Below are 72089 nucleotides of genomic sequence, written 5' to 3' on the forward strand. Positions count from 1 at the left end.
AGCGGTGCGGAGCGCCTCCGTGATACAGAGAAGAGCAGTCTCAGTTGAATGACTAGTCTTGAAACCTGACTGAATTGGATCAAGAAGGTCATTCTGAGAGAGATAGCGGGAGAGCTGACCAAGGACGGCACGTTCAAGAGTTTTGGAGAGAAAAGAAAGAAGGGATACTGGTCTGTAGTTGTTGACATCGGAGGGATCGAGTGTAGGTTTTTTCAGAAGGGGTGCAACTCTCGCTCTCTTGAAGACGGAAGGGACGTAGCCAGCGGTCAGGGATAAGTTGATGAGCGAGGTGAGGTAAGGGAGAAGGTCTCCGGAAATGGTCTGGAGAAGAGAGGAGGGGATAGGGTCGAGCGGGCAGGTTGTTGGGCGGCCGGCCGTCACAAGACGCGAGATTTCATCTGGAGAGAGAGGGGGAGAAAGAGGTCAGAGCACAGGGTAGGGCAGTGTGAGCAGAACCAGCGGTGTCGTTTGACTTAGCAAACGAGGATCGGATGTCGTCGACCTTCTTATGTTAATGCGAGTGTAGCGAAATGCTTATGCTTCTAGTTCCGACAATGCAGTAATAACCAACAAGTAATCTAACTAACAATTCCAAAACTACTGTGTAAGGGGATAAAGAATATGTACATAAAGATATATGAATGAGTGATGGTACAGAGCAGCATAGGCAAGATACAGTAGATGGTATCGAGTACAGTATATACATATGAGATGAGTATGTAAAAAAAAGTGGCATAGTTAAAGTGGCTAGTGATACATGTATTACATAAAGATGCAGTAGATGATATAGAGTACAGTATATACGTATACATATGAGATGAATAATGTAGGGTATGTAAACATTATATTAGGTAGCATTGTTTAAAGTGGCTAGTGATATATTTTACATCATTTCCCATCAATTCCCATTATTAAAGTGGCTGGAGTTGAGTCAGTGTGTTGGCAGCAGCCACTCAATGTTAGTGGTGGCTGTTTAACAGTCTGATGGCCTTGAGATAGAAGCTGTTTTTCAGTCTCTCGGTCCCAGCTTTGATGCACCTGTACTGACCTCACCTTCTGGATCATAGCGGGGTGAACAGGCAGTGGCTCAGGTGGTTGTTGTCCTTGATGATCTTTATGGCCTTCCTGTAACATCGGGTGGTGTAGGTGTCCTGGAGGGCAGGTAGTTTGCCCCCGGTGATGCGTTGTGCAGACCTCACTACCCTCTGGAGAGCCTTACGTTTGTGGGCGGAGCAGTTGCCATACCAGGCGGTGATACAGCCCGCCAGGATGCTCTCGAGTGTGCATCTGTAGAAGTTTGTGAGTGCTTTTGGTGGCAAACCAAATTTCTTCATCCTCCATCTGCTAACCATGTGTATGTGACAAATCAAATTTAATTTGATTTGATTATTGTTCCAATGTCCGTTGGTCCTGTGAGTACCTGTGCTGTTGTTTTGGCTTTTGTGCCATGTATATTTTGCAAATGATTACGGGTCTCCTCCCTTGTGATAATCATTGTGCGATTGTGTATTTCTATCCTATGTTTTGTATATGTGTTGGTTTGGTCTTCGTCCCCGTGCCTTTACATGGCACAGTGTAATTTGGAAAATAAAAACCCATTTCACGCATTCCTGCGCCTGTCTCCCGATCCCTTCATACCAGCGTGACAATTAACGTCCCTTAATGCTCAAAGACAGATTCAATGGCTGTAGCATAGTGTATTCAACTGAATGATTAGCTAATAAATATTTGAGAAATTATGAATAAGCATATGCTTTTACCTGATAATAGACTACTAATGATAATATAACAACTTCAAATACCGAGCTAGTAACTTTAAGTAGCCTAGGTAAACTTAGCTGACCTTCAATTGAGGGAATTCAGAGACATTTTTACAACTCATTGAAAATAAATACATGGGCAAATGTTACCAAACAGGAAAATAACAGGCCTGCATTACAGTAGGCAGCTAATTGTTAAATTACACTTTCCATCCTTACCTTGGAAAGCCACTGTCTCTGCGCTGATCGCCTGTGAGTGAGACGATGCTAGCTAGCCAATGGGAGCATAGTAGAACGTCCCTCTGAGTAACGGGGCGTGGTTTTGGCTTATCTGCATTGGGGAAAAGACTGTTGTCACATCAAACATTTCCGTCTTTCCACCTGTATTCTGCATCAGTGAGGGAATTAGTTCAAGTTTGATGGGGTACTACAACTGAATAAAAGGTAGCTAGCTAGTTGGCACTGTGTGATCTGGTATGTATTTGTGTCTCTGACACTTAAATCGCGACATAAATAGTACTCGTAGTCATAGTGCTGATTATTGTGTTGTATGTGGCATTGATGGCTGCTCTGAAGAGTTACTTATCTAGCCTACAACTCTTTCTGGTACCATATCAAGCCAACCCACTTTCTGCACCTTCTTGCCGCCAAGATGTATGGACAGACGGACAACCGGGGATCACCATGACCAAGGGGTATTTTCGTCATTAGCCGAGAACAACATGCGACCACACGCAACCAGAACCCCTTGTCACGTTCGTCGTAATGAGTAGACCAAGGCACAGCGTGAATAGAGTTCCACATATTTTAATAAACTGAAACTCACCAAAACAATACAGCACAAACGAAACGTGAAGCTACTGGTGTGCACTCAGACAACTAAATGTAGACAAGATCCCACAAACACAAATGAGGAAATGCTACCTAAATATGATCCCCAATCAGAGACAACGATAAACAGTTGTCTCTGATTAGGAAACATATCAGGCCAACATAGACATACAAAAAACCTAGATGAGCCACCCTAGTCACTATCACTCCCCAACCAACATAGAGAATAAACATTTTGGGAATTTGGCATGTGTTGGCAAAGCACCGGAACATTCGGGGAATTTTGATTCTACTGGTTTGCCAAAATTTGACCGACAGTAGTTAGCTAAGTAGTTAGCTAAGTGAGTTTGTGGGATAAACCAGTTAGATTGTACTTCGTGTTATTGCTATTTTGACTATATCGGCACAATACACACACAGACACCAAGGTGTAGCCTAAAACGTTGTACTCTTGATTTCATAGGCGAGCAGCATAAGCCAGGACTCGGAAGACAAAAATTAAGGCCAGACTTGCAGCTGCTTTCGTGTAGACAGCAAGATAAATACACCTCCTGTCACAGTTATGTTTCTGTGTAGAGTCACAAAATGGATTATTTTGAATGTGACAGGAGTACAGAAGTACAGGACAGTATTGGCAAAGAGCTGTGCCCAAATACAGCGTATCCAGAAAGTATTCAGACCCCTTGACATTTCACATTTTGTTACATTACAGCATTATTCTAAAATGTATTAAATTGTTTTTTCCCCCTCATCAATCTACACACAATACCCCACAATGACTAGGCAAAAACAGGATTTTAGAAATTTTGGCAAATTTATCAATATTTAAAAAATGGAAATATCACATTTTCATAAGTATTCAGGCCCTTTACTAAGTACTTTGTTGAAGAACCTTTGGCAGTGATTAAAGCCTCAAGTCGTCTTGGGTATGATGCTATAAGCTTGGCACACCTGTATTTGGGGAGTTTCTCCCATTCTTCTCTGCAGATCCTCTCAATAGCTGTTAGGTTGGATGTGGAGCATTGCTGCACAGGTATTCTCAGGTCTCTCTAGAGATGTTTGATTGGGTTTAAGTCCGGGCTCTGGCTGGGCCACTCAAGGACATTCAGTGATTTTTGCCAGAGCCACCCCTGCATTGTCTTGGCTGTGTGCTTATGGTCTTTGTCCTGTTGGAAGGTGAACCTTCGCCCCAGTCTGAGGTCCTGAGCACTCTGGAGGTTTTCATCAAGGATCTCTCTGTACTTTGCTCCGTTCATCTTTCCCTTGATTCTGACTAGTCTCCCAGTCCCTGCCGCTGAAAAACAGCCGCACAGTATGATGTTCCCACCACCATTCTTTACTGTAGGGATGGTGCCAGGTTTCCTCCAGATGTGACGCTTGGTATTCAGGCCAAAGAGTTCAATCTTGGTTTCATCAGACCAGAGAATCTGGTAAACTCATGTGCCTTTTGCTGAGGAGTGGCTTCCGTCTGGCTACTCTACCATAAAGGCCAGATTGGTGGAGTGCTGCAGAGATGGTTGCCCTTCTGGAAGGTTCTCCCATCTCCACAGGGGAACTCTGGAGATCTGTCAGAGTGACCATTAGGTTCTCTGACCAAGGCTCTTCTCCCCCAATTGCTCAATTTGGCGTGTTGGTGGTTCCAAACATTAAGAATGATGGAGGCCACTGTGTTCTTGGGGACCTTCAATGCTGCAGAAATGTTTTGGTACCCTTCAAGCTCTACGGACAATTCCTTCGACCTCATGGCACGGTTTCTACTCTGACATGCACTGTCAAATGTGGGATCTTACATAGACAGGTGTGTGCCTTTCTAAATCATGTCCAATCAATTGAATTTACCACAGGTGAACTCCAATCAAGTTGTAGAAACATCTCAAGGATGATCAATAGAAACAGGATGCACCTGAGCTCAATTCCAAGTCTCATAGCAAAGAGTCTGAATATTTATGTAAATAAGGTATTTCTTTTTTTATTTTTAATACATTTGGAAAAATTTCCCAAAAACAGTTTTGTCATTAGGGGGTATTGTGTGCAGAATTCTGAGAAAAATGTATCAATTTAGAATAAGGCTGCAATGAAAAAGTCAAGAGGTCTGAATACTTTCCGAATGCAGCGTATATCATCATCACAAGTCATCCTTCCTTTAATGTTTTTGCATGATCTGCATGATCCAGCAGTGTCTGATTAATGTTCAATTCTCCCTATTTTGTTCTAGTGTTTTTCAGAGAAGCCTTAACAACATTGTGGCAGGGGTGCAGCAGTACCAGGGATTACTCAACAACCTGAGGGATCGGCTCAAAATGGTATTTCACAATTCAGTCAACAGAGATATTTGATATGTTTGAAGATCCATTTGCCAGACTTTCAACAACACACATGCAGGACCATGCCATAAAATAACAGTTTAGCATGGTGGAATCGGACATTGGGCAAAATGCATTTAGGCTGAAAGGTACAGTACAGTGGCCTTACCATCAAAGACATATTCTTTCATTACATACCTTCCTAGTGAAAAGTTTGGAACACTTGTCTCACCCGAAAATATTAGCCATGATTGAAGATGGACCTCAGAAATGCACCTATGCATTCTTATATGAAATTGTAGATCGGTACCTTTATAAGATCAGACCCGTTGTTTTCCGTGAAACCCACTGCTTTACAGATCATTTTCTATACAGATCAAATGTAGTTGTGTAATGCTTTAGGCACAGTGTGGGGTTGATGCAATATTCTAAAGAATTCATGAGGATTTGGTTCTATTGTACAATGGTGTTCAAATTCAAACTGTCAATAAGGAGAGAGAGATATGTGGTGCATTGGTTTCTCTGCAGAGACACTTTAGCTCAACATGAGCTGTGTGGATTTAAAGAGTGGGTGGGATTTGCATTCAGCGAATGTAGACATTGTGAATGTACTTTTGACAATATGCAGATTGTCACGTTCGTCGTATAGATAATGAGCGGACCAAGGCGCAGAGTGAGTAGAGATCCACGTATTTATTAAAGTGAACCTTCCAAAAAACAACAAAGAATAAACTACTGTGCAGTTCGTAGCGCACATAGCACTAAACCAAAACAAAACAATATCCCACAAACACAGGTGGGAAAAGGACCACACTAAGTATGATCCCCAATTAGAGGCAACGATAATCAGCTGTCTCCAATTGGGAACCATACTCCCACCAACATAGAAATATTAGACTAGAACATCCCCTAGTCACGCTCTGACCATTTGCACCACAGAGAACCCCAAGGGCTCTCTATGATCAGGGCGTGACACAGATGTAATTTAATGAGGATGTTTTTGTGCAAAGGACATTGGACAGACATATAACTTTCAATGGAAAGTTTTGTATCAGTGACTAACTGTGTCACATTCCAATGGGAGTTCGAATACAGTCAGTTAGCCCTGCACGCTCTGTAAAAAAGGTACTGAACTGCGCTTAAAGGAGTACAAACAGTTGTCACTATAGTGGTAACCTGTTAAGGTACGTCCATTGTACCATTAGTTATACGTGCATAATTTTACCCTTGCAGTTCGTACCTTAAAAGAGCCAAAATCTACATGTTTGTCTTTCTAGGGTACCACCCCACTGACAAAGCAGTTTCTCTTCTCTATACTAAGTCCCTCACATGTACACGAAACAAAAATATAAATGCAACATGCAACAATTGCAACGATTTTACTGAGTTACAGTTCATATAAGGAAATCAGTCAATTGAAATGAATGAATTAGGCAATAATCTATGGAGTTCACATGACTGGGCAGGGGCACAGCCATGGGCAGGCCTGAAATACTTCTCAGTTTCATCAGCTGTCCGCGTGACTGGCCTCAGACGATCCAGCAGGTGAAGAAGCCGGATGTGGAGGTCCTGGGCTGGTGTGGTTACACATGGTCTGCGGTTGTGAGGCAGGTTGGACGTACTGACAAATTCTTTAAAATGATGTTGGAGGCGGCTTATCGCAGAGAAATTAATATTCAATATTCAAAGCTCTGGTTGACTTTCCTACAGTAAGCATGCCAATTGCACGCTTCTTCAAAACTCAAAACATCTGTGGCATTGTGTTGTGTGACAAAACAGCACATTTTAGATTGGCCTTTTAATGTCCCCAGCACAAGGTGTACCTGTGTAATGATCATGCTTTTTAATCAGCTTCTTTATATGCCATCTGTCAGGTGGATGGATTATCTTGGCAAAGGAAAAATGCTCACTAACAGGGATGTAAACAAATTTGTGCACAAAACTTGAGAGAAATTAGCTTTTTTGCTTATGGAATATTTCTGGGATCTTTTATGCGCATGCCTACAGGATTTTTTTTTTAAAAGCCTAATCAGAATAAAACATTGTGACTGATTGTGTTTATGCCAGATACTGTATAAAAGGTAATACATTTTACAAATTAAATTATACATATATAGTCAATATTGAAGTGTTAGGTTCTAGGTGAGCGAGGAAAAGCTGCTTGATTGAAGAGGAGGCAAGAGAGCGGGGTTAAACTTTTCAGAGTAACTGGGTCTGCCTCGAGTTGTGGCAGGCCCTATAACATTATTATTGGACGATTTGGGAGCAGTGGTGTAAAGTACTTAAGTAAAACTCCTATTAAAGTATTTTTGGGGGGGTGTCTGTACTTTACTTAACTGTTTATATTTTTGACAACTCTTATATTTACTCCACTACATTCCTGAAGAAAATGATGTACTTTTACTCAATACATTTTTCCTGACATTCAAAAGTACTCATTACATTTTGAATGCTTAGCAGGACAGGAAAATGGTTCAACTCATGCAATAATCAAGAGATTATCCCTGCTAAATGGCATATATATTATTATATTGTTCATCCCTACTGGTAATCATGCAGACTGACAAAACGCAAATGCTTTGTTTGTAAATTATGTCTGAGTGTTGTAGTGTGTAGTGGCTATCCGTAAAAAAATTAAAAAATTGTGCCGTCTGGTTAGCTTAAAATAATATTACCCCCAAATCGGACACGAACCTGTCCAGCAACTGTCAAGCCAACATCTTAACCATTATGCCAAGAGGTCTGCACCTCTTGAAAAGGTCGCTCAGTATTGTATTAAGGTCTGTGCAATATTAAATACAGCTTTTTATATTTACTGGTTCTTATGTAAGCCTTTCTAAAGACTTCCGAACTGGCAGCGGACATGTTCAAGCTTGAATTAACATAACTCGGTTCTACTCCCCCCCCCCCCCATTTCCAATGTACATTACTTTTTTTGGGGGGGGGGGGATATGGGGTTGTATTTTTTTATTCACACTCAGCAGTAGGACATATGACTAATTCATGTTTTAATTGCAAACACTGTTACAACATCTACATACATACGCTCATCAACTCTATGTTGTAAGAGCATAATATGATGAAGAGCTAAAATAACCTACTTCATTTGACCAAATATAATATTACCCTCACAATACACAGACAGCACATAATCCACCCATACACTGAACTACAACATAGGAGCATCAGACGACCATAGGATCATGTTAATGTAGGTTAATGTAACGCAGGATCATGATGCCCAGGCTTGGTTGAGCCGTAAAGGCATTGGCCTCCGGGACATATCCTATTGTATTTCCTCCTGCCTGCATGGGATTGAATCCCGGCCCCACTGTCCTTTTCCACACTATATCTCCTGTCTATATCTCCTGTCTATTTCTCCTTCTAGTCCAGGGATAGGCAACTGGCCCACTCTGATTGCATGTGTGAGTGTGGGTATGCAGACCTGCTTGCCACTGAAGCCCCTCATGATGAGTTAAGATTTTTTGTGGCCCGCACCCTCATCAAAGTTGCCCAACCCTGATCTAGTCTAAATCCATAAAACATGGGAATAGACTACTTCTTCAAATTTCGGTTTAGATTATTTAGTAGGCAGGTTGACAGAACAGGTTTGCCATTACGTCAAACTCCTTAACCGGCATCTACAGAGCTCCCCATCTGACCTTTCTGCGTTCTACTTGGTCCGACAACAGAACAGCCTGCACAGTTTTCCCCGACATCCTCTTCTCCAGTTCTCCCTCAGGTCCCACCTGACAAAACTGGATGCAGCTGTCAATCAAGTGTTTCTTCGTGGTCAGACGGTATGAAATCAACATGCTTCTAGCTATTCATCTGTTTTTCATGTGTCTCCTTCACACAGATGTTACAGCACTTCAAGGGCACGTCTGTAGATGGGTAAACATTTTTGCAGCATATGTTGCATAGGCATTTAGTTTTTTTGTGAGGTACACAGTACACAAATGTTTTGCTGCATGCTATGACTGATTGACATTGTCAACTTATTGATATGAAGAACTATGGTTTAGTGAACAACTATGATCTACCTATGATTTCTTCCACCCCCATTTTTTTGTTGGCACTAAACCTTATTCATGGTTTAGTGCCTTTAGAGATTGAATGTTTGTTTGGAAGCTTCATGTTGTGTTTTTGCTTCCTTCCCCCTTTTTTTTGCAATCTCCATTACGTTATGATTATGAATACACTGTCTATTTTCCTGTCCTGCTCTGTTCGTAACCTCAAAATGCCCTTGCCGCATCAACCGTCTGTCAGTTCAACTGCTTTTGAAAATGTGCGAGCACTGAAAAATGTATGCCGCTCAGTAACTCAATCTCATCAAAGTGATCCAACGATGCACCTACAGTATCTTGTCTTACTGCTTGGTGTGATCTTTCATTTTTAATGTCATAATGCAACGTTGACTGCAAACACTATCCCAAAATGGTAAACAACCCGAGGACAATAGTCTGTTCCCGTTTGGGAGCCCTAGCTATGCAGTATGTACCATACCCATCTCCAGATGAGAGTGGAAGCCTGGGCAAACCTTGTACCATAAACACTTTGACAAGATACAGTACATAGGAATACCATTCTCAGAGGATCGAGGCGAGAGCTGATTTGTTGTGTCACGTGGAGAGGCACTTGAACAGCCCTTGCGGTGGTGAGAGATGAGAGGACTCCAGTCTGCAGTGACGAAAGACAAGTGGCTTCACAGAGAGTGAGAAGGGTTCCTAACTCGCTCAGTGGCTTGAGAAGTAGTCCCTGGCATTTGCCTGCCCTGAAACCATTCTCATCACAAGTGCTATTTCTGTGGAGAGTGCACAGGAGGGAATGCAACAGGCAGCCCATTTCAGTTCATTTAATAATCATCAGATGAGAGGGCCTGAGCCCTGGATATGAGGTCATTCTAAATCAATCTGAACTTAAAACCCTAGACTCTTATCTATCTTATCTTAGTAACTTATATGTTATGCATTTCTTTCATGCCTCAATATTTAAGGAATTAATATTAGTCGAGGCAGTGAACATCATGGGATTGAAATGATGCCTGAGGAAAAAGACTTGTGGGTATTCATGTCAATCAAGCCAGGTCTGTGTGTATTATGTGACGTCTGGGGGCCTTTCTTTAAGTATGATGGTTGTCCTTGATAAAACTGCTCTGCTCACCGACCTGCCTTGATTGACATCAACACTAGCCCTGAGCAACTCAGAGACAGAACAAGCCAGAGACAGCCAAACAACTTTGGGACTTGGCTGCCATCTGCTGTTCATATTTGAAACATTCAATGATTCCTAATGTACAGTGCCTTGCGAAAGTATTCGGCCCCCTTGAACTTTGCGACCTTTTGCCACATTTCAGGCTTCAAACATAAAGATATAAAACTGTATTTTTTGTGAAGAATCAACAACAAGTGGGACACAATCATGAAGTGGAACGACATTTATTGGATATTTCAAACTTTTTTAACAAATCAAAAACTGATGGGGCGTGCAAAATTATTCAGCCCCCTTAAGTTAATACTTTGTAGCACCACCTTTTGCTGCGATTACAGCTCTAAGTCGCTTGGGGTATGTCTCTATCAGTTTTGCACATCGAGAGACTGAATTTTTTTCCCATTCCTCCTTGCAACACAGCTCGAGCTCAGTGAGGTTGGATGGAGAGCATTTGTGAACGGCAGTTTTCAGTTCTTTCCACAGATTCTCGATTGGATCATGTCATGTCATGAATGCATGTTTACATCAGCTATCTATGGATCAATTAATGCATGAATGTGTAGTGACCTTTGTGTCTGGATGTTAGCATGAATTAAAAATACTCTGTAGTTTCTATTCTCTGAGAAATCGAATAACTCAATGCAAAGTTGAATTGTTATTGATTTAATTAAACCTTTATTTCAAGTCAAATTGTACTTGCCGAATTCAACAGGTGTAAACCTTACTGTGACGTGCTTACTTAAAAGCACCTTAACCAACAATGCAGTTCAAGAAATACAGTTAAGAAAATATTTACTAAATAAACTAAAGTAAAAAAATATATATAAAAAGGAACACAATAAAATGACATAACAATAACGAGGCTATTTACAGGTGATACCTGTACAGGGTCAATGTGTGGGGGTACAGGTTAGTCGAGGTCATTTGTAGGGGGGGGGGGTGGGGGGTGGGTGCATTTGATCAAATGGTGGCCTTTTGGAACTAGACTTGGCACTCCGGTACCGCTTGCTGTGCAGAAACAGAGAGAACAGTCTATGACTTGGGTGACTGGAGTCTTTGAACATTTTTGGGGCCTTCCTCTGACACCACCTAGTATATAGGGGTGGCAGGTAGCCTAGTGGTTAGAGCGTTGGACTTGTAACTGAAAGGTTGCAAGATTGAATCCCCCGAGCTGACAAGGTAAAACTCTGGCGTTCTGACCTTGAACAAAGCAATTATCCCACTGTTCCTAGGCTGTCATTGAAAATAAGAATTTGTTCTTAACTGACTTGCCTAGTTAAATAAAGGTAAAAAATAAATAAATAGGTCCTTGATGGCTGGAAGGTTGGCCCAAGTGATGTATTGGGCTGTATCCCTCTGTAGTGCTTTATGTCATAATGTAGTCCTTGAATACTTAATTGTTTATTTTAATTACACCTGGGGGGGAGGTCCCCACCGGATCCTTCATCTGCAGCCTTCAGCTTCATCTATTCCATTCTCATTCCCCTCCTGAATTCTTCTCACATCCATTCAATTGCCTTAATAACAATTCTAAACCCATTTCAATGTCTGGTCCTTAAACTTGTGAACATGATGTAAGCTCCATCATGATCTGAACATTTAGGGTGTGTTCCTCTGCCCCAGGCATTGTTGACACATGTCAGATCTTACAAATGTTTGGATAGGTATTTTACATTTCAACTAATCACGTATGTTATAGCAATCTGTCGTAGGTGGCACAGTTGACGACGTGGCACTCCACCATAGGTTGATGCATGCAACGTTTGAGCAGGGGAACGTTTCTTTGGCAAATGACAGGAGTTGCAAGGAGTGGTATGTAATAGCTGAACAGAGACAGCAACCAGGCTAGGTTGAATGTGACCTTTTTCAAACAGTCCATTTATATTTTCCAACGGTGCTATACATTTGGGTTAGGTATTTTCTCGCCTGAGTAGCATCGTTTCACTGCCAAAAATACAACTAAACCATCTAGTGTTCAGCAAAATAACACAATGTCAAATACAGGTATACTAGTCAAATAATTAACATACAATCACATTAACCGTTACTCTCTCGCTGGAACTCTACTAACGGTCTAAATGTAGTCAAACGTAGCTGCTGCTTATGTTGGTATCTGTACTGATTGTTCAAAAGCCATGACAGGGAGACATAGTGGAGTGGTAACGCGAGTGCAAGCAGTTGCTCCCGACGCCACTTGGATACACTGCAGCATCCACTGAGAGGCTCTTGCTGCCAAGGGAATACCTGACAGCTTGAAAGACGTTTTGGACAATACAATGAAAATGGTTAACTTTGTTAAAGCAAGGCCCCTGAACTCTTGTGTATTTTATGCACTATGCAATGATATGGGCAGCGATCATGTAACGATTTTACAACATACAGAAGTGTGCAGGTTATCAGGACAAAGTATTGACACATTTTTTTAAATTGAGAGACGAACTTAAAGTTCTCTTTACTGACCATAATTTTCACTTGTCTGACCACTTGCATGATGACGAGTTTCTCACATGACTGGCCTATCTGGGTGTTTTTTTCCGCATGAATGATCTAAATCTAGGATTACAGGAACTCTCTGCAACTATAAGGACAACACACAGGTCTTTCCATCATTGTATGATTTTTTGGCGTGGAAATTAACTCAAGCTTACGGACAATGTCAAATGTGATATAGCGAGGCACCTGAGTGCGTTGGGTTATTCGCAATTATGCGGGTATTTTCCCGAAACGGATGACACAAACAACTGGATTTGTAATCCCTTTCATGCCCTTGTAATGGATGTGAAACGGCTAGCTTAGTTAGCGGTGTGCGCTAAATAGCGTTTCAATCGGTTACGTCACTTGCTCTGAGACCTTGAAGTAGTAGTTCCCCTTGCTCTGCAAGGGCCGCGGCTTTTGTGGAGCGATGGGTAACGATGCTTCGAGGGTGACTGTTGTCGTTGTGTGCAGAAGGTCCCTGGTTCGCGCCCCGGGTATGGGCGAGGGGACGGTTTAAAATTATACTGTTACATTGATGCTGTTGACCCGGATTACTGGTTGCTGCGGAAAAAGGAGGAAGGTCAAAAGGGGGCTGAGTGTAACGGATGTGAAACGGCTAGCTTAGTTAGCGGTGTGCGCTAAATAGCGTTTCAATCGGTTACGTCACTTGCTCTGAGACCTTGAAGTAGTAGTTCCCCTTGCTCTGCAAGGGCCGCGGCTTTTGTGGAGCGATGGGTAATGATGCTTCGAGGGTGACTGTTGTCGTTGTGTGCAGAAGGTCCCTGGTTCGCGCCCGGGTATGGGCGAGGGGACGGTTTAAAATTATACTGTTACACCCTGCCTCCAGTCCACTTATCGATATCTGAACAAGAGAGGCTCATCGAAAGATTGCAACAAGAGGTTCTGTGAATTCTGAATTCTGAATTTAATCAGAAGCCAATGCCAGATTTCTGGATGTCAACAGTCTTTAGAAATAGTTTCAGGCTTGTATTCTGAAAAATGAGGGAGTAAGAGCAGTCTGAATGAGTGGATCCTGCCGTGTCACAGAGCTTTTTCATGCAAACGACTGAGATAGTGCCTTTCTTGTTTACCTTTTATATTGAAGACATTATTGTCCGGTTGAAATGATCGATTATTTAGGCTAAAAACAACCTGAGGATTGAATATGAACATTGTTTGACATGTTTCTGTGAACTTTACGGGTACAATTTGGATTTTTTTGTCTGCCTGTTGTGCCTGTGGATTACTGAAGAAAACGGGCGAACAAAATGGAGGTTTTCAGATATAAAGAGGGACTTTGAAAAAAAGGAACATTTATTGAATAAATGAAAGTCTTCTGAGTGCAACCATATGAAGATCATCAAAGGTAAGTGATTAATTTTATCTCTATTTCTGACTTGTGTAACTCTTCTACTTGGCTGGTTACTGTTTGTAATGATTTGTCTGCTGGGCTATGTTCTCAAATAATTGTAAGGTATGCTTTCGCCGTAAAGCTATTTTTAAATCTGACACCGTGGTTGGATTCACAAGAAGTTCATCTTTAAACCTATGTAAAATAGTTGTATCTTTTCTGGATTTTTATCATGAGTATTTCTGTATTTGAATTTGGCTCTCCACAATCTGACTGGATGTTGGCCAGGTGGGACGCTAGGGAGACTCACCGCTAGACACGATTTTGGGTGTTTTTCGAGTCTCCCTACATAATTATGAGTGATGAGAGAGTGTTTCAGACATAATTATTCACTATAGTGAATATCATACATTACCACAGATGTTCCTGCATACTGCTGTGTCTCTAGAGCAAATAAACTGTCTTGAATAAAGGATGTCTATTTATTTGCTATATTGAGACTAATCTACTGTTTTATTGAAACATGTTTACTTGTGTCACGCCCTGACCGTAGAGAGCGTTTTATGTCTCTATTTTGGTTTGGTCAGGGTGTGATTTGGGTGGGCAGGCTATGTTCTATGTACTATGATTTTCTATGTGATTGGCCGGGTGTGGTCTCAATCAGAGGCAGCTGTCTATCGTTGTCTCTGATTGAGAACCATACTTAGGTACCCTTTTCCCCCACCTGTTTTGTGGGAAGTTAACTTTGACTTTGTTCTGGGCACATAGCCCAAAGTTTCACGGTTTGGTTTTGTTCTGTTCTTTGTTTTGTCGGTGTCATTTTTAATAAAGAGAAAATGTATGCTTACCATGCTGCACCTTGGTCCAGTCCCTCAGCCAGCCGTGACAGAACTTCCCACCACCAACGGACAAAGCAGCATGGTAAGGTGGACTCCTGGACATGGGAGGACGTTCTGGACGGCAAGGGAGTCTACACATGGGAGGAGATCCTGACGGGAAGGGATCGCCTTCCATGGGAACAGGTGGAGGAAGCTAGGAGAGCAGAGGCAGCTGGAGAAAGGAACCAGTGGTATGTGGGAACACGGCTGGCAAGGAAGCCCGAGAGGGGGCACACTAAGAGTGTGGCAGAGTCAGGAAGCAGACCTGAGCCAACTCCCTGTGGGGAGCATGGGACTGGTCAGGCCCCGTGCTATGGGGTGATGCTCACGGTATCGAGGCGGAGCATTCACAGGCCGGTGTGCTCGGTGCCAGCGTCCCGCATTTGCTGGGTGGAAGCTGGCATCCAGCCAGAATGGCTGGGGACAGCTCTGCGCTCGAGACCACCAGTGCGCCTCCACGACCCAGTGTATCTGGTGCCTCGGCCAAGGAAGAGGCCTCCTGGATGTCTCCCCAGCCCGGTGAATCCTGTGCCTGCTCCCAGAGCCAGGTCTCCTGTGTGTCTCCCCAGCCCGGTGAGTCCTGTGCCTCCCTCCTGTCCGGAGCAGCCAGAATCTCCCTCCTGTCCGGAGCAGCCCCTCCTGTCCGTAGCTGCCAATCTCCCTCCTGTCTGTAGCTGCCAGAGTCTCCCTCCAGCCCGGGGCCCGCTACAAGGGTCCCCAGTCCGGGGTCGGCGGCGAGGGTCCCTGCTCTAGAGGGTGTGGTTCTCAATCAGAGGCAACTGTCTATCATTGTCTCTGATTGAGAACCATAATTAACCCTTTCCCCCACCTGTTTAGTGGGAAGTTAACTTTGACTTTGTTCTGGGCACATAGCCCAAAGCTTCACGGTTCGGTTTTGTTCTGTTCTTTGTTTTGTCGGCGTCATTTTTAATAAAGAGAAAATGTATGCTTACCATGCTGCACCTTGGTCCAGTCCTTCAGCCAGCCGTGACAACTTGCAAACAAATTCAAGTTTAAATGATGAACCAACTCCCTGCATAATTAGTTTTAGCAGTAAGATTGAAGCTAGTTTATTCAAATACATTTCATGAATATCACAATGAATTGATCCAGAAGTTGAAGTAAACACTATTTGTTTCTGACGCAGCAGGAATCATTTAGTCACTTGTCAGTACACTTGTAAAAATATTATATAAAACACCATTATATACATAAAAGAGATAGCAACAGCTAGCAATATCTAAACTACAATGCAGTTGTGAGCATACTTATCACTACTCAGGATATGACCCAGATGTAGACACTGGATGCGGATAGTACAGTTTTCAGATGATTTATTAGAAACACAGGGCAGGCAAAGGGCAGGTCGAGGGCAGGCAGACGTTCGTGATCAGGTCAGAGTCAGGCAGGTACAGGACGGCAGGCAGGCTTGGGGACAGTTTGCGGGACTCTACCTGGAGAGACGATAACTGGGAACCAGGGTCCGGTGGCGGGCCGCCTGTCGTCGATACCAGGAGGTGGTCTTGAGAAGAGCAGACCGGGCTCTCTTCCAGGTACGGCGACAGCGGCGGACGAACATCTGGGCTGAGGGTATGCTGACCTCTTCCTCTTGCACCGGGAAGAGCGGGGGCTGATAACCTAGGGAGCACTAAAAAGGAGACAGACCAGTGGCTGGGCAAGGGAGGGTGTTGCGGGCGTACTCTACCCACACGAGCAGCTGGGTCCAGGTGGTGGGATTGGCGGAGACCAGGCAGCGAAGAGTCGTCTCCAGGTCCTGATTGGCTCGCACAGACTGGCCATTAGACTAGGGGTGGAACCCGGAGGACAGGCTGGCTGGCGATCCAATGAGCGTGCAGAACGCCGTCCAGAACTGGGACGAGAACTGAGGACCCTGATCGAAGATTATGTTCACCAGAAGTCCATGGATCCGGAAAACGTGCTGGACTATGAGCTCTACCGTCTCCTTGGCTTTGGAAAACCGGTCCACCACGGTAAGGATAACCGTGTTGCCATCAGACAGGGAGACCAGTGATGAAGTCCAGGGATATATGTGACCAGGGTGTGAGGGACGGGAAGTGGTTGAAGGAGGCCAGCCAGAGCTTGCAGAGGAGTCTTATTCTGGGCACACACGGCGCAGGCGACGATGAACGTGGAGATGTTAGGAACCAAGGTGGGCCACCAAAAACATTGTCGAACAATGGCCAGGGTCCAACGGGAGCCAGGTTGGCAGGGCAATTGAGGGGAATGAGCCCATTCCAGAACCAAGGAACGGGCAGAGTCCGGGACAAACATCCGGTTAGTCGGTCCCTGGAAATGCTAAGCCTCACGGACCCGGTTCCCTATACGCCAGAAGAGTGCAGCCGCGAGACAAGAGGTAGGGAGGATGGTCTTGGGGTTTGATGGTCTAGCAGTGGGGCAATAAAGGCTTGATGCAGACAAAACAAAGAACAGAACAAAACCAAACTCGCATCAAGCTTCACATTCTTGGACCCCAGGCTGTAGGAGATGGTGAAGTTAAATCGGATGAATAGCAGGGCCCATCAAGCTAGCCTGGAGTTGAGGCGCTTGGCGGTGCAGAGATATTCCAAGTTCTTGTGATCTGTTCATACTATGAACGGGTGTTCAGCCCCCTCTAACCAGTGTCACCCCTCCTCTAACACCATCTTCATCTCCAGAAGTTCCCAGTTACCCATGTCGTAATTCCTTTCCATGGGGTTGAGACGATGGGAGAGGAAAGCGCAAGGATGCAGCTTTTGGTCTTGGGCCAAATGCTGGGACAGGACAGCCCCCACTCCGACATCCGAGGCGTCGACCGCCACCATGAACTTCCAGGATGGATCTGGATGGATTATTATTGGGGGCGGTTTGCGAATTAGTGTTTGTCCTAGAATGTCTGGTCTGCAGCTGGAGCCCACGTAAATGGGACCTTGGGAGAGGTGAGTGCTGACAGGGGGGAATCCCGGGTGCTGTAGCCCCAGATTAACCGGCGGTAGATATTGGCGAACCCCAGGAAGCTTTGCAGCTGCACTCTGGAGGTGGGTTGTGGCCAATCCACCAACACTCTCACCTTTTCAGGATCCATCTGGATGTTGCCTGCAGCCATGATGTACCACAGGAAGGAGATGGTGGGGTGATGGAATTCACTTTTTTTCCGCTTTGATGTACAGCTGGGTCTCCAGAAAACACTGGAGGACTTGTCTGACATGGAGGACATGTCCTTGAGCCGAGTGGGAAAACACAAGGATGCCATCAAGGTAGACGAATACGAACAAGTTCAACATGTCCCAGACAACATGTTTACCAGGGCCTGGAACACAGCAGGAGCGTTGGTCAGTCCGAACAGCATCACCAGGTATTTGTAGTGCCCGCTAGCCATGTTAAATGCGGTCTTACATTTACATTTACATTTAAGTCATTTAGCAGACGCTCTTATCCAGAGCGACTTACTCATCCCCTTCCCGGACCCGTACCAGATGGTAGGCATTCCGGAGGTCCAACTTGGAGAAGATGGTAGCCCCCTGGAGAGGCTCGAATGACGATGCGATGAGTGGAAGCGGGTAACGTTTTTTAACCGTGATGTCATTCAGGCCCTGGTAGCCGACACATAGACGCAGGGTTTTGTCCTTCTTCTCCAAAAAGAAGAACCCTGTACCGGCGGGGAGGCAGAAGCATGGGATACCCCACTGCAGCCAGGGAGTCCTCAATACACGTCACCATCGCCTTGGTCTCCAGACCTGACAGGGAAATAAAGCCACCCCAAGGCAGTGTAGTGCCCGGGAGAAGGTCGTGGCCCAGTCATAGGGCCGATGCAGAGGAAGCGTGGTGGCACGGCTCTTGCTGAAAACCTCCCGGAGGTCCTGGTACTCCGCTGGAATGGCAGAGAGATCCAGGGCTTTTCCCAAGCACTTAGGAAGACGTCCCAGGGCAGGCAGCGCAAACTTAAGGCAATGCCAACTTCAGGCAATTCCCATGGCAAAACATGCTCCAACCCAGGATATAAACCAGTAGCCCAGTCGATCAGGGGATTGTGCCGATGTGTGCATGAGGGGATTCGATGGGCAGGAACTGCATAAACTCACCGAAGCGCTCAGGTTAACGGGACACGTGGTGTGGGTGACTCTGCCAATAGAGCGCCCATCCAACGCTCTGATGTCCATGGGAATGGAGAGGGGTTGTGTGGGGATTCCCAGCTCTTACACCAGGGTAGCGTCTATAAAGCTCTCATCGGCCCTAGAGTCTATGAGCACCCAGAGAGATTTGGACCAGTCATCCCACAACAGGGTAGCATGGAGAGGGGTATGAGCAATGGAAGATGGGAAACTCCCCGTACGGCTCACCAGCGTACACATACTAGTACCTTCTTGATGAGCCTGGTTCTTTAATGGACAGGTAGATTTTAAAAAGTGGATGTTATGTCTGCGTAAGCGCTCAGCAGGAGACAATCTAGCCCTGCCCAGTTGGATGGGCTCCGGAAGAGACTTCGGCCGACATCGGATCCATTCAGAAATTTGGACTTCGGGGATTTCCGGGATTCCTCTGAGGCGAGGTGGAAATCGAGGACGAGTGTCGGCGACAGGGAACAGACTCCCTCTCCCTCCTACAATTCCCATAGCCGTCCATCGGCGATGGGAATACAACCCGTGAACGCCACAAACTCCTTCAATCTGAGACAAACGGTGGATTGTTGCTCCCACACCGCCGTAGCCCAGGCAAGCCCAGGCCTCGAGCAATCCGAGGGAAATTAAGAGGGCTGCAGCTCAAAGATGAGAGAATACTGGGAGAAAAACGCCCGGCAGGATCTGGGATCTCTAGCATAGTGCTCTGTAAAAGGTAAGAGGGATTCTTGGGAAGCCAGGGTTGAATAGAGAGAAACGCTGCTGGTAGCGGGGTAATTCACAGTCTGGGGGGTTACTGTAGTGGCGGGCTGCCTCACATACAATCCACGGAATTGCTCCAGTAATGTGTTGAAGGCACGGTCTTAGCGTTCCGTCAAGGTCTGGAATCCTCCACAAGACGTCATAGTAACTCCTTGTGTCTTCCAATGGTGGCTCGCTGGAAGGAGACGGCGTTGCAGAACTGGTCCGAATGTGCTGGGTCAGTCATGGTCAGTTCGTACTATCACGACTCAGGATATGACCCAGATGCAGACACGGGAGGAGGATAGTACAGTTCTCAGATGATTTAGTAGAAACACAGGGCAGGCAAAGGGCAGGTCAAGGGCAGGCAGATGTTCGTGATCAGGTCAGAGTCAGGCAGGTACAGGACGGCAGGCAGACTCGGGGTCAGGGCAGGCAGAATGGTCAGAACTGGGGAAAACCTGGAAACAGAACTAGAGAAACAGGAAGGTGGGAAAGAACACTGGTAAGACCTGACAAGACAAGACGAATTGGCAACAGACAAACAGAGAACACAGGTATAAATACACAGGGGATAATGGTAAGATGACCGACACCTGGAGTGGGGTGGAGACAAGCACAAAGACAGGTGAAACCGATCAGGGTGTAACAATACTAGGCATTCTATATTATTCTACAACTGAATATGGATGTTGTGTTGGTTGAATGTTCCAGGCAGGTTCCAGAATGTGTTCTTGTGTTGGGTAATGGCAGCTGGTTTAGCAGGCTTTGGTGCTATATTCTTCACCACCCACTGCATCGAACTCTTGTAGAAGATTTGTATGTACTGCAAGTCTCCTGGAAATACATGAAGACTGATCATGAGGATGTGTAACCATACAGTAAAACATGTTCATCTGTAAACAAAAAAGGGTACAGTACTGGTATTTATTTTGTTACACTCAGAGTCAATGTTGTGGCATTAAGATGGGCTGTTAGCAAAGATGTGAAGAGTTTGAGGGGGGCTTGACTTGTAGACAGTTTAGGGTATTAGTGATTTTGTTTTCTCAAGAGGGTATTGTGATTTCATAAATACCTTTGGCTATCCTGGCTTGTTTCAAAGTCAGATGATGTTGAGCTTGAGCTTATTCCAGGCTGAAGGCTTTCATTCACTGAATCTACAGGCTCTGTACTACTAAAGTTGGCATCAAGGTCTTCAGCAACAGCAGGAGTAGTCTGTAGGACACACAGTAGTCAGTGATTAGACACCATTTTACTACTTTGTCCCCATTAATACAAACTCAAACAAGGTACAATATCCAACCCCCCCCCTTCATGTCAATAGATCATTCATACTAATCTTTAGACAGAATACCACCCCCAACCATCACCAGTCAGTCACCCACACCATCCCCTCCTTGCTAATAGCTAATTTTCTCTCATTGAGAATTCATGCCTTGCATGAACAATCAATTAAGCCTCCATAATACAGAGAAAACTACAGTAGAAGTTGTAGCCTACTTGTAAACACACCAACTATGACAACAAGACATGGAGCATGTTTATGCCTAGCTCCAATATATGTATTTGCTCATCATGGAGTCATGGAAAGATTTAGTAGAGTTTAGTAAGATTTTAGAAGGTTCCTGGTGCTGAGCTTGATGTTGATGCCTCTGCAAATTTGATGGGATCGGACTCTAATAGAACACATAACGTAAGTACATTAGCTTCTGCAGTAGTATGCTAACTTGCAAAGTTACAAATCACAGTGCCAGATAGCAGCTGGCTTACATTGATATGTTTTGGAATGTCTATCCAACGTATTATGAAAGCTATATAGCTAGATTTTAGTTTAGATAAACAAATTTAGTTTGCTAGTTAGCTAGCTAGGTAATGTTAGCTTATTTTCTGCTGCGCTGATGTTAGCTGATCAGATGCCTTCCTCTTTAAAGTGAAAGGGAAAATCGATGGAATAGCATAATTTTTCAACGTTCGACAACATGGCAACCCATGAGTTAAAACTTTGTTCAGTTTCGAAATCCTCTGGCTGAAAGTGCTGGCTATGAACACAGACATTTAGCTATTTCTCATATCAATTGGATACACCTCCACAGAGCGGTCCTCAACATCCTGAAATCGCTATGAATTCTGCATATTGTGGTTTGCTTACAACAAGGAAATGTAGCTGGCCCATTCCTACCGGTGAGATGCAGAAACGCTGGCATTTTTGTGTAGTGGAGATATTCTAAATTTGTATGACATATATGATATTCTAATGACATATTAATGAAAATACACACTACCGTTTAAAAGTTTGTGGTCACTTTGAAATGTCCTTGTTTTTGAAAGAAAAGCACATTTTTGGTCCGTTTAAAATCAAATTGATCAGAAATACAGTGTAGACATTGTTAATGTTGTAAATTAATAGTGTAGCTGGAAACAGATGATTTTTTTATGGAATATCTACGTAGGCGTACAGATGTCCATTATCAGCAACCATCAGCAACCATCATGTGTTCAAACGCATGTTGTGTTAGCTAATCCAAGTTTATAATTTTAAAAGGTTAATTGATCCTTAGAAAATCCTTTTGCAATTATGTTAGCACAGCTGAAAACTGTTGTCCTGATTAAAGAAGCAATAAAAGGAGCCTTCTTTAGACTAGTTGAATATCTGGAGCATAAGCATTTGTAGGTTCGATTACAGGCTCAAAATGGCCAGAAACAAAGACATTTCTTCTGAAACTCATCAGTCTATTCTTGTTCTGAGAAAGTAAGGCTACTCCATGCAAGAAATTGCCAACAAACTGAAGATCTTGTACAGCGCTGTGTACTTCTCCCTTCACAGGACAGCGCAAACTTGCCCTAACCACAAACCAGAATAGAAAGAGTGGGAGGCCCAGGTGCACAACTGAGCAAGACGACAAGTACCTTAGAGTGTCTTGTTTGAGAAACAGATGCCTCACAAGTCCTCAATTGGAAGCTTAATTAAATAGTACCCGCAAAACACCAGCCTTAATGTCAACAATGAAGAGGCGACTCCGGAATGCTGGCCTTCTAGGTAGAGTTCCTCTGTCCAGTGTCTGTGTTCTTTTGCCCATCTTAATCTTTTATTTTTATTGGCCAGTCTGAGATATGGCTTTTTCTGTGCAACTCATCCTAGTGAAATAGAGCAGTGAAATATGTCAATTGTTTTGCATACCGTGGGGCAAAAAAAGTATTTAGTCAGCCACCAATTGTGCAAGTTCTCCCACTTAAAAAGATGAGGCCTGTAATTTTCATCATAGGTACACTTAAACTATGACAGACGAAATTAGAAAAAAATCCAGAAAATCACATTGTAGGATTTTTAATGAATTTATTTGCAAATTATGGTGGAAAATAAGTATTTGGTCACCTACAAACAAGCAAGATTTCTGGATCTCACAGACCTGTAACTTCTTCTTTAAGAGGCTCCTCTGTCCTTCACTCATTACCTGTATTAATGGCACCTGTTTGAACTTGTTATCAGTATAAAATACACCTGTCCACAACCTCAAACAGTCACACTCCAAACTCCACTATGGCCAAGACCAAAGAGCTGTCAAAGGACACCAGAAACAAAATTGTAGACTTGCACCAGGCTGGGAAGACTGAATCTGCCATAGGTAACCCAGCTGCTTACCTGGCAGATTCAGTCTTCCCACCTGGTGCAAGTCTGTTTCTGGTGTCCTTTGACAGCTGGGTCTTGGCCAAGTGGAGTTTGGAGTGTGACTGTTTGAGGTTGTGGACAGGTGTATTTTATACTGATAACAAGTTCAAACAGGTGCCATTAATACAGGTAACGAGTGAAGGACAGAAGTGAAGAAATCAACTGTGGGAGCAATTATTGGGAAATGGAAGACATACAAGACCACTGATAATCTCCCTCGATTTGGGGCTCCACGCAAGATCTCACCCCGTGGGGTCAAACTGATCATAAGAACGGTGAGCAAAAATTCCAGAACCACACGGGGGGACCTAGTGAATAACCTGCAGAGAGCTGCGACCAAAGTAACAAAGCCTACCATCAGTAACGCCGCCAGGGACTCAAATCCTGCAGTGCCATACGTGTCCCCCTGCTTAAGCCAGTACATGTCCAGGCCCGTCTGAAGTTTGCTAGAGAGCATTTGGATGAAACAGAAGAAGATTGGGAGAACGTCATATGGTCAGATGAAACCAAAATATAACTTTTTGGTAAAAACTCAACACGTCGTGTTTGGAGGACAAAGAATGCTGAGTTGCATCCAAAGACCACAATACCTACTGTGAAGCATGAGGGTGGAAACATGCTTTGGGGCTGTTTTTCTGCAAAGGGACCAGAACGACTGATCCGTGTAAAGGAAAGAATGAATGGGGCCATGTATCGTGAGATTTTGAGTGAAAACCTCCTTCCATCAGCAAGGGCATTGAAGATGAAACGTGGCTGGGTCTTTCAGCATGACCATAATCCCAAACACACCGACTGGGCAACGAAGGAGTGGCTTCGTAAGAAGCATTTCAAGGTCCTGGAGTGGCCTAGCCAGTCTGCAGATCTCAACCCCATAGAAAATCTTTGGAGGGAGTTGAAAGTCTGTGTTGCCCAGCAACAGCCCCAAAACATCACTGCTCTAGAGGAGATGGATGGAGGAATGGGCCAAAAAAACAGCAACAGTGTGTGAAAACCTTGTGAAGACTTACAGAAAACATTTGACATCTGTCATTGCCAACAAAGGGTATATAACAAAGTATTGAGATAAACTTTTGTTATTGACCAAATACTTATTTTCCACCATATTTTGCAAATAAATTAATCAAAAATCCTACAATGTGATTTTCTGGATTTTGTTTCTCATTTTATCTGTCATAGCTGAAGTGTCCCTATAATGAAAATTACAGGCCTCTCATCTTTTTAAGTGGGAGAACTTGCACAATTGGTGGCTGACTAAATACTTTTTTGCCCCACTGTACCTCTTAAACTGTCTGTATCCTACTGACTCGTGGTTTTTAAGAAACTAAATATGCTTCTCTGCATCCCTGCTAAAAATCTGGGTGAAATATTTAAAGGAATGTGAATCTTATTCCGTAGATTGAGTTATTGCTTGCTTTTCTTAAGTCTACCAACCATGCCAGGAGGCATACCAGCTAAGATATATATATATATATATCTCACCCATAAATACGAACTGTTCCCTGATACATTATAATCGTATGTGTCTAAAAGGTCATTTTTCGGGAACAAAAACGACAGTCCTTCGGACTGAATGACAAGAAGAAGCAACCCGTCGGACTTTGACAAAGCCACAACAGGAAACGATCATTTAACTGCTTGTGCGCACTCGGTCAGCTGATACACTCGAAGTCATGTGATTTCATTCTTGTCGGCAGAGAGCGTGAATACAAGTCGCTGCGTTTGAAACAAAGTATCTAGTAGTCGTATTTTCTATCCCGGCACGTCCAACATGGCTTGGACAAAGTATCAACTCTTTCTTGCGGGTCTTATGCTCACAACCGGCTCTATCAACACGCTATCGGCAAAGTAAGTGAACGCTTCATTCACGTTGTCAATTGATTTCACGGTCTACGATGTAGCCAATGGCATAGGCCAGTGTTGAGCATCTGGTTGATCGCAAAGCCATTCCTATTCGCTCAACAAACATTTATGTAAAAAAACAACGATAAAGCCTTGGGTCCCTAATTGTGTTATTCGTTTCGCGGTAGGTGCGCTTGATTCAGTAGTCCTAGCGCCGGAAAGGCAAAGTGTTCCAATTGTGAACCATTTTGTGTCTGAAGATAGAACTTTGCCTACCGGTAGTCCCAGATAGCAAATGAGGTGGACCTATAGTTCTACTGCTGGCCAATCCGATAGTTTAGATCATTGAGTCTGCAGTTTCCTCGAGCGATAGACTGTAAAAAGAATACTCAAACGTACAGCAAAGTTGATAATGTGAGATTTGAAACCTTTTTTTAAAACCATGACTAGTGACAAACTCGACGAATACAACAAAGAGCTGCTGTTTATATAACTAAGTTCATGTTTAAGTTTTCGATCAGTACTGTCACTTTTTTCTCTTAACAGTTTTACTAGTCATAAAATGCGCGTTACCAGCACTGCAGTTGTAATGAAAGAGTCTAGCAGTGTTTTGATAAGCTTGCGTTGTTATTATTTGTGGCTTGTGTATTTGTTAATATCGAGGAATATTATAACTTTCTCTGGTTATAGGAGTAACAACTTGAATTGGCGCAGGAGGCAAAGTAATGCAGTGCGATTGAAGTTACACCAACAGCTGGAAGACTGTGTCCCCTTTTCTCAGCCTATGGCGGGAGAGAGAGGAGGCACTGTAAGTCAGGTGAGAGGCAGTCTCCTCTCATACTGACCATCAGATGCAGGCCATCAGTCCAGTAAAAATACAATTATTGTGCTCACTCAGCTGTGTCTCAAAAGTAATACTAAAAATGATGTATTATCAATGTTATCTCACACCTACAATTTTTAAATATAATTTCAAAATGGTCTGAGAAGAACATTGGCAGGGAAATTCAAGCTTAGCCAATATGCAGTGATATTGTATTGGGCCTATAGCCTACTGCACAAACCTCATTGTTACAGAACTGTTTTTAATTGGATAATGTAGCATAGTCTTACATTTAAGTCATGTTAAAAATAAAAATACATCCGAGCAGTAGATCTCTGCTTGCATTTTGACTCAAAGTTATCTTGACTCAAAAGGTTGGTGACCACTGTCCTAGGCATCAAGATTTGGGCCACAGTGTTTATTGCACTGTTGAATCCTTGTGAACTGAATTATTGTGGCTCAATCTCTTTGTATATTTTACAGTAGGCTAAATTAGGTCGAGGCTATTTGACATTTTATTGTACTTTTGGGAAAAAGCTAGATTTCCATGATGCCATTGTTGTAGGCCTAAATGCCTGTTTTAAATTGCTTTGGTCAGCAACGAGCCAATCTGTCTGTAAACTATGCCTGGTTGAGAATTAGAAGCTGTATGTTTGCTTACCAGCTTAGCTTTGGTGTAGCCTAAATGCAACGTATGACTACATTTGAAATTGTGACATTTCTAGACATTAGACAAGTGCCAGACACAGGGAGGGAAACCTTTCACGTGCTCTTGCGTCACTGTTGATTAATACATGTATTTTGATGACATGAAGAGCGAGGACACTGCTGTCTCTGCAAATCACATTTGCTTAGTTGCCACAAAAGAAGCAGACTTCTCGAAACTACGGCTTGGCATCTCAACTTCTCTTTTGCTGTCATGCAAAATGTGATATAGGCTGGGCCTATAGGTCGTAGTTGTGCTACTGTGTGCTCTTTTATGTCATGTGGAAATCGCACTATATCAACGTGGTCTAGTCTGGCAAGTCCCATCAGTATGTCTCAAGTCACACCTGTACTGGAATACTTTATAAAATACATGGTTGCTCTTGCTCCATGCAATGAGACAATGTAGCAAATAGAGAGATCACATTTCATCTGCTTTCTTTGGGCTTCTTCCAGAGCGGTCACCAGAAACCACACTTCACTGTCTGTGCTTCTCTGAGGAGAATGTTATCTTGAGCTGAGAACAGTTCCTCTTGTTGATTAAAAACGTAGATGCCAGTAGCCTTTTGAGTTGATTTAACCAACTGTATATGTTATTGGACTTGACAATGTGTAAATGTAAAACTTTTTCAGATCAACAGCTAAATTCAGTCAATCAAACAGATACTCATCTGGGTACAGTGGTGTTATGGAGCTCAGACTGCTACTGTGAGGAAAGGGCCACATCATCACTTTGAGGCGCTGTGACCACAGCCCTTAGTCTATATTCAATCATCAAGGAGAACTCACATGCTGGTCATGCCTCTGCTGATCAGGCCTATTGGACTATAAAAGTCAGTGGGTGTTCAGGTAGCTAGGCACAGACGACTAAGTCACTCATTAACCCCTATGTCACCGTATCATACTTTGAGCATTTGATTGAGTCTGCCTGGAGTGCCAGGTGGGTGTGGTTTGAACTTTTGGGACTATATTGTTGGTTCCATTGCGCAAAGCAAGCTCAATCAAGCGCAAGTATTTGAAAGGAGACAGATTGGTCTCATGAACAGATTGGTTTCTGACTGTTAGTGTGACATTCTTGAGCAAACTTAATAAACTTTCTCCTGTTCTCCCCCCAGATGGGCTGACATGTTCTCCGCAAAGGGTTGCAAAGACTCCCCTGAACACACATTCTCCCACCCATTTGTACAGGTACAGTCTCCCTTCCCCTCATAAAAAAAACACAGAATATAACTATATAAGCTAGACCTAAATGAATTACTTGATGTTTATCAACCGTGTTGATAGGAAGGTTCCTAAATGCTGTCATTGACTCTTCTGTCTCAACTGTGTGTCTCTGGCTCACTGCCCCCCCCCCCCCCCCCCACACACACACATCGCTCTGTCTCTCTCTCTAGGCCGTAGGGATGTTCCTGGGGGAGCTCAGTTGTCTGGTCGTCTTCCACATGCTGCTTTGTCACGACAGACGAAGACCAGAGCCCAAGATGAACACGGGCCAGAGCTTCAACCCCCTCCTCTTCCTCCCCCCCTGCCCTCTGTGACATGACCGCTACCTCCATCATGTATGTTGGTACGTGATCTGAACATCCTAGATATTTATCTTCATTTTGTGTTGCAGCGGGCTCCAGAGTTTTCTGGGAATGTGTCGCTCGCTGCTTAGGCCACCATTTAATTCCCTCTCACTTTACATAATATTTTCATAATTTGACAATTCACACCAAAAAGGGCTTCTGAGTTTGATTCTTAAAAAATATTCTTAAAAAACTGCAAGAAAGTCTAAATGATCTATAAAATATTATGGTCAGAGGCACAATTTTAAACTGTATTCCCCTTTAAGTTCTTGTGAAGTGTCTCCCATTTGTTTTAAGGAACTGGACACAATAACCGAGAAGTCACGATTTTTGAGTCATCATAGTGAAAGTTTGTGCTGACTGTCTGTGGACCTGGGATCAATTAGTATTTGCTTTCTTTTGCCAGAAATAAATTGCCAGTTGAGACTAGAGGTCAACCGATTACTTGGAATGGCTGATTAATTGGGGCTGATTTCAAGTTTTCATAACAATCGTAAATCGGTATTTTTGAACACCAATTTGGCCGATAAATCAAATGTATAATATTATTTTTTTAATTACATTTATTTTTTACACCTTTTATTTCATCTTTATTTAACTAGGCAAGTCAGTTAAGAACACATTCTTATTTTCAATGATGGCCTAGGAACGGTGGGTTAACTGCCTTGTTCAGGGGCAGAACGACAGATTTTTACCTTGTCAGCTCTGGGATTCAATCTATTAACCTTATAGTTAACTAGTCCAATGCTCTAACCACCTGCCTCACGAGGAGCCTGCCTGTTACGCGAATGCAGTAAACCAAGGTAAGTTGCTAGCTAGCATTAAACTTAACTTGTGTAGTTGATTGTTTTTTATAAGTTAACTACACATGGTTGAAGATATTACGAGTTTATCTAACGTGTCCTGCGTTGCATATAATCGATGCAGTGCATATTCGTGAAAAAGGACTGTCGTTGCTCCAATGTGTACCTAACCATAAACATCAATGCCAAAAACAAGAAATCCAGGTTAGCAGGCAATATTAACCAGGTGAAATTGTGTCACTTCTCTTGAGTTCATTGCACGCAGAGTCAGTGTATATGCAACAGTTTGGGCTGCCTAATTTGCCAGAATTTTACGTAATTATGACATAACATTGAAGGTTGTCCAATGTAACAGGAATATTCAGACTTATGGATGCCACCCGTTAGATAAAATACGGAACGCTTCCGTATTTCACTGAAAGAATAAACGTCTTGTTTTCGAGATGATGGTTTCTGGATTCGACCATATTAATGACCTAAGACTCGTATTTCTGTGTGTTATTATGGTTTAATTAAGTCTATGATTTGATAGAGCAGTTTGACTGAGCGATGGTAGGCACCAGCAGGCTCGTACGTATTCATTCAAACAGCACTTTTGTGCATTTTGCAAGCAGCTCTTCGCAATGCTTCAAGCATTACGCTGTTTATGATGTCAAGCTTATCAACTCCCGAGATTAGGCTGGTGTAACCGATGTGAAATGGCTAGCTAGTTAGCGGGGTGCGCGCTAATAGCGCTTCAAACGTCGCTCGCTCTGAGACTTGGAGTGGTTGTTCCCCTTGCTCTGCATGGGTAACGCTGCTTCGAGGGTGGCTGTTGTCGATGTGTTCCTCCTGGTTCGAGCCCAGGTAGTAGCGAGGAGAGGGACTGACGCTATACTGTTATACTGGCAATACTAAAGTGCCTATAAGAACATCCAATAGTCAAAGGTTAATGAAATACAAATGGTATAGAGAGAAATAGTCCTATAATTCTTATAATAACTACAACCTAAAACTTCTTACCTGGGAATATTGAAGACTCATGTTAAAAGGAACCACCAGCTTTTCATATGTTCTGAGCAAGGAACTTAAATGTTAACTTTCTTATATGGCACATATTGCACTTTTATTTTCTTCTCCAACACTTTGTTTTTGCATTATTTAAACCAAATTGAAAATGTTTCATTATTTGTTTGAGGCTAAATTGATTTTATTGATGTATTATATTAAGTTAAAATGAGTGTTCATTCACTATTGTTGTAATTGTCATTATTACAAATAAATCAATAAAAATAGTCAGATTAATCGGTATCGACTTTTTTGGTCCTCCAATAATCGGTATTGGCGTTGAAAAATCATAATCGGTCGACCTCTGGTTGAGACAATTGAATAGCTCCAAAAGTGCAACCCCCACCCATCTGCCACTCCAGGCAGGCTATTGTTATATATATATATATTTGTATTTATTTATTTTAATTTCACCTTTATTTAACCAGGTAGGTTAGTTTCACCTTTATTTAACCAGGTAGGCTAGTTGAGAACAAGTTCTCATTTGCAACTGCGACCTGGCCAAGATAAAGCATAGCAGTTTGACACATACAACAACAGTGTTACACATGGAATAAACAAACATACAGTCACTAATACAGTAGAAAGGTCTATATACAGTGTGTGCAAATGAGGTAGGATAAGGGAGGTAAGGCAATAAATAGGCCATGGTGGCGAAGTAATTACGATATAGCAATTAAACACTGGAATGGTAGATGCGCAGAAGATGAATGTGCAAGTAGAGATACTGGGGTGCAAAGGAGCAAGATAAATACACTATGGGATAAGGTAATTGGATGGGCTATTTACAGATGGGCTATGTACAGGTGCAGTTATCTGGGAGCTGCTCTGACAGCTGGTGCTTAAAGCTAGTGAGGGAGATATGAGTCTCCAGCCTCAGTGTTTTTTTGCGGTTCGTTCCAGTCATTGGCAGCAGAGAACTGGAAGGAAAGGCAGCCAAAGGAAGAATTGGCTTTGGGGATGACCAGTGAGATATACCTGCTGGAGCGCTTGCTATGGGTAGGTGCTGCTATGGTGACCAGTGAGCTGAGATGTGGCGGGGCTTTTACCTAGCAGAGACTTGAAGATTACCTGGAGCCAGTGGGTTTGGCGACGAGTATGAAGCAAGGGCCAGCCAACGAGAACGCACAGGTCGCAGTGGTGGGTAGTATATGAGGCTTTGGTGACAAAATGGATGGCACTGTGATAGACTGCATCCAATTTGTTGAGTAGAGTGTTGGAGGCTATTTTGTAAATGACAAGGTACGTCGAGGTACGGTAGGATGATCAGTTTTACAAGGGTATGTTTGGCAGCACGATGAAGGATGCTTTGTTGCGAAATAGGAAGCCGATTCAATTTTGGATTGGAGATGCTTAATGTGAGTCTGGAAGGAGAGTTCAGTCTAGCCAGACACCTTGGTATTTGTAGTTGTCCACGTATTCTAAGTCAGAACCATCCAGAGTAGTAGTGTGTGTGTGTGTGTGTGTGTGTGTGTGTGTGTGTGTGTGTGTGTGTGTGTGTGTGTGTGTGTGTGTGTGTGTGTGTGTGTGTGTGTGTGTGTGTGTGTGTGTGTGTGTGTGTGTGTGTGTGTGTGTGTGTGTGTGTGTGTGTGTGTGTGTGTATATATATTTTAACCTTTTTATTTAACTAGGCAAGTCCGTTTAGAACAAATTCTTATTTACAATGACAGTCTACACCGGCCAAACCCAGACGACGCTGGGCCAATCACGTCCGGTTGTGATACAGCCTAGAACAAGAAATAAAACAAATCCTATTTGAACCAAGGTCTGTCTGTTACCCTCTGACTCTATCCTTTCTCCCCAGCCCTGAACATGACGAGTGCCTCCAGCTTCCAGATGCTGCGTGGGGCGGTGATCATCTTCACGGGCCTGCTGTCGGTGGCCTTCCTGGGGCGCCGCCTGGTGGCCAGTCAGTGGACGGGCATCTTTGTCACTATTCTGGGCCTGGTGATGGTGGGCCTGGCCGACTTCATAAGCGGAAACAAGGATGACTCACACAAACTCAGCGAGGTCATCACTGGTAAGAGAGAAAGAATGGTGGTTGGAAGGGAATACTTCCTGTGTCAAAGGTATGCCTGGGTTAGGACACATTGTTAAGAGGGTATGCCTGGGTTAGGACACATTGTTAAGAGGGTATGCCTGGGTTAGGACACATTGTTAAGAGGGTATGCCTGGGTTAGGACACATTGTTAAGAGGGTATGCCTGGGTTAGGACACATTGTTAAGAGTATAATGAGTAGCCACTTAGTGGCAAAGGTAGGGTCCTGATCGAAAATAATCTTTCCCTTCTTTCACACTTGAGTTATTCACAGAACTAACTCATGATTGTATATGTGAACGCAAGCTTTCCAAAGCTGTCAGTGTAAGCTTAAGTATTGTTGTCCATTAGTTTGCTCCAATTAGGGGAGGGGTGGTAGGGTTATGGGAAAAGAGTAAAGGGGGAATTGAACACCATTCAAGGGAGTGTGTGTATATATCTCACACGTACTACCGTTCAAAAGTTTGAGGTCGCTTAGAAATGTTCTTGTTTTTGAAAGAAAAGCACTTTTTTTGTCCATTTAAAATTAAATTGATCAGAAATACAGTGTAGACATTGTTAATGTTGTAAATGACTATTGTAGGTGGAAACTGATGTTTAATGGAATATCTAAGTAGGCGTACAGAGGTCTCTTATCAAGCATCAACCACCACTGTGTTCCAATGCACGTTGTGTTAGCTAATCCAAGTTTATCCTTTTTAAAAGGCTAATTGATCACTAGAAAACCCTTTGCAATTATGTTAGCACAGCAGAAAACCGTTCTGATTTTAAATAAGCAATAAAACTGGCTTCTTTAGATTAGTTGAGTATCTGGAGCATCAGCATTTGTGTTCGATTACATGCTCAAATTGGCCAGAAACAAAGGACTTTCTTCTGAAACTCATCGGTCTTTTCTTGTTCTGGGAAAATAAGGTATATTCCATGAGAGAAATTGCCAAGAAACCTGAAGATCTCGTACAACGCTGTGTACTTCTCCCTTCACAGAACAGCACAAACTGGCGCTAACCAGAATAGTTAGAGGCATGGGAGGCCCAGGTGCACAACTGAGCAAGAGAACAAGTACATTAGTGTCTAGTTTGAGAAAAAGACACCTCACAAGTCCTCAACTGGCAGCTTCATTAATTAGTCCCTGCAAAACATCAGTTTCAACGTCAACAGTGAAGAGGCGACTCAGAGATGCTGGCCTTCTAGGCAGAGGTACAAAGGAAAAAGCCTCAGACTTTCTCAGACTGGCCAATAAAAATAAAATATTAAGATGGGCAAAAGAACACAGATACTGGACAGAGGAAGATTGGAAAAAAGTGTTATGGACAGAAATGTAAGTTTGATGCGTTCGGATCACAAAGAACAACATTCATGACATACAGAAAAAATGAAAATATGCTATAGGAGTGCTTGATGCCATCTGTCAAGCATGGTGGTGGAGAAGTGATGATCTGGGGCTGCTTTTGTGGTGGTAAAGTGGGAGATTTGTACAGGGTAAAAGGGATCTTGAAGAAGGAAGGCGATCACTCCATTTTGCAAAGTCGTGCCATACCCGGTGGACAGCGCGTAATTGAAGCCAATTTCATCCTACAACAAGACAATGACCCAAAGCACAGCTCCGAACTATGCAAGAACTATTTAGGGAAGAAGCAGACAGCTGGAATTCTGTCTGTAATGGAGTGGCCAGCACAGTCACCGGATCTCAACCCTATTGAGCTGTTGTGGGAGCAGCTTGACCGTATGGTACGTAAGAAGTGCCCATCAAGCCAATCCAACTTGTGGGAGGTGCTTCAGGAATCATGAGGTATTCTGAAGATATTTCACCCTAACAAACTGACAACTAGAATGCCAAAGGTCTGCAGGGCTGGAATTGCTGCAAATTGAGGATTCTTTGACGAAAGCGGAGTTTGAAGGACACAATTTATTCCTTCAATTAAAAATCATTATTTATAACCTTGTCAAGGTCTTGACTATATTTCCTATTCATTTTGCAACTCATTTCATGTGAACTCAGCAAAAAAATAATCTCCTTTTCAGGACCCTGTCTTGAAAAGATCATTTGTAAAAATCCAAATAACATCACAGATCTTAATTGTAAAGGGTTTAAACACTGTTTTCCATGCTTGTTCAATGAAACATAAACAATTAATGAACATGCACCTGTGGAATGGTCATTAAGACACTAACAGCTTTCAGACGGTAGGCAATTAAGGGTCACGGTTATGAAAACTTAGGACACTAAAGAGGCCTTTCTACTGACTCTGGAAAAACACAAAAAGAAAGATGCCCAGGGTCCCTAATCATCTGCGTGAATGTGCCATAGGCATGCTACAAGGAGACATGGGGACTGCAGATGTGGCCAGGGCAATAAATGGCCATGTCTGTACTGTGAGATGCCTGAGACAGCACGGACAGCTGATTGTCCTCGCAGTGGCAGACCACATGTAACAACACCTGCACAGGATCGGTACAGCCGAACATCACACCTGCGGGACAGGTACAGGATGGCAACAACTGCCCGAGTTACACCAGGAACGCACAATCCCTCCATCAGTGCTCAGACTGTCCGCAATAGGCTGAGAGAGGCTGGACTGAGAGCTTGTAGGCCTGTTGTAAGGCAGATGCCACCGGCAACAACGTCGCCTACGGGTACAAACCAACTGTCGCTGGACTGGCAAAAAGTGCTCTTCACTGAGGAGTCCGGTTTTGTCTCACCAGGGTTTATGGTCGGATTCGCGTTTATCGACGAAGGAATGAGCATTACACCGAGGCCTGTACTCTGGAGTGGGAACGATTTGGAGGGGGAGGGTCCGCCATGGTCTGGGGCGGTGTGTCACAGCATCATCGGACTGAGCTGTTGTCATTTCAGGCAATCTCAACGCTGTGCGTTACAGGGAAGACATCCTCCTCCCTCATGTGGTACCCTTCCTGCAGACTCATCCTGTCATGACCCTCCAGTATGACAATGCCACCAGCCATACTGCTTGTTCTGTGTGTGTGATTTCCTGCAAGACAGGAATGTCAGTGTTCTTTCATGGCCAGCGAAGAGCCCGGATCTCAATCGCATTGAGCACGCCCGGGACCTGTTTGATCGGAGGGTGAGGGCCAGGGCCACCCCCCCCCCCCAGAAATGTTTGGGAACTTGGTGGAAGAGTGGGGTAACATCTCACAGCAAGAACTGGCAAATCTGGTGCAGTCAATGAGGAGGAGATTCATTGCAGTACTTAGTATCTGGTGTGGCCTCCAGCTGCATTGACTGTTACTTTTGATTTTGACCCCCCCCTTTGTTCAGGGACACATTATTCAAATGCTGTTAGTCACATGTCTGTGGAACTCGTTCAGTTCATGTCTCAGTTGTTGAATCTTATGTTCATACAAATATTTACACATGTTAAGTTTGCTGAAAATAAATGCAGTTGACAGTGAGGATGTTTATTTTGTTGCTGAGTTTGTGTGTATGAATTGGAAATTATGCAGACAATTACATTGATAAAAAGAACAATCTACAGTTGAATTCAGAAGTTTACATGCACTTAGGTTGGAGTCATTAAAACTCGTTTTCAACCACTCCACAATTTTGTTAACAAACTATAGTTTTGGCGAGTTGGTTAGGACATCTAATTTGTGCATGAAACAAGTAATTTTTCCAACAAATGTTTACAGACTTATAATTCACTATCACAATTCTAGTGGGTCAGAAGTTTACATACATTGAGTTGACTGAGCCTTTAAACAGCTTGGAAAATTCCAGCAAATGATGTCAAGGCTTTAGAAGGTTCTGATAGGCTAATTGACATAATTTGAGTCACTTGGAGGTGTACCTGTTGATTTATTTCAAGGCCTACCTTCAAACTCGGTGCATCTTTGCTTGACATCAAGGGAAAATCAAAAGAAATCAGCCAAGAACTCAGAAAAACAATTGTAGACCTCCTCAAGTCTGGTTCATCCTTGGCAGCAATTTCCAAACGCCTGACGGTACCACATCTGTCCAAACAATAGTATGCAAGTATAAACACCATGGGACCACGCAGCCGTCATACCGCTCAGGAAGGAGATCTCTATCTCCTAGAGATGAACGTACTTTGGTGCGAAAAGTGCAAATCAATCTCAGGACAACAGCAAAGGACCTTGTGAAGATGCTGGAGGAAACAGATACTTCTGTATCTTTATCCACAGTAAAACGAGTCCTATATCGACATATAACCTGAAAGGCCGCTCAGCAAGGAAGAAGCCACTGCTACAAAACTGCCAAAAGCCAGACTACGGTTTGTAACTGCACATGGGGACAAAGATCGTACTTTTTGGAGAAATGTACTCTGGTCTGATGAAACTAAAATAGAATTGTTTGGCCATAATGACCATCGTTATGTTTGGAGGAAAAAGGGGGAGGCTTGCAAGTACACCATCCCAGAAGCACGGGGGTGGCAGCATCAGGTTGTGGGGGTGCTTTGCTGCAGGAGGGACTGGTGCACTTCACAAAATAGATGGCTACATGAGGAAGGAAAATTATGTGGATATATTGAAGCAACAGATCAAGACATCAGCCAGGAAGTTAAAGCTTGGTCGCAAATGGGTCTTCCAAATGGACAGTGACCCCAAGCATACTTCCAAAGTTGTGGCAAAATGGCTTAAGGACAACTAAGTCAAGGTATTGGAGTGGCCATCCCAAAGCCCTGACCTCAATCCTATAGAAAATGTGTGGGCAGAACTGAAAAAGTGTGTGCGAGCAAGGAGACCTGACTCAGTTACACCAGCTCTGTCAGGAGGAATGGGCCAAAATTCACCTAACTTATTGTGAGAAGCTTGTGGAAGGCTACCCGAAACGTTTGACCCAAGTCAAACAATTTAAAGGCAATGCTACCAAATACTAATTCAGTGTATGTGGTGTATGAGTTTAAATGTATTTGGCTAAGGTGTTTGTAAACTTCTGACTCCAACTGCATCTGTAATATTAAAGCTGATCTACAACCTAAAAAATAAATAAGTGTTGTCTGATCAGTGATGATCCAAAGGAAAGTTGGAAGGAAGGATACATTTGAATGGTGTTCAATTCAAACAAGGCCCATGATTTGAGTTGGAGTCAATATTTACTTTTTACCATTTACATTTTTACTTCTCCAGAGACTTGTTTTCCCTCAGCAGCAACATCTTGCCAAAACAAATATCCAATGAGGAACTACCATGTAAAGGCCATCTCTTCTGACCCCCAGGTGATCTTCTGATCATAATGGCCCAGGTCATTGCGGCTGTCCAGATGGTTCTGGAGGAGAAGTTTGTCTACAAGCATGACGTTCATCCTTTACGGGCCGTGGGCACTGAAGGTACAGTGAACGTATAGGTTTCTGGGTGTATGCATTGGGTTAATGTAGAACTCTAGCTACAGAATGTAGCAGTGGTGTTTGTACAGCTTTGAGAGTGAAGCTTACAGTGAAGATATGCAAGCGTAGCAACCAGATTTTTACATGTGTAACTAGTACTTAGTAACCTGTTTGACATTTCTCTTTTGTTTCTGTGAAAATAATCCATGTCTGTCACCTTTAGCGCTGTATCAAAGACGGAATGTTTGTAGCTCGTTAGTAATTCATCCAGCCTCCTCCTTCTCCTCCATCTCTCTAGGGTTCTTTGGCTTCTTCATCCTCTCGCTGCTCCTTATCCCCTTTTTCTACATCCCGGTGGGGAGCTTTAGCAACAACCCCCGACACGTTCTCGAGGACGCGCTGGACGCCTTCTGCCAGATCGGCCACAACCCCATGATCATCCTGGCGTTGCTCGGCAACACAGTGTCCATCGCCTTCTTCAACTTCGCCGGCATCTCCGTCACCAAGGAAATCAGCGCCACCACGCGCATGGTGCTGGACAGTCTGCGCACCGTGGTGATCTGGGTGGTCAGTCTGGCTCTGGGCTGGGAGCAGTTCCATGGTTTACAGGTTCTGGGTTTCATTGTGTTGTTGGTGGGTGCAGCGCTTTATAATGGACTTCATCGCCCCCTGCTGGCCAAGATTCCATGCTGCGCCAACATGGTGGAGGAAGAGGAGCGCAACCCGGCAGAGAGGGCAAGACTGCTGGATGAGGGAAGGGTGCAGGAGGAGACTTAACTGACATGATGATTTGATCTGACATCGATATGACAACCTCGCCATACTCCTGACCACACCGGGGGTGTGTGACATGAAGACACCACATTTCTCAGATTACTGTACAAGTCCCAGTCTTTAAAACAGTGTTCACTCCTGGTAGTAAATTTCAGGTGACATGTTTATAGAATCTTGGAATAGCCTTCTTTATGGCTTGTTGCAGCATCAGTTAAATATGTGTGTTAATGGTGGCAGGCATTTTATAAAGCACCAAAACGTTAACACCGTTTTGATAGAGTGCCATACTGTGGTCATTGATAGATACAATCACAACTGGAATTGTTTGCACACTTTATAAAGATGAGCAAAAACAACTAAAATAAATCATACAAATACTGAGCTATATTGTTTTCTATTTTTGGTGGGAAATTATATTTTATACTAATACAATTACTCTGATAAATGATTTTGTTTAACAAGTCATAAAATAAGCTAGAACGTTGATTTAAAAATATAAACCTGAACTTCCGCGATGCGGGTTGAATAGAGACCTAAGTTAATACAAGTCCATGATTTCATACCAGGGGAAGTCAGAAAGGTCAGTACAAATGTCAATGGTCCCCCTTTAGCAGAGACTACAATTGAGCCAACATTTATTTATTTCACCTTTATTTAACCATGTAGGCCAGTTGCGAACAAGTTCTCATTTACAACTGCGACCTGGCCAAGATAAAGCAACCAGTGTGACAAAAACAACACATAGTTACACATAAACAAACGTACAGTCAATAACACAATGGAAAAATCTATTTACATTGTGTGCAAATGTAGAAGAGTAGGGCGAGAAGGCATTAAATAGACCATAGGTGAAATAATTACAATTTAGCATTAACACTGGAGTGATCGATGTGCATGTAGAGATACTGGGGTGCAAAAGAGCATGAGGGTAAGGAATAATATGGGGATGAGGTACTTTGGTGTGCTATTTACAGATGGGCTATGTACAGGTGCAGTGATCTGTGAGCTGCTCTGACAGCTGGTGCTAAAAGTTAGCGGGAGATCCAAGTCTACAGCTTAAGTGATTTTCCAATTAGTTCCAGTCATTGGCAGCAGAGAACTGGAAGGAAAGGTGGCCAAAGGAAGTGCTGGCTTTGGGGATGACCAGTGAGATATACCTGCTGGAGCACGTGCTGTGGGTGGGTGTTATGGTGACCAGTGAGCTGAGAGAAGGCAGGGCTTTACCTAGCGAAGACTTATAGATGACCTGGTGCCAGTGGGTTTGGCGACAAATATGTAGTGAGGGCCAGCCAATGAGAGCATACAGGTCGCAGTGGTTGGTAGTATATGGAGCTTTGGTGACAAAACGGATGGCACTGTAATAGACTGCATCCAATTTGTTGAGTTGAGTGTTGGAGGCTATTTTGTAAATGACATCGCTGAAGTCAAGGATCTGTAGGATAGTCAGTTTTACGAGGGTGTGTTTGGCAGCATGAGTGAAGGAGGCATTGTTGCAAAATAGGAAGCCGATTCTAGATTTAATTTTGGATTGGAGATGCTTAATGTGAGTCTGGAAGGAGAGTTTACAATCTAGCCAGACACCTAGGTATTTGTAGTTGTCCACATATTCTAAGTCAGAACCGTCCACAGTAGTGATGCTAGTCGAACGGGAGAGTGCAGGCAGCAATCGGTTAAAGAGCATGCAGTTAGTTTAAATAGCATTTTAAATGCAGTTGCAGTCCACTGAAGGAGTGTTGTATGGCGTCGAAGCTCATTTGGGGGTTTGTTAGCAGTGCCAAAGAAGGGCCAGATGTATACAGAAGGGTGTTCTCTGCGTAGCGGTGTATCGGAGAATCACCAGCAGCAAGAATGACGACATGATGTATACAGAGAAAAGAGTCTGCCCGAGAATTGAACCCTGTGGCACCCCCGTAGAGACTGCCAGAGGTCCAGACAACAGGCCCTCCGATTTGACATCCTGAACTCTGAAAAGTAGTGGGTGAACCAGGCGAGGCAGTCATTTGAAAAGGTTCTTGAGTCTGTCGATAAGAATGATGTGATTGACAGAGTCAAGCCTTGGCCAGGTCGATGAAGACTGCTGCACAGTCCTGTCGATGGTGGTTATGATATCGTTTAGGACCTAATGTGGCTGAGGTGCACCCATGACCAGCTCGCATAGTGGAGAAGATACAGTGGGATTCGGAATGGTCGGTGATCTGTTTAACTTGGCTTTTGAAGATTTTAGAAAGGCAGGGCAGGATGGATATGGGTATATAACAGTTTGGTTCTAGAGTGTCTCCCTCTTCTGAAGAGGGGGTTGACCGTGGCAGCTTTCCAAACTTTGGGGAACTCAGACGATGCGAAAGGCATCGAAAGGCAATCTTGGGCAAGTTGCTGCAAGGGGTGCTGATATGTTGGCCAGGGTAAGGGTAGCCAGGTGGAAAGCATGGCCAGCCGTAGAAAAATGCTTATTGAAATTCTCTATTTTTTTAAAGATTTATCAGTGGTGACCGTGATCCCTAGCCTCAGTGCAGTGGGCAGCTGAGAGGAGGTGCTCTTATTCTACATGGACTTTAGTGTTCCAAAACTTTTTGAAATTAGTGCAACAGAAAGTAAATTTCTGTTTGAAAAAGCTAGCTTTAGCTTTCCTAACTGACTGAGTATATTGGTTCCTGACTTCCCTGAAAAGTTGCAGTGTTTACCACAATCGGAAATAACCTTTACATTACTATAGCGGAATCTGTAACTCTTCAGTTTGACAGCGTGAATAGAGCCTTTAGACAAGATATTGCAACATGGAACTTGCGAGCTATTGGTTTCATGCTTTTTAAAATGGTTTTCAATTTTTGCTCTGTACATTTTACCAATGACCACAGTTAGCTGAAATGTTCCCCAACGGATACTTGTTGAAGAATGACTGACATTGTTTGAGTGCCAATATCAATGCACTACCTCAAGTGTGATTTGGGATCTATGATTCAATAATTCCTGCATGATTGCATTGGTTTTGGCTATATTCATATATTCATTCACTGGCTCATCACATGTAAATATTGTAAAAAGCACATGCTTCTTGGTATATCTTTTTCTATCATTGAGTAGCGTTTGAATATAGCTGGCGCCATCACTAAGGCTTTGCCATAGATTATAGGTTAGTTGAGCAGCCTACCACTGTCTCTGTAGGTGAAAGGGAACAGTTTTCGGGACATAGAATATTAATGTTTAGGCTTTTTTTGACACCTATGCAGCATTGATTAGGACATAGATTGTTTTGTGATTTGCAGTGTCATGTGAAATGTTGACTGGATTCAATGAACTTGGCTTAAAAAAAGGGAAATGGAGCGGGTTTTTGGGTGAAATGCTTTTTAAAACAATGAAATAAAATGTTTTGTCTGGAGAAGGTGCTAGATTATAGAGTTGAAATGGGGATTATTTCTAAATTATGATAAAATAAAAAATACTAAAGGTTATTCATGATACAATTGTGGCAAAAATCAGGCATAACTTGGCATTCTGCTTTAATGTCCCTTTGAACGTCCACTTGTAATATACCGAGGTAAAGTTGGTTTTATATTCAACAGACATTCGCCAATAGCCATTTTAAAAATGTAAATATCAACTAATTCACTGTTTGTCACAATCATAAAACTAGATATGATTTATTCTATAAATGTCTAGCATTTTTTCAACCTTTGTTTTGAGTAAAAATTCCAGTTTTGATTTGACAGAGGGCGTGTAGTCTGTGTAGAGGGCGTGTGGTCAAAGTTCTAACGAGTGTTACACCCTATTAGAAGGGGCCTGGCAGAAAATTCTGCATCTTCAGTCATTAGATTACAGGAAAAAACTGATGAAGACATCAGACCTGACTAACAAAGAAGACCGGTGGATGGATCAAGAAGACCAAGAGGATCAACATGGACATCCACAGTGGAGAAAAGGAAAACTAAGAGCAAACCATAACATGTGTGTGTGTATTAGCATGGATACTGAAAGATAAGAGGGTGGATTAAAAAAAACACTAAAATAAGGGTACATTCCTCTCTGCTGAGAGGAACCAATGCACCATATACAGTTGAAGTCGGAAGTTTACATACACTTAGGGTGGAGTCATTAAAACTAGTTTTTCAACCAATCCACAAATTTCTTGTTAACAAACTGTAGTTTTGGCAAGTCGGATAGGACATCTACTTTGTGCATAAACAAGTAATTTTTCCAACAATTGTTTACAGACTTATAATTCACTGTATCACAATTCCAGTGGGTCAGAAGTTTACATACACTAAGTTGATTGTGCCTTTAAACAGCTTGGAAAATTCCAGAAAATGATGTCATGGCTTTAGAAGCTTCTGATAGGCTAATTGACATAATTTAAGTCAATTGGAGGTGTACCTGTTGATGGATTTCAAGGCCTACCTTCAAACTCAGTGCCTCTTTGCTTGACATCATGGGAAAATCAAAAGAACTCAGAAAAACAATTGTAGACCTCAAGTCTGGCTCATCCTTGGGAGCAATTTCCATACGCCTGAAGGTACCATGTTCATCTGTACAAACAATAGTACGCAAGTATAAACACCATGGGACCATGCAGCCGTCATACCGCTCAGGAAGGAGACGCATTCTGTCTCCTAGAGATTAACGTACTTTGGTGCGAAAAGTGCAAATGAATCCCAGAACAACAGCAAAGGACCTTGTGAAGATGCTGGAGGAAACGGGTACAAAGTATCTATATCCACAGAAAAATGAGTCCTATTTCGACATAACCTGAAAGGCTGCTCAGCAAGGAAGAAACCACTGCTTCAAAACCACCATAAAAAAGACAGACTTCGGTTTGCAACTGCAGATTGGGACAAAGATTGTACTTTTTTGAGAAATGTCCTCTGGTCTGATGAAACAAAAATAGAACTGTTTGGCTATTATGACCATCGTTATGCTAGGAGGAAAAAGGGGGAGGCTTGCAAGCCGAAGAACACCATCCCAACCGTGAAGCACGGGGGTGGCAGCATCAGGTTGTGGGGGGGCTTTGCTACAGGAGGGACTGGTGCACTTCACAAAATAGATGGCTACATGAGGAAGGAAAATTATGTGGATATATTGAAGCAACATCTCAAGACGTCAGTCAGGAAGTTGGGTCTTCCAAATGGACAGTGACCCCAAGCATACTTCCAAAGTTGTGGCAAAATGGCTTAAGGACAACGAAGTCAAGGTATTGGAGTGGCCATCACAAAGCCCTGTGGGCAGAACTGAAAAAGTGTGTGCGAGCAAGGAGACCTACAAATCTGACTCAGTTACACCAGCTCTGTCAGGAGGAATGGGCCAAATTTCACCCAACTTATTGTGAGAAGCTTGTGGAAGGCTACCTGAAACGTTTGACCCAAGTCAACTGAAATAAATCATTCTCTCTAGTATTATTCTGACATTTCACATTCTTGAAATAATGTGGTGATCCTAACTGACAGGGATTTTTCCTAGGATTAAATGTCAGGAATTGTGCAAAACTGAGTTTTGGCGAAGGTGTATGTAAACTTCTTACTTCAACTGTAGTTATTGATTTATACTGCTTTAAATGACATTTTATAGATTGTATGTATTTATATCAAGTCAAAACTAATTTGTCCTCAAATTATAGACATTTATAAAATAAATAATACCTAGCTTGATGTTTATATGACAAAAGGTGAATTAGTTATTGATTTTGTCACGTCCTGACCATAGAAAGCCTGTATTTTCTATGGTAGAATAGGTCAGGGTGTGACTAGGGGTGTTTAGTCTAGTTTATTATTTCTTTGTGGGGTTCTAAGTTTATTTTTCTATGTTGGTGTTTGTGTTTGATTCCCAATCAGTGGCAGCTGGTAATTGTTGTCTCTAATTGGGGATCATACTTAAGTTGCATTTTGTCCACCTGTGGGTTATGGGATATTGTTTATGTTTAGTTGCCTGTTTGCACTGAATTGTCGTCACGGTTCGCTTATTCTTTATTGTTTTGTATTTGCTTAAGTTTCACTTTATTCATTGAAATATGTGGAACTCTACGTACGCTGTGCCTTGGTCCAACCATAATTATTTTGGACAACGTGACAGATTTATACCGCTTGAAATTGCATTTTATAGATATAATGTATTTCTATCAAGTCAACTGGAATTTCTAGTCAAAACAAAGGTTGTAAAAGTATGCTAGACATTTATAGACAAATCATGTCTATTTGATGATTCTGTGACAAATTGTGAATTAGTTATTGATTTTTACATTTTTAAATGGCTTTTGCCAAATGTCTGAATGTGTGACTATAAAACCAACTTACCTCGGTTTGAAATATGGACTCTGCAGTAGGGGGTAACAGCAACACTGTCCACCCCATGGCCATTGTTATTGTTTTGTTGGCAGCTGTGGGGAGTCATGTATCAGGGTAAAACTTTTTTTTTTTTTGCTGTGCAATGATGTCCAGGTGACAAAAAGTTTGCAGTAACTTTGTTGTAATATCGCAAAGGGATGTGGCCGTTTCACCATTAATGATTCCAGCTTTAATGTGTGCAATTAATATCAAATCCAGTGCAGGTGTCACCTGTGTCCTATCAGACCACCAGCTGGATTTAATGTCATCCTGGTCCTGCCTGCTTCCATGGAACTGCCTCCCTAATGGTTTAGGTCCTTATTGAGGTCAGAGGTTAAACCCGAGCATAACCTATGTAGTAGGATGTCCCTTGGGGGTATCCGTACCTATGTAGGACATGCGGGGGTTAGGTTAATAAACAGGCTGGAGCTAGAACCTCGTTGTCAGGCGTCCTTATTTTAGATCATACTACATGGTGTCAGAAATGGTTTTAAAATTCACATAAACGTGAAGGACGTACCAAGTAAATCATACATTCAGGCTGTTTCAAAGCAGGGAGGCCACAGTGTTGGAGATAAACAGCGCATATCATTATTTTGCTAGATAACGAGCAAGGACTAAGTTACTGCTAAGCAACATGTTGCAAGAGGAAGAAGCTAGCGGGATTTCAGGGTTTGCGACAGGAGCAGGGTGAAACCACCGACTGTTTTATCACAGCTGTTCACAACCTAGCAGAACATTGTCAGTTTGGCGCGCTCGAGGAAGAGCTGATCCGAGATCGGATTTGTAGTCGGAATAATAAATATATCACCTTCTGAAAAGTTACAGTTGGATTCCCAGTTTACCTTGTCCAAAACTGTAAACCAGGTTAGGCAGAGTGAGACAGTAAAAAGACAGCAGACGATACTGTGCGACAGCAGCTCCTTGCAGAACGAAGAGAGTGGGGAAATACATGCATTTTCATACAGAGCTAAAACAACGGAGGGGAACACAGAACAGAGACAGACGTGGAGAAAACAATCACAGACAGCACCAGTAGCTAGTTCAAGTGTTTGTCGCAAATGTGGGAAATCCCCTTTCCACAGATGGAAAGATTGCCCAGCAAAGGATGCGGAATGTAGGAAATGTCACAGGAGAGGACACTTTTCAACTGTGTCGATTAAAGCAAATGCATGAGGTTTCAGAGGAGGTACAGCAGGACAGCATCTTTCTGGGAGAAGTAAAGGGAAACAATACTGGCTGGCATTCAGACATTAAACTCAATGGGGAGGTTGTGTCATTTAAACTAGACACTGGGGTAGCAGTGACAGCTAACCCAACTAGGCTGTATAGCTATAGCAGAGACGGCATTTTGCTCTCTACAAACAAAAAACTGTACGGGCCCAGTAATAAGATTTTACCAGTGGTAGGGCACTTGGTGATTAAACTGGAGAGTAAAGACAAAAGTGCCATCCAAGCCTGTCTTCGTCATTGACTCTAGCCAGACCGTTGCTGGGGCTGCCAGCAATTGAAGCATTGCAACTCATTGAGAGAGTGAGTGAACTGGAGGACCCAGGTGAGGTTTTCAAAAATAAATTCCCAAAAGTGTTTTCTGGTCTAGGAAGGATAGAAGATGACTACAAAATCCGCCTGAAAGAGGATGCTGTCCCCTATGCCCTTACCACCCCCCGCCGGGTGCCTATCCCTTTATAGGCCAGAGTAAAGGAAGAGTTGGGGAGGATGGAAGAAACTGGGGCGGTGTCTAAAATAGAGAGTCCCACAGACTGGTGTGCAGGGATGATGGTGGTCCCAAAAGCCAATGGGGAAATAAGGATCTGTGTGGACATGACTACATTGAATGAGCCACTCTGCAGAGAGAGACACATCTTACCATCAGTGGAGCAGTCACTGGCTCAGTTGGATGGCTCACAAGTCTTCACAAAGCTGGATGCCCGCTCAGGTTTCTGGCAGATACCGCTGTCATCAGAGAGTAGGACACTCACAGCGTTTATAACACCGTTTGGCCGGTACTGTTTTAATGTTTGGCCATTTGGAATCGCTTCCGGTCCTGAGCATTTCCAAAGACGCATGTGTCAGCTGTTGGAGGGGCTGAGTGGCGTCATAGTCCACACGGACGATGTGCTCGTGTGCGGAAGGGACAGAGCAGAACATGATGTAAGGGACAGAGCAGAACATGATTTAAGGCTCACAGCAGTTCTGACCAGACTCCAGGAGACTGGCCTAACACTCAATGAAAAATGCACTTTTGCAAAATCAGAGGTCTTGTTCTTGGGACACAAAATCAGGGCAGCTGGAATAGAGCCAGACCCAGATAAGATCAGCGCCATCACAGATATGCCCAGAATGTGGCTGAAGTCAGGACCTTCTTAGCCATGGCCACATATGTGGGTAAGTTCCTCCCACAGTTCTCAGATACAACCAAACCCCTGAGAGACTTACTAGCCAAAGAGAATGACTGGTCATGGGGTCACATGCAACAGGTAGCGTTTGACAAAATCAAAGGAGATCTGGCCTCACAGAGAGTGCTGGCCCAGTACCGTCCCCACGCTAAGACAAAGGTATCAGCAGATGCATCATCCTTTGGACTAGGGGCGGTCCTCACACAGATGCAGGACAACATGGAGTGGCGTCCAATAGCATACATCTCCCGAAGCTTATCCGACACAGAGCAAAGATATGCTCAAGTGGAGAAGGAGGCGTTGGCTATCCCATGGGCATGTGAAAAGCTCAGCCAATACCTTATTGGCCTGCAGTTTACAGCAGAGACTGACCACAAACCACTGTTGGCTCTGTTAGGAACAAAAGCACTGGACGACTTGCCTCCCAGAATTCTGCGCTTCTGCCTCAGATTACTGAGGTTCACCTACAAGATGGTGTATGTGCCAGGGAAGGCACTGATCACAGCAGATACACTCTCCAGGGCCCCAATTAAACATCCATTATCAGAGGAGGAGAAATGTCTATAGAGGGTGAGGTACAGGTGTCCATTAATGCAATAAGGGACAGTCTACCTGCATCTCAGACCAAACTGCAGCAGATTGCAGAGGAGCAACAATGAGACCACATCTGCCAACAGATAGTGCAGCAGTGCAAATAGGGATGGCCCAGGCAGGAGGAACTGCCTCAGCTGCTGAAGCCCTATTGGGTGCATCAAAGTGACTTCCACTGTAATGGAGACCTTCTCATGAAAGGACAACGGATAGTTATCCCAGAGATTCTACAACCAGAAATGCTAGAGTGCATGATGGACACATGGGGATAACCAGATGCAGACTGAGGGCTCAACAGTCAGTGTGGTGGCTTGGTCTGAGGTCTGTACAAAATGTCCTCCTTGTCATCCGGAGCCAATGATGGCAACGGAGCTGCCAAAACGGCCATGGCAAAAGGTAGGGGTGGATATGTTCTATTGGAAAAATGACACTTATCTGCTAGTGGTAGATTACTACTCAAGATACATTGAAATAGCAAAGAAACCCATAACCACATCAGCTGGTATTATCAATGGATTGAAGTCTATTTTTTCCAGGCAAGGGGTCGCTGAGGGCCTGGTTACAGATAACGCTCCCCAGTTCTCTGCGAGCTCCTTTTCTGCTTTTGCCGCAGAATATGACTTCATACATGTGACCAGTAGCCCCTACCATGCACAGAGTAATGGTGAGGCAGAGAGAGCTGTGAAAACAGTCAAGGGGCTGCTGAAAAAGAACAAGGATCCATACAGTGCTCTGTTAGCTTACAGAGTTACACCACTGCATCATGGGCCGTCGCCTGCCGAGCTCCTGATGGGCAGGAGGCTGTGTTCCCCATTGCCAGTCTCGCCGGCTCAGCTTAAACCCCGATGGCCTAACAGGAAGGCCTTCGCTGAGAGGGACAAACGTTTGAAACAAATGCAAACTGGAGACTTTAATCGGAGACACCGTGCTGAGGAGATGCCAGAGCTGACCGAAGGTCACCGCGTGTGGATTACAAACTCAAAGACACCAGCAATAGTGCTGAGGAAAGCGGATGCCCCACGGGCATATGTGGTGGACACAGGCTCAGAAGAGGTACGAAGGAACAAAACACACCTCAGAGCTCTTCCAGATCTACCAGCCACACAAACTGAGGCCACAGAAAATGCACAAAAAGAGGGTGAAGGAGAGAGAATGCTCACAGAGCCACAAGCGTGCCCAAAAAGGGATGTGAAGCCACCAGAGTGGCTGAAAGACTATGTTACGTGAAGAGAAAACATACTGCTGGGGAACATACCCAGCAAAAAGAGGCTGTACCTAAGTTAGTATGAACATTGTGTGATTTAATGCTTTCATACTGTTTCAGGATGGGAAGTAGCATGTTAGAGAATAATACTGGTTTCCAAATTGCATTTCAGTTATGCTTCAGTGGTTATGCATGTTGAGTTCTTGTTCATGGGAGAGGGGAAGATGTAGTAGGATGTCCCTTGGGGGTATCCGTACCTATGTATGACATGCGAGGGTTAGGTTAATAAACAGGCTGGAGCTAGAACCTCGTTGTCGCGGGTCCTTATTTTAGATCATAGTACAACCTCAATGCCAACTCCAACCATCTCCAATAGACTAACTGCAGCTGGCTCATCTGGAAAATCCAGTTAGTGACTGATCATGTGTTTTCTCAGATGTTGTGTTGCCATTAGATTGGGTTTCCCCCTACAGGAAACTGAAAGTTAATATTTCCATCAAATGTCATGGCTTGGTTGTAAAATATGTGGTAATGTAGTAAAATGGCTATGGCTTCAACTCAACCCAATATAATTTTGTTCTGAAAACCTGGGTGTGCCTGGTCATTCAAGCTCAAAGTTTTCATCCTAAGAGTAGAAGACTTAATGTAATTTTAATGGCCGATTCTGAAAAGAGAAATGGGCTAATTGGATAAACTACGTAGGCCTAACAAAAGAAACTGCGTGTGCTCCCATTTTAAAACTTACCATTTAGCCTAAAATGGAACAATGAAACTGAATCGAAAGTGTCTCTTTAGGGGCAGTTCAGTTCCACAGCAGACTGTCAATTCACAAGTGGACAGCTGAATCTTTAACATTCTTACCACAGCTGAACTTGTGCTATGAGGAAAGACAAATAGTTTATTGGGATAAGTTAACGGGATGAATCCCACCTGTCGTAAATGATTCACACTTGACAAGCATGTTGTGCATTAGCCTAGGCCTACGTGTTGAAGTGAAGATGCGCCTGGTCCAAAATATGCTCACTGCTCCTGGATCGAATGAGTCTCATGGGCTCTATATCGGAACTCTGTTCGACCGGAACCCTGTTCGACTGGCTCACACTCAATGCACTAAGCATAGCCCAAAGTGTTATCCTGATTGAGATGACGTTGGGATGTGCAGTGAGGATTTAGAGAAAAATAGCATGTTTTTCTACACATTACTGAACCCAGGTCAACAGATTTTATTACATCGCCCTCAGCATCCGAGTCTGACTGACATTTTGTTTATGTTTTCCGTTATTTATGTGCAATATTCTACAGTCACTGCCATAACGCTCATAGATAGGCCTGTGTCTCTACGGCTGCGTTTACACAGGTAGCCTAATTACCCGACCCCCCCCCCCCCACTAATTGCGTCTTCGACCAATCACATTAGCTATTTTGCCAATAATTTGTTAAAAGCTCAGGTTTGGGCTGCCTGTGTGAAAGCTGTCGTGATCATTTTCATTTTTTAGATGCCAGATTGTTTCTAAGAACCACCACTAGATGACAGCATTTTGTTAAAGTTGACCTGTGTATTGAGTTTATTATGCTATAATAAGGACCCCAAGTAAAGACCTATACATGAGGACCAGAATGTCTGATCACATAGTTGAGCGCATTAAAAAAACAATCATGTGCATAACAGATGGATTTATGACCAAAAAAAAGTATCTGATTTCAAGAGTGGTGTTAGACTATATTAAAGGGATGCTGTAGCCTAATCAGTGAATAAGTAGTGTGTTTGATTCAAATGGAGAGGCTCTGTGATTTATTTTATTTTACTAGGCAAGTCAGTTAAGAACAAATTCTTATTTTAAATGACAGCCTGGGAACAGTGGGTTAACTGCCTGTTCAGGGGCAGAACAACAGATTTTGTACCTTGTCAGCTCGGGGACTTGAACCTGCAACCTCTTGGTTACTAGTCCAATGCTCTAACCACTAGGCTACCCTGCCGCCCGTGATAATAGTTTAGGTGATCCCATTATCTTAGTAATGTAGTCTAAATAATTTATAAGTAGGGTATCATCACGAGGCTAGGCCTGCACCTTATAAACATTTTAAACCCCACCTCTTTAAGGAATACCTAGGATAGGATAAGTATCCCCCCCCCCTTTAAGATTTAGATGCACTATTGTAAAGTGACTGTTCCACTGGATGTCATAAGGTGAATGCACCAATTTGTAAGTCGCTCTGGATAAGAGCGTCTGCTAAATGACTTAAATGTAAATGTACATTTTAATAAAGGCAGTGTTTTAAGTGTTTGTTTTTTACACTGAACAAAAATATAAATGCAACATGTAGTGAGCATTTCTCCTTTGCCACGATAATCCATCCACCTGACAGGTGTGGCATATCAAGAAGCTGATTAAACAACATGACAATAAAAGGCCACTTTAAAATGGGCAGAGTTGTCACACAACACAATACCACAGATGTCTCAGGTTTTGAGGGAGTGTGCAATTGGCATGCTGACTGCATGAATGTCCACCAGAGCTGTTGCCAGAGAATTGATTGTTAATTTCTCTACCATAAACTGCCTCCAATGTCTTTTTAGAGAATTTGGCAGTACTTCCAACCACCCTCACAACCGCAGCCCAGGACCTACACATCCGGCTTCTCCGCCTGCGGGATCATCAGAGGAGTATTTCTGTCTGTAATAAAGCCCTTTTGTGGGGAAAAACTCATTCTGAATTGCTGGGCCTGGCTCCCCAGTGGGTGGGCCTATACCCTCCAAGGCCCACCCATGGCTGGACCTGGCTCCCCAGTGGGTGGGCCTATGCCCTCCAAGGCCCACCCATGGCTGGACCTGGCTCCCCAGTGGGTGGGCCTATGCCCTCCAATGCCCACTCATGGCTGGGCCTGGCTACCCAGTGGGTGGGCCTATGCCCTCCAAGGCCCACCCATGGCTGGACCTGGCTCCCCAGTGGGTGGGCCTATGCCCTCCAAGGCCCACCCATGGCTGGACCTGGCTCCCCAGTGGGTTGGCCTATGCCCTCCAAGGCCCACCCATGGCTGGACCTGGCTCCCCAGTGGGTGGGCCTATGCCCTCCAATGCCCACTCATGGCTGGGCCTGGCTACCCAGTGGGTGGGCCTATGCCCTCCAAGGCCCACCCATGGCTGGACCTGGCTACCCAGTGGGTTGGCCTATGCCCTCCAAGGCCCACCCATGGCTGGACCTGGCTCCCCAGTGGGTGGGCCTATGCCCTCCAAGGCCCACCCATGGCTGGACCTGGCTCCCCAGTGGGTGGGCCTATGCCCTCCAAGGCCCACCCATGGCTGGACCTGGCTACCCAGTGGGTTGGCCTATGCCCTCCAAGGCCCACCCATGGCTGGACCTGGCTCCCCAGTGGGTGGGCTTATGCCCTCCAAGGCCCACCCATGGCTGGACCTGGCTACCCAGTGGGTTGGCCTATGCCCTCCAAGGCCCACCCATGGCTGGACCTGGCTCCCCAGTGGGTGGGCTTATGCCCTCCAAGGCCCACCCATGGCTGGACCTGGCTACCCAGTGGGTTGGCCTATGCCCTCCAAGGCCCACCCATGGCTACACCCGGAGCCCAGTGATGTGAAATCCATAGATTAGGCCCTAATGAATTCATTTCAATTTACTGATTTCCTTATTTGAACTGTAACTCAGTCAAATGTTTGACATTATTGTATGTTGCGTTTATACTTTTTTAAATGTGTGTGTGGGCCTGAAATCTGTTGATTGGATAATTGAAAATTATTGTCTTCACATTACATATTATAATTTAGTTGTAGTTTGTAGTTTACTTGCCCAAAAGCCTTAATTTAATAACCCTTCTTTGAAAACGATAGCCTCTAGAGATAATTATTATTTGACAAGCAATAAACACATTTAATGTAATATAATCACTTAAATTTATTTAAATAGCATGAATAAATTATATTATACTACTGATATGCACAAGGCACTAGAGTGTTCATGCACCAAAGTAGTTTGACGTGCCTCCAAAGTAACTTATTTGCATAATAAAACAATTGGCTACTGTAGTATCTGTACATGGACAGCAGATAGCCTAGCGGTTAAGAGGCCGCGTTGGGATGGTAACCGAAAGGTCGCTAGTTCGAATCCCCGAGCCGACTAGGTGAAGACTTGTCGATGTGCCCTTAGACTGGCACGAGAAAATATGTTCCGAAAGGCAAGTTCTATTAAAACGGTACATGAAATATAAGGCGCTTGGGATAGTGTGGAAAAGTATTAGTGTTGTGTTTTTAACTGGATCTATGGATGTTCTCCTCCTGACCTCTTCTCCCTGGGGTGTGATCCTGAGAAGTGAAAGTGCATTGTTACCTTCTGTGGCTGTCCAGACGTCCATAATGAAAACTGCACAAAAAAAGGAAACTTTATTGATTAGAGAAAACACTATTGCCAACCAAAGACGTCCAGGCCTATATGCATTTTTCAAAGCGTGAGAATAATATATAGGCCTAGGCACGAGAGCATATAGGAAGAATTAGATGTAGGCTTCTTGTCTTACTCACAAAAATGAATAATTTATTCATGTTTTTGCTATAGGCTAGGTTACTTTAGTCTATATTCGACGCTATAAAATTTGATTTATGCCTATGTCAAATTAATACCTAGATGCGTTATTGAATTAGGCCTATGTGGATTTAGACGCGATGACGACTCGGAAATTAAGCAAAATAACCATCATGAGTGTTCAATTTATGTTATTATTTAATTTTGTCATTGCTTAGATGATGTTTCTGTTTTAATGACAATTCCGATTTAGGCTATTCGTAATTTTGACAGCTGTACTTTCAGACGTCGTAAAACACGGTCTGTTTAGACAGCTCTGGAGCGTTGACAAAACTGGAATCCATCAAGTTGATACCTGCGGTGTAAAATGTCGCTTTGTGAGAACACGCCCGATCATAACCTTGATTTAATTGTTTTGGTAGCGACCACAAATCAAGTAGAGAGGTATAACAACATAATTTTCTGAAGTCAAAATAACTTGACCTAGGTAATGTTCCAGGCCTATTATAGATATCGAACGTTATCCAGCTCTAGTAATATGTGAGATGTATAGGCACTCACGGTATCACGCACGCACGCTGCAGGGGCTTGCTTCGATTCAGCCTCAAGAGCATTAGTGAGGTCGGGCTCTGATGTTGGGCGATTAGGAGTGTTGGGCCAGTTCTTCCACACATATCTCAACAAACGATTTCTATATGGACCTCGCTTTGTGCAGGGGGACACTGTCATACTGAAGCAGGAAAGGGCCTTCCCTAAACTATTGCCACAATGTTGGAAGCACAGAATCGTCTATAATGACATTGTATTCTGTAGTATTAAGATGTCCCTTCACTGGAACTAAGGGGCCTAGCCAGAACCATGAAAAACAGCCCCATACCATTATCCCTCGTGCACCAAATGTTACAGTTGGCACTATGTGCTCGGACAGGTAGTGTTCTCATGGCATCCGCCAAACACAGATTCATCCATCGGAGTGCCAGAGAGTGAAGCGTGATTCATCACTCCGGAGAACGTGTTTCCACTGAGAGTCCAATGGCTGCGAACTTTACACCACTCCAGCCGATGCTTGGCACTGCGCATGGTCATCTTAGGCTTGTGTAAGGCTGATCGGAAATGGAAACTCTTTTCATGAAGCTCCCAACGAGCAGTTCTTGTGCTGACATTGCTTTCAGAGGCAGTTTGGGTCTCGGTTGTCAGTGTTGCAACCCGAGGACAGACGATTTTTACATGCTATGCACTTCAGCACCCTGCGGTCCCATTCTGTGAGGTTGTGTGGCCTACCACTTCACAACTGAGCTGTTGTTGCTCCTAGACGTTTCCACTTCACAATAACAGCACTTACAGTTGACTGGGGCAGCTCTAGCATGGCAGAAATTTTATGAACTGGCTTGTTGGAAAGGTGGCATCCAATGAGGGTGCCATATTGAAATTCCCCGAGCTCTTCAGTATGGGCCATTCTACTGCCAATGTTTGTCTATGGAGATTGCATGGCTATGTGCTAGATTGTATACACCTGTGAGCAATGGGTGTGGCTGAAATAGTAGAATACACTAATTTGAAGGGGTGTCCACATACTGTCAGCACCTGCTACTCTGCAGCCTCCGGTTCCATTGTTGTTTAGAATTCCCACCCGATCATTTGCACATTTGTTTCCATAGTGGCGTGTTATTACAATTAATTGACGCAGCAAGCGCTGCCCCTGGGACAGTGTGACACCGGTATAGATCTCCTCCGCACTGGGAGGCTCTGCTTTTCCTCAATAGTGAAGGGTTGTGGTAAACACATGCAAAATTGATCACTGGCAGTCACAGGCCATGCTTAAATAGAGTCTATAAATTGAGAAGTTTTCTTTTTTGCGCGGGGTTGCGGAGTGCGACCCGAGCCAACAGTCACATGGGCGTCATTATGTGCGCGGTGCCTTTTCTCTTTTTGGCCTCCTGGGATGCATGCCAGGACACTGGAGAGAAGAAGCAGTAATGGTTTGTTATGATGACCTTTTGCGTTTCCATTAGTCTCCTCTCCTATTTAGCACTGCGACCCCAGAGTGCTCAGCAAACATGGTTTAACCCTGTGTACATTGACCTAGCGAGTAATCGGAAGACCTTAAAGGCACCAGTCACAAGAGGCACGGAGTGGAGCGACTTTAATCTGCGCCAGGGCCGATTTAAAGTAAACACATAAATTGTTAATGTACAGACAGTGGGACACCATCATATTTAAAAGCTTCCATTAAAGAAGCTCTTCGATTGTTTAAACGACAGGGCAGACTGAGGAGAGTGTGGTTAGTCTACCACTCCTAATGACCACCTAATGTCTTTATCTATGTCCTGTTGTGTGGGGGAAAGCGCAGGAGAACTGTGCTATTCTATGACCACACGGGGGGAGGGTCATTTCGCCATTTCACTGTAGACTTTCAGGAATAACTTCACAATAATGTGATTGTAATGATGTCTTTTGGTGAATAATTTTAATTTTAGTTTAATATGGCCTTAAACAACAGGAACTGTGGAGACATTCAGTTTTGGTTGTGAACTCTCCTGATGGTGATTGCTGGCCTAAAGGGTAGGATAAAATCCTTGAGGTTTCCATATTTTCCCATGATCAGCGCTGGAGGATTTTGATATTTCAATGTTTATGTTTCCTGCGTGATGAATCCCGTCTCCACTGATGGGCAGCTGGGGCTCCCAGGCCACTGTATCCAAGGAACTAGCTTCGATCCACTTGACCGGGCCCTTAGCAACAGATCAACATGGATAGGCCTCCAAGTATCTAGAATAAAATAAAGTATATATAAAAAACAGTCTCCAAAAGGGTCCTAATGCATTTACATGATGTTACCATCACAAATACATGAACACATTAAGAGCTCTCCCCTATTAGATTAAAAACCTGGATAGTTGGGTCTATATCCTAATAGTTTACCCTGTTGTGGGGATTTATTTGATGTGCTAGCCTGTGTCCCACCCCTACCACAGAGTTTATGGGATTACTCATATGGACAACGGTCATAACACAGACAATTGATGTTTGTTGCACCATTGGCTGGACAAACACCCGGAAACAATCCTCAAAAACATCTCAAGACCTTTTCACACATGTGGAGAACCGGGTTCCCTCAAAACACGGGGGCTATTGAACAGAACTGATTAAAATATTATTGAATATAATAAAAGACACATTTGGGGTCACATAAATGGGACAAACCTGTTTTCAATTCACTTTGGATAACTCCCTTAACTTTTTGTTGTTGCTGTGGAAACGATGGCACCATGCCATACAGAAGGCCATGTACAATGGCCCAGGTCCCATTAAATCTGTGAAAGTTCCTTCCTGAGACAAACATTTCCAGAAATAGTCATCTTGGCCTAGGTCTAAGTTTTACCAAAGGGGAGTAATAATTCTCTGTTTTAATAATGGAAATTATTTAATTTGCGTCCTTCCCAACTTCTTGATCTGAGACAGTTGTTGGCTGAGGCGCTCATTCAGCTTTCCTGAGGTCTGATAAGGCTTCCTGTAAAAGACACACAGAGCAATCGAGTGACAACAATAGGCTTGTGAATGCTGGCTCTCAATGGTTAGCTGTACTGTAGCTGTCAAACTTAGTTTTTAATCAAAAAGTGTTGACTTGGACTCGTGTAGTTTTACATTTTATTTTCAACGTGTTTGTTTATATAGTAGCCTAAAGAAGTTCTGACAGCCTCAACCAACCTTTCCAGCATACAGTACAATGCAAAGCACAATTCCTTTTATAAATTAACAATATGCTATTAAAATGTTATTGGTTTTATGCCACCCATATTTTGTTATGGTTTTGTAATAAAATCCTGCATTGATATAATTGAAAACTAAAGGCAAGAACAATTATAATAGAACTGAAACAATCTCTGAATAGGCCTACAGTATGTCACATGGGTCGAACATTCATTTTGAACTGGACAAACATAACATTCAATCACATATGAAATGATTGACCAATGAAATGGCACTATTGTATGACATTCCAGAGTGTAAAATAAAGACTCCAGTGCTTTGACATGTTGCAGCTTGTCTTCATGTTTTAACAGGGGCGGACTGGGCCTGTAACGAATCTCTTCTTTGTCTGAGGAAGAGTAAGAAGGATCAGACCAATATGCAGCGTGGTAAGTGTTCTTCATAATTTATTGACTGAACGCACAAAACAAGATAACAAATTGAAATGGAAGAAACGAAACAGTTCTGTAAGGTGACATACACTAAACAGAAAACAACCACCCACAAATCATAGTGGGAACACAGGCTACCTAAGTATGGTTCTCAATCAGAGACAACGATTGACAGCTGCCTCTGATTGGGAACCATACGAGGCCAAAAGCAGAAATACCAAACATAGAACAAAAACATTGAATGCCCACCCCAACTCACGCCCTGACCAAGCTAAAACAGAGACATAAAAAAGGAACTAAGGTCAGGACGTGAAAGGGCCAAAAATTCAGTCCTAGCATTTTAGCCACACCAGCCCACATCACAGCGAGTCTATTGATCACATGCACAGAATACAAGATGTAAATGTTGCGGTGAAATACGTACTCACAGGCTGCAACACACACACACAACCAAGTAATAGACAAATATTTTAGTAGGAATGGTAATACAAATATATACACAATAGGAATATCCAGAAAACACTATGAATATACTATGAACAGTGGCAATTTAGCATGATTTACCCAATATATTACTGGGAGTTTATATATATATAGAGTGTGCAAACTGATATGTGACATGTATTAATGCCAAAATAACATGCTTTTTTTTGCTAAAAATGTGGGGCTCAAAACAGGGTCACCACTGACTATGAATACTACAGCATATGCTGGGATGTGTAGAAAGGTAAATAATGGCAGCAGTATTGACTGTGTGTGTGTGTGTGTGTGTGTGTGTGTGTGTGTGTGTGTGTGTGTGTGTGTGTGTGTGTGTGTGTGTGTGTGTGTGTGTGTGTGTGTGTGTGTGTGTGTGTGTGTGTGTGTGCGTGTGCGTGTGCGTGTGCGTGTGCGTGTGCGTGTGTGTGTGTGTGTGTGTGTGTGTGTGTTGTCTTCCTATCTCCACTACAGTTGACTCTGCTGCAGCAGCTGAGCTGCCTGTGCTGTGCCTAGCATCACTGTGACAGGAAGATGATGAGACCACACTGCCTTGTGAATGAATAAACACACATTTTCAGACAAATAAAAAAATCACTAAATCAATGCATAATAGATGACAATTGGCTCATGATACTTTATAACAGCCTAGCTACTTATATTGCAAATGAGTGCCTGACATCACCTATGTGTTCCACCCTACCCACTTAGCTGTGTTTAATACTAGGCTACATATACAGACAAAACATTAAGGAACTGGCAGTACATCTGTGTCAGAGTCTGTCCTCTGCTCTCTCTGTTTTCCTCTATTGAATTCGATGTACACCTTTCTGTGTTTGTCATAGAACGACGGGACTAGTTTCTGTGGATGCATACAGATTTCCAGTTTTGGGCTTCGTTTGACAGTGTCGGATGAAAAAAATAGATTTTAGGCGGGAATGTAATCTGACACCAGGGTCCTTAGTCACCACAGTCAAATATGATCTATTATATTGGCAAATCGAGCTCTAACAATGGAAATACAATACTTCCTCAAATATGGAAGGCAGGCGGGAGGAGGCGAGGTCAGGTGCAACCATTCTCTGCTACAGTTCAAAAACCCTAGTTGCCTTGCTGCCTGAAGAGACACAGATTTACAAGCGAAGCAAATCGCCTAAACATTGATAAAACAATAAAAATACAAAGACCCCGACTTCACCTTTAACAGATGAATTAGGATTATTTAGTATTTATGCATTCATTCAATGTTTTATTTTAATACATGATGACTTGTGTATAATGAAAAGCACTGTATAAATATCTAGCAGATGGCTATTGCTTTACCTGTGTTAAAAAAGCCAATCTAACGCCTAGTTAGGCTAGTGTCTAAATGTTCCCCCGAATCCCCCCTTCCTTAATTAGCCTACTATGTCATACAATATAAAGCCAGAATATTAGGCCTAATTTGCAGCAGTAGGCTACATGATCTGTGTTAGTGTGCTTGAGTGAGTCGTTCTCTGTTTTCTTCCAACCTCGACTGCCCCACTGTCCTCTGCTGCAGCGGCAGCAGCAGCTGGTCTGCCATTTCTCACAGACACAGCCACAGCACTCGGACCAGCAGAACTTTTTGCAATATAAATCGGTTAATTTCGGACATTTAGCAGCATCGGCATCAATAGCCTTTTTTTTATCTCTCTAACTTATTTTTGCAACATCTTTCCGTTTATTAATGATCCATGAGTTTCAGTTCTGTCTGAGTGAGAGTCAGAGCAGATCTCACTTTTTTGATGATGCGCGTTTGACTGACTGTGAATGTGAACTTGCGACACCTCAGCACAGCCAATCACAAAACCTTACCGGACCACTGGTCAGCCAAACGCTCAAAACAGGTTATTATGACAACAGAGAAATTGTGCAAAAAAAAACAGGCCCATTTAAAATATATTGAACAATAATATAAATGAAACATGCAACAATGTCACAAATTTAATTTAGTTACAGTTCGTTTGAGGAAATCAGTCAATTGAAATAAATAAATTAGGCCATAATCTATGGATTTCACGACTGGGAATACAGATATGCATCTGTTGGTCACAGACACCTTAAAATAAATAGGCCTCACAATGGGACTCAGGATCTCGTCACGATATTTCTGTGCATTCAATTTGCCATTGATAAAATACAACTGTGTTCGTTGTCCGTAGATTATGTCTGCCCAAATCATAACCCCAGAACCTTTTGGTCAGCCAAACGCTCAATACAGATTATTATGACAACAGAGAAATTGTGCAAAATTCATTAAAAAAACAGGCGCATTTAAAATATACTGAACAAGTATATAAATGAAACATGCAACAATTTCAAAGATTTAACTGAGTTACAGTTCATTTGAGGAAATCAGTCAATTGAAATGAATAAATTATGCCATAATCTATGGATTTCACGACTGGGAATACAGATATGCATCTGTTGGTCACAGACACCTTAAAATAAATAGGCCTCACAATGGGACTCAGGATCACGTCATGGTATTTCTATGCATTCAAATTGCCATCGATAAAATCCAATTGTGTTCGTTGTCCGTAGTTTGTTCCTGCCCATACCTGCCACCATGGGGAATTCTGTTCACAACATTGACATCAGCAAACTGCTCGCCCACATGACGCCATAAACGTGGACTGTGGTTGTAAGGCCAGTTGGACATACTGCCAAATTCTCTGAAAGGATGTTGGAGGCGGCTTATGGTAGAGAAATTAACAGTCAGTTCTCTGGCAACAGCTCTGGTGGACATTCCTGCCATACTCATTCCAATTGCATGCTCCCTCAAAACCTAATACTGCACATTTTAGAGTGGCCTTTTATTGTGTAATAATCATGCTGTTTAATTGGCTTCTTGATATCCCACACCTGTCAGATGGATGGATTATCTTGGCAAAGGAGAAATGCTCACTAACAGGGATGTAAACAAAGTTGTGCACAAAATTTGAGAGAAATAAGCTTTTTGTGCATATGGAACATTTATTGGATCTGTTATTTCAGCTCATGAAACATGGGTCCTACACTTTACATGTTGTGTTTATATTTTTGTTCAGTGTATATACATACATACATACATACATACATACATACATACATACATACATACATACATACATACATACATACATACATACATACATACATACATACATACATACATACATACATACATACATACATACATACATACATACATACATACATACATACATACATACATACATACATACATACATACATACATACATACATACATACATATATATTCCACCAGCCCAACCCAATAAAATATATATATATATATATATATACATACATACATACATATATATATATATATATATATATATATATATATATATATATATATATATATATATATATATATATATATTTCCACCAGCCCAACCCAATAAAAGATGGTCCTTCGGGCATTTTCCAGAATTGCCAGATGGCCAATCCGCCCATGTATGCTTCCCTCTGAAGGCTCATCAGCACCTGAAATAACTGAGGCTTGCTATCCCGCTGTGCCTGCCTCTGCTACATCCTTTTCCCTGGATTGTGTTAACTGCATGATCCAGGGTAAACGTTACATTTAATTTCTAATTTTAACCTGGAAAAGTGTCTCGCGAAAACACCGTGACAAGAGGCAGTCAGGCCACGGTCATAGTTTCTTCCGGGAATGAATCAAGTCTAATGAATGCAGTTGGAGGCGCGCACGTAATGACAATCGGTTAAAAACAGTACATGCATGGGCCTATGTGGTGTGGGAATTTGGGAGTTAACAATCGAATGTGTAGGACACACGCGCACACACACACACACACACACACACACACACACACACACACACACACACACACACACACACACACACACACACACACACACACACACACACACACACACACACACACACACACACACACACACACACACACACACACACACACACACACACACACACACACACACACACGCATACGCATACGCACACACACACACACACACACACACACTCACAAACACATGAGTAAAATGTGTTTATATTGTAATAAAAAATTTAAGTATGTTATTATTAATCATTATCAATATGAATGCGATTGTTCATTATTAAAAGTAAATTATTATTATTATTATTATTATTATTTTTGTTGTTTATTTTGTATTATTTTAGACTTCACCTTTATCAGACTAATTAGGATTATTTAGTATTTATACATTCATTCAATTTTTTATGGTAATACATGATGACTCCTATTTAATGAAAAGCACTGTATATATATCTGGTATATGGCTATTGCCTTACGTCTGTGTTATAAAAGCCAATCTAACGCCTAGTTAGGCTATATATGCAAGTAGCCTAGTGTCTAAATGTTCCCCCGAATTGAAAATGACAACACTCACATTCCCATCCCTACGATAATAATAACATCTAATTTACCCTTTGATATTTTGTCATTGTCATAATAATCAGTCCCCCATTATGTTCGTTACTCGGTGAGAAACATGCGAGTCTCGAATACGGATGAAGTATGGCCTCTGAAGTTATTGTCTTTTCGTTTAAGAGGGGAATAGATTTCCTCTGTTTATTATGAGCATAGGGGCGGATTTGCGTCACCATGCAACTTGCAGGTCGAGATAAAGTTGCACAAATATTGAAAAAGGAAGTTGCAACAGTCATTATAAAGTTTCCCTCCTCTGCTCCGGATGAAATAAAGATTTCGCTTGTATCCTAAAATACTAAAACAGGTTCTATTTCGGGACAAATCTAACAGGCTCATTTAGCACGAATCACAGCCCATCAAAAACAGGATGACCTGAATTCTAATAGAAACTCTCTAGTTTCCTGCACTCTAGCTGCCTATATAGTGTAGATCACGTTACTTCTCTTAAATTGGCTTAACCCAGATGCATTTAAGATGTTCGATTGATGTTATTGCCTGAAATTTAGTACGCCTATGACGCAAAAAAAGGAGCATTTTTTTTTCAAATAAATAAGGTCTTATTTATTGACCGTGTTAACTTTTTGGAGCCTACATCGATTGAAAGTCAGTTGTTTTTCCATATCAACGATACAAAACTCAATCGAATAACCCTAATGTTTAGCAGATAATAATATGAACAGATGATTCCATTTGCAGGCCTAAAGCCTAGAGGTCAGATTTTTATCGACGTTTATTTTTTATTTTTAAAAACTTATTCAGAAACAAAACCGAATGTCTAAAAGCTAAGTGCAAGGATAAACATTACTGTTACATTACTATTACATTACATGACATTAGTATAACATATATTTGAACATTTTCATATTGCACTTGCATGTATTGTTGTTGTTGCTGCTGCCATCCATGAAGACGATGAAGATTGTGACGAAGATGATGATGATGGCTGCAGTTGAAAATGTTATTCAAGAGGTCAACGAGCATGTCGCTGTCATTAGCAACACTTAACTATAGGTATCTCCATCACAAGGGCGTGTTTCGGTGTTCGAGACCAAACTTCTATTGGCTAAAAAGCAACCAATCAGTGTCAGAGGAGAAACTTCACTGTGGAAGTACTTAGACCAAAGACTAAAATTTCAGAGTTGTTTGATAAAGATTTCTGGCACTTACATAAAGACGGCAGCTTTCTCTGACTACACTTAACTAAAAGTTGTACCGAGGGGCAACATTACGAGTTAAGGATGTATACGGCCGGACTCAACCCGTTTTACGCATCGAATTTTAGTCTTTGGTCTGCTTATTGTGCGGGTGGTTTCGCTATGGATACAATGAAGAAGCCCTCATTTTGCATTGCTGACATTTTGCAGGTCGGTGATGCTGAGAACATCCCGGGATCCTCGGCCCTCATGACTCATATGGGACACCGTTCTCAGGTTCACGCCTCTGGATCGCCATTGCGTCCTTCACCAGTGGGGCCAGAGCAGTCGATCTACGGTGGGAGAGTGAACCCCGGGTCTCCGTATCACAGACACGGAATACACTTAACTTCGGTATCTAGAACGAGTCTCAGCTCCCAACAAGCTCCCCCACCTTCAAGCAAGGACCTCAAGTTCGGAATCGATCGGATATTGTCAACAGACTTCGACCCCAAAACAAAAGACATATCGTCTTTAAGAGGTATGCTTTGAAGTTCACTTTTCACTGAATTCTCTAAAATAACTAATGTATAGCCTACATCAAGGTTATCTCACTGCCAAAGAAAGCGTTTAAGAATGCCAGTATGTTGTAAAGGCACATTTTTATAAGATGGCTAAATTGACTTAAATATACGTTTACAAAGTACTGTTGCATTGTTGGACTGTTGGAGCTAGGAACACAAGCATTTCGCTACAACCGCAATAACATCTGCTAAATATGTGTATGTGACCAATACAATTGATTTGATTTGATTTTAAGTACTTACCTTGAAGGCACCAACACCACTGAGGCAGGCAACACGTACTTTTTATCCTTTAAGCACTCATAGAAAAACCTCTATTTGAGTATCCAAGGTTCCACAGTTGCCAAACTATAAAACTAGGAACTCTCTAGCTTCAGACAACATTCAGACTCGCACACAAAAGTTCATTTTTAGCTGAAAAGTTTCAGCGTTGAATACTCGTGTATACGTTGCGGTAATTTCTTACTTATCTCTCGCCCTGTGACAGATCTCACGTCCATTGTTAGCTCGAACCGTCAGTCAGGGATCCAGCCAGCGAGCCAGTACTTCGCATCCATAGACCCGGGGATGAGCGACGCGTCCTCCATGATGAGCTCACTAAACAGCGCCAGGCATTCAGGGCAGCATCAGTTTCAGGACACCTTTCCAGGTAGTGTAGCCGTCCGCATATTTCAAATGGCCTTTTTACGCACAGAGCGCATTTAAGGATTCGAACAATATTTTTTACATAGTCTTTCATATTCAGACTTTGCTTTTAAACCTTAGGCATATGTTCTGTTGTTCTTGTATTTCTGCAGAGTATAATTGACCAAATATCGTTACACTTTGAATTTTGAACGAATAAATAACATTGCTCAACCTTTATGTCCCTTTATTTATACAGGTCCATATGCTGTCCTTACTAAAGACACGATGCCACAGACGTACAAAAGGAAGAGGTCCTGGTCGCGGGCGGTCTTCTCCAACCTGCAAAGAAAAGGGCTTGAGAAACGATTCGAAATACAGAAATACGTCACCAAACCCGACAGAAAACAACTGGCTGCAATGCTTGGCCTAACAGACGCACAGGTAAGATACATTACTGTAACCTATAAGCCTCAATTGGGCTATTTTATGGACAAGCAGGCCTTTTCAATTAACCATGCCTAAGCATAGACCATGCAAATCTGGAGTTATTTTTTAGAATTCTTGATTCTTGAGATGGAAAGACATAATAGTGTAGAACAATCAAACTTGGCCTTGTGCTGTTACGACAGGAAGCCTCCACTCAGAGGAGGACACGCCCGGTAATATAGCCCAGTAGGCAACTACACAATTACGCAATGGAGAACTTCTAAGGAAATGAAATTAGATTACAACGAATTATTGCAAACGGATGAAGGTTATAGTTTCACATAACCCCATTGGGGTTAAGCAATACAAATGTAATATATATATATATGATGTTTTAATAGTATTTGTGTTGTTCTTGTAGGCTAGGACCACCTTTATGCCACGTATGCCCATTTTACGCAAGATCGTTTTTTTTATTATTCTACATTAACTTCATTGTAGCCTACCTAGGCTACTGTAAAGTTGTTGAATTAGAAATGTAGACTATGGGTCATATTTCTATGAATCATATTTCATTGTCAACCTGTTGGCGAGTAATAGGCCTCGGGCTCAGGCCGACCACGTCTAAACCAGCTCGTGCACTTTCTCGGCAGGTCAAAGTGTGGTTCCAAAACAGGCGCATGAAGTGGAGGCATTCGAAAGAAGCACAGGCACAGAAAGATAAGGAGAAGGAGACCCCGGACAAGTCACTGACAGAGGCCGAGTCCAAGGAGCCGGAAGAGTCCGAGTGTGAGAGCGAAGCAAGCGAGTCCGATTTCGAGGATGGACAGGAGGACAAGAGTGACATGGACATTTCTGAGCACAACAAGACTAGTGTGATCATGACCGGGGCCATCCCTGTGAGTACCGAGGAGGCGAACTCAGTCAGTGCCCTTACAGAAGCTGTGCCATCATCGCAAATGTTAATATGAGTGCACAGTCAAAAGTTATTTTTTTAATGTAAAATGTATAATTTAATATAAATATTATTTAGAAAAATTGAGAGCGGAGTTGTCGTAAAGTGGAGGGCCAGTAGGATACTCTACAGCGTGTATGGGATATTATGACTCCCTCCATCTTTCACCTCTGTCAGTCGGTATTAGGCGATGTGCATGACTTTTTCCTCAACTGAAGGAAATATTCTGTTGTGAATTTTAATCTGAACCACTTATTCCGTGTCCAGAAATCCAAAAACATGACACAATGTTACATGTAATTTACTGTGGAAGCGTTGATAAATATTGTTGTATTATATGTTGGTCAATAATTATTTGCACTGAAAATATTGTAAATAAAAAGTTTCTTACTTTTGATTTTCGATTTAAAAAAAATAATTTTATGTATATAGAATATTATTACTTTGGGGGCATTATTACCTTCTCTTTATGGGAATAATGGAATATTGAAAACAACACTGAAGGAGAGACAACTTCACACCTGACAAGGTCTTGAGTAGCCTATAATATACGCTCTCAAAACAGTGCTCTGAAGTGGATATTAACGTTTATTTTAGTAGCCTTAAATGAATTCGTCTTGGACTTCACTGCACGTAGGCCTTATTTCACTGTGTGAAGGAATCATTGTTATGAGGGCTGAAATATGCTTATGTTTCATGTTTAAATAATCCATATACCTAATATATCATATATATAGATATATATATATTACAATTACGTCATTCATTAAGTCATATTTCGATTTCTGGGTATAAACCAAGCATTATGGGTACACTCCAGCCGAAATGGATACAGTTATTGACCCAGTCGAAACATGGTGGATTATGTAACTGCTCGTCAGTTTGCTCGATGTAGATCAAATTTATCAGGGCTTTTCAAATGAGTTAGTCATACTCTCTCACAATTCCAACACCATTTAATCGTTTGTATCTACGAATGCCGAGTTAGGCAAGTCGTTAAGAAACAAAAATCCACATGCGTTTTCAACGAGCAGTTTGCCCAAGTGAATGTACGCTAACTTGTCCTGTTGCATTGATTAACTCTATGTCAATAATTGACATAGATGAATTAAAGTGTCTAATATAAGGTGATGGCAAAACTAATTGGCTACACATAAGCCTACAAATAGCCCTCCTCATAATTCTGAGTCAGTGAGTGATCAATGAAGATGAGTCAGCCGAAGTAATGAATAATTAGATAGGCCTTATTTAGCATTCCACTATGCTACTTACACACACAATAATGGCGTACTAACAACTTTTCAATTGCATTTAAACACATGCTACAAGCCTATGTTATTGATAGCAGGTTGTGTCAAACTTCTTGTAGTAAAAATAGTCCTAATCACTATTTATTAGCTTATAGCCCTAGAGACAATATTGTAGTGCAGCATTATGGACCACCTAAAGTGGTAGGGCTTATTACTTCACTTGGTCCAGACCCACTGGACGCGTGAACATATTCTGTGCAATAGTTGTATAATACTATCGAAGCACATTTTTTCTTTCTCTTTAGTGATACCTGCACATTTCTGGGTTTGGCCTAATTTAGCATTTCAAGCCTTAAAATACCTGTTGGTTTTTCCTGATGAAAAATGTGAATACAAATGTTCTAACGCGGAGTCAAGAGTTGGATATGGAGATTAAAGTGAAAACATGCCTATACGCGCATGACAGAGACAGGATAACGATGCCATCCCGTCAAGCCTCGCTAGGTCTACTTCACGAAGACCGTTTGTTGCCTATCGGAATCATAAGCTCTTGATAAATGAAAATGTGGACATCTCTTGGCTTCCAATACCTTTATCTGGGCATGTTAATGTAATTCCGCTAAGGCTAAGCCCTTTCCTCCAAAGAATGTTATTCAGAAGAAATCTGGCGCTCCAAATAGAGCTCAGAGAAGAGGGGGAATTTATCGTTTGTATACATTCGCTGGCTCCAGATATCATCGACGAAACGGATGAGTAGCCCTAGATCTAAGAATCAACCCCTACTCCATGTATGGACCTCTAATGCTTCTCTCTTAAACTGGCCGACAAGCAAAAAAGTTGGTTGCTAAATGCCCTGTTTTAAAAACATATATATTTAATTGATTACAGCAACAAGGCAATAAACTTCACATTTATAAACGTCTTATATAATTCTCACCACATTCCTATAAGGAATGTGTTCTGTATCAGCATGGCCTAGGCCTACATGGGACTTTGCAAATTAATGTAATGTAGCCTACATTGGTGTTCTCTTTATGTGTAGGCCTGTAAAGTTGACCAAAATATTCAACATTTGTAAAGAAGTCTCTGAATGAAAGTATATATTTTTTTATAAACACAAATCTCTTATTAGCTGAATGCACGAAGATAAAGGAAATAGACTAATTTGATTGTCAAAAGTCAAATGATTATATATTATCATTAGGAAAAATATACAAGGGAAATATATTATAAATTGTAATAGCATAAAATATGCGTATTGTAATACATTTCAAAGTGAATATTGATTGAAGGAAAGAGCGTGCCTCAACGTTATGAACTGGAGTACATTCCAGATAACTTAACCTTGAAATACATGCACACATTCTGCACACTGAATGAAATGCAGCCAATTGCACGTTTTAACGTTGCATAAACAACCTGATGTCCCAGCACCATTATGCAGCCCCCCCCCATAAACAACCTGATGTCCCAGCACCATTATGCAGCCCCCCCCATAAACAACCTGATGTCCCAGCACCATTATGCAGCCCCCCATAAACAACCTGATGTCCCAGCACCATTATGCAGCCACCCCCCCATAAACAACCTGATGTCCCAGCACCATTATGCAGCCCCCCCATAAACAACCTGATGTCCCAGCACCATTATGCAGCCACCCCCCCCATAAACAACCTGATGTCCCAGCACCATTATGCAGCCCCCCATGTGTACATGTCTGTTATGTCCATCAGTGTCTGTGAGAATTATTAGTTGTTAAAAGACACTCATAAATCTATAACATCCCTGTTCTCTCTTCAATGAAACGTGTCAAATCCTCCCTGTCATTAGACTGGGGGTGTTGTAGTTGAATGGCGGTGTAGTCCACATGTTGCTTAAACTTGAACATGTATGAACATATTGTATTGATAGGGTGCATTGACTTGATCGTGTCATGTGTCAATCACCACCTTCCGGAGACACCTGAAACCCCACCTCTTTAAGGAATACCTAGGATAGGTTAAGTAATCCCTCTCACCCCACCCCCCCTAAGTTTTAGATGCACTAATATAATAATAATAATATATGCCATTTAGCAGACGCTTTTATCCAAAGCGACTTACAGTCATGTGTGCATACATTCTATGTATGGGTGGTCCCGGGGAATGAACCCACTACCCTGGCGTTACAAGCGCCATGCTCTACCAACTGAGCTACAGAAGGACCACACTATTGTTAAGTGACTGTCCCACTGGATGTCATAAGGTGAATGCACCAATTTGTAAGTCGCTCTGGATAAGAGCGTCTGCTAAATGACTTAAATGTAATGTTAAATGTAAATGTAATGTGACTATTATTGATAAGATGCATTAATAAAGATCAACAAATGACATTACTGACAAACATGGCCAATTCTAGCATTCATCTACATACATTTTATGAGGCCTATTGTAGTAGTTTTGCCACTATTCCAGCCATATCAACAAATGCTAAATGTAAACCCATCTCAGATAGGCCTATAGGGATTACTTCAAAATCCAAATATGGAAGCAGCTTCATGATATCAACTTTCGTTTGGGAGGTGCATTGCCTAGTACATTAATACCATTACGTCAAGGAGGTTGAGACCATTGTGACCATTGAAAGGACCTTTATCCGAGGCTTGTGTCAGGGAAACAACTTCATAGACAGTGACCCTGGGAGGCAGCCCGGCTCAGACCACCAGAAGCTCTCTCCACCGTGGGGTCCACTTTCCTCTTCTCCGGAAAGACGACTGGCCCCTGGAGAACGGACGTTTCCCGTTTAAGCCCGGCACCATCTTGAATTTCACTTTTCATTTTCCCCTCTCCTCGCCTGCTACCTGCTGCCCTCTTCGTTCCTTTCAGAGGACATTTTACACCAAAAACCATTCGCCTAAATAAATGAAATGCCCTTGCACATAAAACAAAGAGCTTATAGCTATAAAGTAGCCTAGGTGCAGTATTATAATCCCAGGTCTTAATTCAAAACTGTAGAAAGTTGGTTGTTCTTCTGTTATTACGCTGACCATGTTTCCATGGAATATAGCCTCAAAGCTCTAGACAGTTTATCAGCCAAGTATCAACTGTTAAGCACACACATAAAATGTCAGGGTGGGTTGATTCTCGAATGATCCTTGAAAAGTTGTAAATTACATGAGTATTTACAAACATAAAATAACAATAACAATCTCAAACGCTTAACATAATACTGCAAGGCCTTGATTTGTGAACTGTCCTAGGAACTTTTATGACCAGGATAGGAGAAAATCCATCTGGCCCATATGTAATGTCAGTCTCCCTCCCTCCCTTAAAACCTATCCTATATGTCCTGGCAATTCAGAGCTGGGCTAGCCCATAAAACAAATCAGCCTCACAGATTTCCTCATATTTAACCTTTTGAAAAAGTAACTGTTTAAAACAAATTGCCTTTGGAAAAACCATGGAGGTTCTGCTTCCAAACACATTGGTTGAGGGATTATTATGACTGTGAAGTCTCAAGGTCTTTGAGGCATTATCTGTGAGGTTGGTTGATAGGCTGATGATAGGCTGATGGAGAAGTCTGCTGTAATGCCACAAATCTCAGTGTTAGCAGCCAGTGTCACACTTGAAAGACAAAAAGCAACATCATGATTCCTCCAGTGCCTGGAAAACTGGAGAGCTAGAGACCTGAAGGCAAAAGTGACCAAAGCCAAAAACATTCAGGTTGAGTTGTTTTGACCTGTGTTTTGTGTTGTGTTTTGAGTTGTGTTTTGACATACAGCATGTGTTTCTAAACCAGTTTGTTTACCACTTCATTTACTTGTTGCGTTTCAAAGTATATACAAGTGCAGAATCCTAAAGGACAGACCTTTTGTTCATTTTTTATTATGTTATTTCATCAATCATTCAGATATCATTATTTGTTTTTGAGGCATAACCCTTGGGAGTTGTTTTTCAAATCATGTTCAATTTGTTCCATCTGCATCTGTACCGAATACAATGGCTCAAAACAACACAAACTGATCCCAAAAGGAAAAGAAACACTTTTTTTTCAAGTAAGTCAAACAGTTACTTTGAGCTAGGAAGTGTTCAGGACAGTTACATTTTAGGTGCATTACATTTGTTCATCTCAATGGGGCATTTTATTCAGTTTCTCTAACGGGAAGTGTCTACTCTCTGGAGGTATGGGGTTCTGCACCAGAGGTATGTTTGATCCATCAAAGCCTTGATTTGTGTGTGTGTGTGTGTGTGTGTGTGTGTGTGTGTGTGTGTGTGTGTGTGTGTGTGTGTGTGTGTGTGTGTGTGTGTGTGTGTGTGTGTGTGTGTGTGTGTGTGTGTGTGTGTGTGTGTGTGTGTGTGTGTGTGTGTGTGTGTGTGTGTGTGTGTGTGTGTGTGTGTGTGGTGTGCTGTTTCTAGTCATAATTTTAAACCAATTCAATGGAATAACATCTATCACAACCTTTATTTATGAGACTTTATATAAAATCCAGTTGGGAGGTTTCTGTGTTCCCGTATGGAATCTTCAGCCTTGAACGGTTTGAATAGAATTTAAAAAACACTCATACCTGCATTGGTACCAACTTATTTTTCAATGTATCAACTGAAATGTCCCTGTATATACTGCATTAATAAGGAACAACTAACTTTACAAGACTCACACTACTCCTTTCAACAACAGCAGCAATTGTAAATCCCAAGGGTACATCATGAGGTTGAAGTAAAACCTTTCAGATACAAAGGCCCAACTGACTGGAATCATTTACCTATAGAAATCAACACATTCAAATCACA

At 42.7% G+C, this 72089-nt stretch overlaps 2 protein-coding genes and 1 long non-coding RNA gene across 5 annotated transcripts; 2 read left to right on the plus strand and 1 right to left on the minus strand.

Moving 5' to 3' along the window:
• Nucleotides 1-18259: 18259 nt before the first annotated feature.
• Nucleotides 18260-24892, minus strand: LOC123990589. The gene is made up of 3 exons (XR_006830676.1): nucleotides 24812-24892; nucleotides 20741-20880; nucleotides 18260-20502 (listed from the first exon to the last, which is right to left on the minus strand). It is a non-coding gene; the product is annotated as an uncharacterized LOC123990589 (long non-coding RNA).
• Nucleotides 24893-24975: 83 nt separating this feature from the next.
• LOC123990588 (solute carrier family 35 member F6-like) lies at nucleotides 24976-38613 on the plus strand. Its single transcript, XM_046291211.1, is given in 7 exon segments — nucleotides 24976-25177; nucleotides 27815-27887; nucleotides 28094-28219; nucleotides 28221-28266; nucleotides 31922-32137; nucleotides 37351-37461; nucleotides 37757-38613. Coding segments are annotated over 7 exon segments (1128 nt in total). The 5' UTR covers nucleotides 24976-25100; the 3' UTR covers nucleotides 38236-38613.
• Nucleotides 38614-62817: 24204 nt separating this feature from the next.
• LOC123991572 (H2.0-like homeobox protein) lies at nucleotides 62818-66467 on the plus strand. 3 transcript variants are annotated; one of them, XM_046293199.1, is made up of 4 exons: nucleotides 62819-64019; nucleotides 64550-64711; nucleotides 64946-65130; nucleotides 65769-66467. In XM_046293199.1, exons 1-4 carry the CDS (start codon nucleotides 63584-63586, stop codon nucleotides 66084-66086), a joined length of 1101 nt encoding a protein of 366 aa, XP_046149155.1. In that variant the 5' UTR covers nucleotides 62819-63583; the 3' UTR covers nucleotides 66087-66467. The 3 variants fall into 3 exon arrangements, with proteins under 3 accessions (XP_046149156.1, XP_046149155.1, XP_046149157.1); XM_046293200.1 differs by lacking the exon at nucleotides 64550-64711 and having other exon boundaries at nucleotides 62818-64019; nucleotides 64928-65130; XM_046293201.1 differs by lacking the exon at nucleotides 64550-64711 and having other exon boundaries at nucleotides 62820-64019.
• Nucleotides 66468-72089: the final 5622 nt, after the last annotated feature.

The sequence above is a fragment of the Oncorhynchus gorbuscha genome, linkage group LG12, assembly GCF_021184085.1.
Source record: "Oncorhynchus gorbuscha isolate QuinsamMale2020 ecotype Even-year linkage group LG12, OgorEven_v1.0, whole genome shotgun sequence".
Classification (NCBI taxonomy): domain Eukaryota; kingdom Metazoa; phylum Chordata; class Actinopteri; order Salmoniformes; family Salmonidae; genus Oncorhynchus; species Oncorhynchus gorbuscha.

Bases quoted from the DNA above. Each gene is read 5' to 3' on its own strand.
- LOC123991572 (XM_046293199.1), top strand. From the start codon at position 63,584: ATGTATACGGCCGGACTCAACCCGTTTTACGCATCGAATTTTAGTCTT. The intron at 64,712-64,945 runs GTAGTGTAGCCG...TTATTTATACAG, and splicing joins GTTTCAGGACACCTTTCCAG to GTCCATATGCTGTCCTTACT. The intron at 65,131-65,768 runs GTAAGATACATT...CTTTCTCGGCAG, and splicing joins TTGGCCTAACAGACGCACAG to GTCAAAGTGTGGTTCCAAAA.